The 72,089-nt window shown below is 48.1% G+C and overlaps 2 pseudogenes across 1 annotated transcript; both read right to left on the bottom strand.

The window, feature by feature from the left end:
* Nucleotides 1-30,130: 30,130 nt before the first annotated feature.
* Nucleotides 30,131-35,673, bottom strand: LOC144338531 (uncharacterized; annotated as a pseudogene).
* Nucleotides 35,674-46,335: 10,662 nt separating this feature from the next.
* Nucleotides 46,336-51,893, bottom strand: LOC100425357 (homeobox protein NANOG-like; annotated as a pseudogene). Its single transcript, XR_013413226.1, has 4 exons — nucleotides 51,645-51,893; nucleotides 48,237-48,499; nucleotides 46,891-46,977; nucleotides 46,336-46,757 (listed from the first exon to the last, which is right to left on the bottom strand). The product of XR_013413226.1 is annotated as a homeobox protein NANOG-like (transcript).
* Between the last annotated feature and the right edge of the window lie 20,196 nt (nucleotides 51,894-72,089).

The following is a 72,089-nucleotide window of genomic DNA, read 5'->3' as shown; positions in this document are numbered from 1 at the left end:
AGCAACTCAGGTTCTTGCTCGCCTGTGTGGCTTTGTGTGCGGCTTCCCGAGGGCAGAGATGGCAGCCTCCCGCCGGAGAGCAGAGATGCGGCCCGGGGCTGAGTGTGGCCCACCGGTAATCCAGCTGCCTGCCTCCTTCCCTGCCTGCGCGTGGAGGCCGCCTCTGCACGATGACGGCGGTCACTTGGTGTGGTCCTTAAAGCTGTGGGCCCCATCCCACTCATCTTTGCCTGCCTGCAGAAAGCTACAGGACTGGCTTTGCCTTTAAACGTCCTGACTGCCCTGGCCTCCCTTACCCACAATGAGATGCCCAGAGCTGAGCTGTCCCGATCGTGACTAACTCGCCACTGCCTGCAACCTGCTCTGCTGCCTGCAGGCCTCCCCTTTCATGAGGACCTGGGCTGTGCCCAGGCAGCCCCCTGTGTTGCTGAGGCCTGTCCTGCTCCCGCCCGGCCTCCAGAGCTCTCCTGGGCCCCTTGACCCACATGAACAGGCTTCCCCTGGTGACTCAGGCCCCTCCTATCCCTTCCTGGACCTCAGCGCAGGCCCTGGGGCTGGCAGGTGAGCACCCAGCACCCCCGCTAACCGCTTGGCCCTGCAGCTTCAGGCTTACAAGAGCACGTGCGACATGGCCGAGGCGCGAGGCCACCACCAGGAGCTTTGCATCCCCGTGTGTGTGGTGCCGGCCACGATTAGCAACAATGTCCCGGGCACAGAAATAAGCCTGGGCGCCGACACTGGCCTGAATGCTGTTGTCCAGGTAAGAGAACCCCGTTTCCTCCCAGTGCTTTCTTTCATTTTAGCAACTTGTTTCTTCTGTGCTAAGAATGAACCAGATTTATTATTACTCTTTCCCCCCCACCCTTTGCTGGCTTGGCTTTATGTCGGTCACACTGGCCAGAACGGGGTAAATTTTTTTAGCTTCTCTGCCTTAGGGAAAACCTGTCTTTATTGATTGAAAGTGAGATGATATATCCAGTCCTTGGCATCATGTTTCTATGCCACCTAGACTACGGGAACAGTGGGCACCTTTTCTCTGGAGCCTGCCTCTGCTGCCTGTGTTGAGTAGCGAGGCTACAGGGCCAGCTGTGAGAACCTGCAGGAAAGGGTTTGAGTGCCTGGTAGTACGAGCTCTGGGACAGAGCTGTGCCCACTGGGGGCCACTGTCTGGAACCACAACCTTCCTGGTGAGACGAGAGGTTCTTTAGAGAGCCGAAATCATGCCGTCCCAGGGCAGGCAGTTTTACCAACTTGTGCGTTGGGAGGAGTGGATTCTGCCGGTCATCGGCATGGTGCTGATACCCGCATGGTCGCCCCTCCGGTCCCTGATAAGCTGACCCACCTCTGTGGTCATGAGCTGGACATGAGGACCTGTGGGAGTTCCACATGCCTTTGCTGCAGAGAGGGTCCTCACTCAGCTGCAGATGGCACGGTGGCCACCTTGGCACATGGGGTCATGTCAGTGGCTTGGCCACCTGGTGCCTCCTGGAGAGCAGCCGCTGGCCTTTACCTTAGGTGTTCATGTCCAAACCAGCTCCAGAGTTTGCGGTGAAAACTCCCAGGCCTGTTGGAGACTCCTTAGTTCAGCTTGGCACAGAACCTCGGAAAACAGTACTGTTCCGGATTCTTCCTTCAGAACTGACTTCCAGTACAGGGAAGGGAGTGGAGGGACTGAGGTCAGCTGCAGCCTCCTGTGCCTCCCACTCGAGCTGAGGGCCATCTCTCTCCTGGGCTTCTCCCTGTTGCGTTCCCTGGTGCTGTGCTGGCCTTGCAGAGGCTGGCCCTGGCTCGTTCCCTGGACTTCCTTGGGCCCCGCGCTTGACCCCTGTTCGTTGAATGCCATTAGGGTCCTGCCATCGCTGGCTTCATTCTCCTTTAGAACCTTGTAGATATCCACATGTACTTCCACCCTCACACCCCGCACACGGCGCAGCACTACCCCGGCCAGCGGCTGTGCTTTGCTGCAGGTCCCTTGCTGTAGCACGGATGGGACCCCAACTCCCTGCCCCGTCTGGCCACCGACTTCAGCAGAGGCTCAGCTGCCGTGAGGGATACCAGTCATGGGAAAACTGGCCTCCCTGCAGATTCACAGAGCAAGGTGGTTCTCAGAGAAGTCAGTGGCTTTTTTGTACCTTATCTTTCACCACCAATTTGTTAACACCCATGGAGCAAAGTGCTAGTGATGTTTAAACTGTAGCCTGGGGCTCTCGCTCCCGTGGGGGGCTCCTTGGGGAATTTCCTAGCAAGATCGTGTGTGTGCCCCTGCAGGGGGTTGTCTCTGCCGGGCACATCTCATTGTATGGCAAGAATGGCTGAGGTCATAGGCTCTGCCTGACGTGTGGCACTCACAGCTGCTGTCCAAGCAGGGTCACGCTTGGGATCAGCCTTCATCTTGGCTGCTACTTTGACCAATTGCCTGAGGCACGGCCGGAGTGACTTGCTATTTTTAGAAGCTAATTGAGGCTTCAGATGCCATCTAGGTAGTGAGGAGACAGTTCAGGAAAGCTGTATCTAAGCTCCAACAAAGGTGGACTCTTCTGTCCCAGCTGTCACTTCGTTTCTTTGGTAGATTCTTTTCCCCAAAAAATAATTGGTTGATGTATTCAAAACTGAACATGGGCTCTAGTTAGAGGGCCACTTTGCATTGTGTAGACGAGAGCAGCCCAGGAGAGAGATGGCCCTCAGCTCGAGTGGGAGGCACAGGAGGCTGAAGCCGACCTCACAGTTCCTCCACTCCCTTCCCTGCACTGGAAGTCAGTTCTGAAGGAAGAATCCGGAACAGAACTACTGTTTTCCGAGGTTCTGTGCCAAGCTGAACTAGGGAGTCTCCAACAGGCCTGGGAGTTTTCACCGCAAACTCCGGAGCTGGTTTGGACGTGAACATCTAAGGTAAAGGCCAGCGGCTGCTCTCCAGGAGGCACCAGGCATCCAAGCCACTGACGTGACCCCACGTGCCAAGGTGGCCACCGTGCCATCTGCAGCTGAGGACCCTCTCTGCAGCAAAGGCATGTGGAACTCCCACAGGTCCTCATGTCCAGCTCATGACCACAGAGGTGGGTCAGCTTATCAGGGACCGGAGGGGCCACCATGCGGGTGTCAGGACCACACCCATGACCGGCAGAATCCACTCCCCCCAAAGCACAGGGTGAAACTGCCTGCCGAGGAGGGCATGATTTCGGCTCTCTAAAGAACCTCTCATCTCACCAGGAAGGCCGTGGTTCCAGGCAGTGGCCCCCAGTGGGCACAGCTCTGTCCCAGAGCTTTAACGTGCCAGACACTTAAACCCCTTCCTGCAGGCTCCCACAGCCGGCCCTGCAGCCTTGCTAGTCAACACAGGCAGGAGAGGCAGGCTCCAGAGAAATGGTGCTAACGCTCCCCTAGTCTAGGTGGTATAGAAACAGGACCCCAAGGACTGGATATATCATCTCACTTTCAATCAATAAAGACAGGTTCTCACTAAGTCAGAGAAGCTAAAAAATTTACCCCGTTCTGGCCAGTGTGACCGACATAAAGCCAAGCCAGCAAAGGGTGGGGGGGAAAGAGTAATAATAAATCTGGCTCATTCTTAGCACAGAAGAAACAAGTTGCTAAAATGAAAGAAAGCACTGGGAGGAAACGGGGTTCTCTTACCTGGACAACAGCATTCAGGCCAGTGTCGGCGCCCAGGCTTATTTCTGTGCCCGGGACATTGTTGCTAATCGTGGCTGGCACCACACACACGGGGATGCAAAGCTCCTGGTGGTGGCCTCGCGCCTCGGCCATGTCGCACGTGCTCTTGTAAGCCTGAAGCAGCAGGGCCAAGCGGTTAGCGGGGGTGCTGGGTGCTCACCTGCCAGCCCCAGGGCCTGCGCTGAGGTCCAGGAAGGGATAGGAGGGGCCTGAGTCACCAGGGGAAGCCTGTTCATGTGGGTCAAGGGGCCCAGGAGAGCTCTGGAGGCCGGGCGGGAGCAGGACAGGCCTCAGCAACACAGGGGGCTGCCTGGGCACAGCCCAGGTCCTCATGAAAGGGGAGGCCTGCAAGCAGCAGAGCAGGTTGCAGGCAGTGGCGAGTTAGTCACGATCGGGACAGCTCAGCTCTGGGCATCTCATTGTGGGTAAGGGAGGCCAGGGTGGTCAGGACGTTTAAAGGCAAAGCCAGTCCTGTAGCTTTCTGCAGGCAGGCAAAGATGAGTGGGATGGGGCCCACAGCTTTAAGGACCACACCAAGTGACCGCCGTCATCGTGCAGAGGCGGCCTCCACGTGCAGGCAGGGAAGGAGGCAGGCAGCTGGATTACCGGTGGGCCACACTCAGCCCCGGGCCGCATCTCTGCTCTCCGGCGGGAGGCTGCCATCTCTGCCCTCGGGAAGCCGCACACAAAGCCACACAGGCGAGCAAGAACCTGAGTTGCTGCTCAGGGGTTCCACTGGGAAATGGGCTCTGGTGTCAGAAATGGGGGTGGTTCTCAAGCCCGTGTGCACTGGGGTTTTTCAGACTCCACCTCAGGGTGTTAACCAAGGTAACAGCAGGACAGGTCCACACGCCCACTGTTCCCACCTCCAAGTGGCCCCACACAGCAAGGGGTTTTTGTCATCCACTTGGTGGCAAAACCAACTATTTATAGACTTGGACATGTCCCTCTTACTGTGAATATCCCCACATCTGCAGAAATGCTACTGTTGAGACACAGGGCGGGGACCACATCTCCCCAGGAGAGTTGGACAGTGAGCGACCCAGGCTCTGCAGCCCTGGTGCAACCCAAAGCATCCCAAGGCCAGGAGCCCGTGTGGGCTGAAGGCTTCGGACAGTGGGTGGAGATCCATGGCAGGTGAGTTCACAGCATGGTGGGTAGGAGGGTAAGGTGGGTGGGTCAGTGCTGGGTGACCACAAGGTGAGCTCTGAGCAGGGGCCCCCACGCCCCATGGCACAGCCTCCACGTCCACCCAGGCCCAGCACATGCCCAGCTCTTGGGCTGCTCTGTACAGGCTCTGCCTTGCAGGCTGTGGCCATGGCAGTTTTTGCAGGACTTCAATCCAAATGCCAGCTTGCTTCCCAGCCAGAAACACTCATCTGGGGATACTTGCTGGCCTGGTGCCCACGATGTGGACCCCTCAGGACCACCGCATGCGGGGCTCCTTATGCTTTTCAGACAGGTGATGTCACTCCTTTACTGTGGAATACCCTAGCTCAGGACTGACCAAGACTGGCTGGACCAAGACTGGCTGCAGGGAACTGCCTGCTTCTCCAAGCAGCTCTCGCTGGAAGCCAGAGGGTGTGGGTGACCTGGGGCCATGAGGGGCCTGAGGCACACAAGAGGGCAGGTGGGGGGGGTCTCAGCTCCTTAACTCCACATTGAAATCTGTGGGAATGGCCACATTGCTGCCAATCCTCTCTCCCCTCTTCCCTATCGCTTCTCTTTTTCCTTCCTTCAGTCTCCAAAAAAGGGGAGGGAAGCTTCAAGACGGGGGAGACCCTGCCCAGAAAAGCATAAAACTCTCAAGACCACACACAGCCGGGCCCCTGGGTCTGTGGTGGGGCCACTATGACAAGGAATTACAAGGCTGTGGTCACCACCACCTTCGCGACACCTGACAGCAGCGTGGCACCCACCTACTGTGTTTCTGATGTGACCTGATCAAACTTACAGGACAGAGTAATGCACCCAGCCAGCGCTAAGGAATGCAAGTTCAACTGAAACTCCCTGCAGCCATATCCTGAGAATGTGTAACACCTGCTCTGAGGTATTTCATTCATTCTGTTCTGCTGGGAAGACCCACTCGCCAGCACCGCATAGATTCTGAGGGGCTGTGGCCTCAGCTAAGCATCAATGCTGGCAAGAAGGAAATCATGAGTGAGGATGAGGATGCACGTGTCCAAAGATGACTACTTCACCACATCAGATCCACCCAGGGCTTCTGAAGCACAACACGGCCAGGTCCTGAGCCAGACGCCTACTATGGCGCTCTCCCTGTGCTTGGAGGAACTTTCCGCAGTGTCCCTTGTCTCCAGCCCCAGGTGCTGGGAGCATCCCTTCTCCCAGTTCTAACCAGAAACCTCCCTGGATGGTGCAAACATCCCCTGGGGCACATTCGCCCCATGAGAATCACCAAATTGACTCAACAACTGGAGCCTTCCACAGACCCCAAACATAAACGCTGCCCTGGGCCAGGCGTCTCGGGTCACAGAGGGTGTGGCCGGACAGGGAAGAGACGCTCACTCCCACATGTCCTCAGCCTCCGACGGCTTCAGGACAGTGGCTGGAGCGACCCGGAGCCATCCACGTCAAGTCACCTCACGCCCTCATTTCCCAAGTTTGTCACCATTCGTGTTCTATGGCCAGATGAGCCCAGTTCAGACCCAAATCCAAACCTTCTCAGGATTCACCCTGTTTGGCTGTCAGTAAGCAGGGCTCTGGAGAAAACAGCTGCCATGTTCACATCTCAGTCCCTCTCCCTTCAGGGGTCCACAGAGGGATCCCCGGCAGCTTTCTCGTCCCTGCCCCGGCTCCGTGGCAGCTGCAGCATTCGCCAGGGTGACCTCGATCAGCTCAGCCGGCGTCACTCACCCATCACGAGACTAGAACCACAGCACTCCCAAGACAGCCTCATTCCTCGGAGCTCAGGATCAGAAGGGCAATGAGGAGACACACACACACTAAGGTGGCTGTGCCTGACCAAAGGGAGACCTCAACTAACTACACGCTCCAGTTCTCTATTGTAATCAGTTAAGGCCCAGGGCGGTGGCTCATCCCTGTAACCCCCGTGCTTTGAGAGGCCAAGACAGGGGGACTGCTTGAGCCCAGAAGTTTGAGACCAGCCAGGGCAACAACACAGGGAGGACCTCGTCTCTGTAGAAATACAAAAAATTAGCCGTGCACGGTGGCATGCACGTATAGTCCCAGCTACTCAGGAGGCTGAGGTGGGAGGATCGCCTAAGCCTGGGAGGTCGAGGTTGCAGTGAATCGTGATTGCACCACTGCACTCCAGCCTGGGAAACAGAATGAGGCCCTGTCTCAAAAAAAAAAAAAAAAAAAAAAAAGAAATTGTTTAATCTAGACTTGAGAAACTCGAATGAATGAAAAACTGAATTTAAAACAATCGCATAATAAATCACACAGTCCCTCCAAGGGAAGTCAAAGCGGTAGAACTGATCTCTGGGGTGTTTGGCTCAAGTATTTTGGTTTTCAAATTTTGACCCTACACATTTGTTACATATTTACAATCTGGAAAAAAAAAAGTTATTTATAGCAGAGGACCCTGGAATTAAAGAGATTTTCTTCATGCCTGAAAGTGTACATCACATACCACAAGAATCTATGCTTTGTGTGGAAACTTGAAAATAAAGTCACAGGGAGATCAACACCAGCTTTGTCCCACATCTTCAGATGCTCAGCTAACTGCAGTGACTGCTCTCAAATTCTACACCTATTCCCTCTGGGCAAGTTCCAATTAGGTAATGATTAAAAAAGAAGCTTCAATCCCTCCCATTGTACACCCAACTTTCACAGACCCAAAAATCCAGCTAAAGCTGGTGCAAGAGCAGTGAAAGCCATGCTGGAATCCCCTCTGTGAAACAGACACTCATGTTCACATTCCCAGCATGAAGGTCAGCCCAGAGCCGGGCTGGACCCACAGCAGCAAAACCATGACACCCGTCACCGGGATTACAGAAGCAACGTCTAGGTCAGAGATTAGTTACTGCCAAAAATAAGGTGAAAGTTGCCCCCAAAGCCAGTGAACATGGGAAAACCTGGGCAGGTTTCCTTCGCAAAGAAAGTGAAGAAAGTTTAAGACGCTCAGAAAAGCAAGAAACGAGTGCTAAGCGTTACTTACCATATGAGCTGTATGTTAAAATCTTTTTTTATTTACCAGTGCTAGAAATAAGTTTCATGCCAAGGATTTACAAAAAAAAAAAAAAAAAAAACACACTTTGAAAAATATTCGTGAGAACCATGTCACACAAGAAAAATTAAAACTTGAGAATTTCTGAAAAATTTTAGAAATCGAGTTTTAAAACAATGAAATGCTTCCAGCATTAGGTACGGTTCAGATTCCCACGTGAATCACCAAGTGTGACACACAAACGTGGGGATAGGCGTGTATTTCTTTTAGCCGGGAATGGCGGCATGTGCCTGTGGTCCCAGGTACTTGGGAGGCTGAGGTGGGAGGATCACCTGAGCCCAGGAGGCCGAGGCTGCAGTGAGCCGAGATCACACCACTGCACTCAAGCCTGGGTGACAGAGTAAGACAGACCTTGTCTGACAAAACAAAACAAAAACAGAATATACTTCTATGTTTTATTATTGTCTCTTGGCAAAAAACTAAACTAGCCCCAATATTGCCTTAGATGTAATTTAACATCCCCAGTTTACAAAGGGGAAAATGAGGTCAATAGCCAAGACCAAATAGATAACAAATGCAATGGTGCGTTCAGGACAATGACTACAATTATAAAATATTCAGTTCAATTTCTACCCTCAGCATCAAGGCAGGGGTTCATCATAATGGGTATTGGAGGTTCAAAGAAAGTTTAGGCTGAGCATTAAAAAAAAAAGGGGGGGGGATTTTAATGCTGGTGCGATCACAGGAGACTGCGGCCCAGCCATCCTCAGCGCTGCAGGTACTCACGGGGTCTTGGCCATACTACGTCCCCACCGGTGGCCACACAGAAGAGGTGGTCAAACTTTTTTAGGAGATCAAAAATGTTCAGAGTCTAAAAACCTACCTTTCTAGGGGGGAAAAAAGAATGAGAAACTCTCATTCAGGGTATTTGTAAAAGGCTGTTTCTAGCGCACTGGTAGATAAAAAGGGCCAGGGTCATCCGGTTAGCGTCAGCCAGCGCCCACCTGGCTGGGCACACAGGGACTTACCTCAGTGATAGTGTTCAGGGCTGTCTGCCCTGATGCTAAAATTGGAACCCAGCACATTGCTGGACACAGTAGCGGGAACCATGACCATGGGCACACAGAACTCCTTGTTCTTCTCCCGGGTGGCGGACAGCTCTAGGAGTCCCATCTAAATTGACCCAGTATCTACACGCTGGCTACTCAGAGGTCATGGTGTGGAACAGCCAGGACATCGCTTAGTCATACAGGGCACAAGCAACTCACTTGCCACTCCTGTCTATTTCATCAAACCCCATTTTCTCCTAAATATTGACCATAGCAAAGTCATTAGCCTTCGAGATGCATTTGAAACATCAACTTGCTTTGTTCAAGAGGTTTAAGACACACTTAAGTCTTTCTTGCCATGCTCAACACACACGGCCGGCCATTTCTGAAACAAAAGCCTTGGCCTGCCCCGTGAACATTCACACTGAGCACAATGTGGCGAGGCCGCTTGGCCAACCAGCAGGGGGCAGAAGAGAGCCACAAGTGCCACGTGGGATCCCTGCAAACTGCGCATCTCTCCCTCAATCAACGGGGGTGCCTCCTGCCCATCCAGCGGCTTCCTCCAAAGCCTTCCTCCAAGGCCTCTTTAGCTGCCAGGGCACTGACTTCAGACTGCTCAGCCAATGGGGCAACAGATTCAACAGAGTTCCATGTTGTTGTTACCAGGCAACCTTAGTATCAGATTCAAGGTAAAAAAAAAAAAACAACAAGATTGTTTCCAAACCAACATGCTAGTATAGTGCCTTATCCTTCAATGCTGCTTAAACACGGAGAAGTATGAGGAAAAAAGAACACCTCTTCCAGCTTCATTTTACCCATATCATAAAGACTTAGAACTGTGGATTCCCTACAGGAACGTGGAGTGGGGGTGGATCCCCACTGCTGACCCAGCCTCCCCCCAGGTCAGTCACCCCCCTCCACCACGGGGTTCACACCTCTCCAGCCCCTGTCACCTCAACAAGGAAAGGTGGTATCTCTGAGCTGTCTTCACAGGGAGCACCCGAACGGGAGCTAGAGAGACAGACACACCCACAATTGCTTTAAAATCCTGAAATGCAATACATATTCAAGGACTTCATTATTAGTTTTTTAAAACTGTAAGAACAGAGTGAGCCTGGTTTTAACCTCTCTGCCACAGTAACACTGTGTACATCTGTCTTTTACTGTCTGTTCCTTCTCCAGCAGCTGCTGCCTGACTGGCCGACTGCAGAAGAGGAGCCTCTGGTACTCCCGGTGGGCCCTCGGGAAAAGCGTGGGCACCACGATCACGTCTCAGGATGCCGCACACATTAGGGTCGCCCACAGACCGCCATTCCCAATGCCTAGAAGGCACTGAACGGGCCCTCCTGCTCTTTGTAAATGTCAACTCTCCTAAGCTATGTTGTGTTGAAAATTTTTAACTGCAGTCCACACATACTTCTTTGTTTCGGTCTTGTTTTTATCCTAGAGGCATATTATTATGGAAAATTAAGTTTGCAAGGTTGAGGGGTTTTCTGAAAGTCGACTTCCAATCCTGGAAGGAAAAAAAAAAATGGGCCAGATGTGCTCACACCTGTAATCCCAGCAGTTTGGGAGGCCGAGGCGGGCAGATCGCTTGAGCCCAGAACTCGAGACCAGCCTGGAAAACATGGCAAAACCCTGCCTCTACTAAAAATACAAAAAAAAAAAAAAAAAAAAAATTAGCTGGGCGTGGTGACATGTGTCTATTCCCAGCTACTCAGGAAGCTGAGATGGGAGGATCACCTGAGCCCAGGAGGTGAAGGCTGCAGTCAGCCTAGATTTGCGTCACTGCACTCCAGCTTGGGTGACACAGTGAGACCCCATCTCAAAAAAACAAAAAGCAAAAACAACTATATAAATCATTGCAGAAGGGAGCTGGCTGGGCACAGTGGCTCATGCCTGTAATCCCAGCACTTTGGGAGGTCGGGGTGGGCAGAACACCTGAAGTCAGAAGTTTGAGAGCCAATATGGCAAAACCCCATCACTAATAAAAATACAAAAATTAGCCAGGCGTGGTGGCGGGTGCCTGTAGTCCCAGCTACTCAGCAGGCTGAGACAGGAGAATCACTTCAACCTTGGAAGCAGAAGTTGCAGTGGGCCGAGACTGTGCCACTGCACTCCAGCCTGGGCAACAAGAGCAAGAGTCCACTACAAAAAAAAAAAAAAAAAAAAAAAAAGGAAGCTAATGTTTTTCATTTAAGGGAAGGGAGAAGAACATTCAGTATTTATACATCTCACGCACACATCTGCAGTGGTGGCCTCAAGTATTCAAGATACACATTCCTATAAACATAGCTCAAAACTACTTACCAAGTTACATGCTAAAAACTCATGCATTGTAAGAATGCTACATTATATTTTTTAAAAGCATCTGTGTCCAATATTTTAGCATACTGGCAGTTTTCCCTTCAGGTATAGTGTGCCTAAATTATTACATGTTTAGTCATTCATTTAAGAATTTATGACTTGCTTTAGACAAGAGAAATATATTTAAACATAAGCTACTAAATTAATGACTTAAGGGAAAAATTACTAAATTAACTTGAAAGTTCAACTTTGCAAACTGAATTTGTTGGACCTCATGTAAGCTAAATGATCAGTTTTTTAAACTGTTGTGTGTTTCCCTCGAGGATAGAAGTCTCCTCTTGTCTCTCATCCACTGTGCACACCACTGCAGCCTGCGCCTGTCCTCCACGGTGCCACAGTGCGGCCTGCAATTCACCCTGTACCACACCTTCCACACCTTACCTGAAAGTCACTAAGTATAACCAAGAAGGAAATGAAAAGCAGATAAATGACCTCCACCCCTACATCTAGCATGCAAATGTTAAACATTCATCAAAGTAAAACCAAAAACCCATGTTAGCTCATGATTGTAACTGGTAGAGTTATGTGCATGGCAATTTTAAGAGTCTAGTTAAGTAAAAACCTAATTGAAAGTCTCAAGAAATATGAAGTTTATACAAGAAGACATCTGCAAACATTGACAGTGAGGAGAGGACTTCACTCTGCATCCAGCCTGTCCTGGAAGCCACGGCCAAATGCCAGGTTGTGTAGATCTGAAAAGCAGAAAAAAACAAGCGTTGAAATGTGTACAGTCTCAGCAATGTACAAATTCGACATAGGATGCTCAGAAACCTTGAATTTCCAATCAGAAAATAGAAACATGAGCAAGTTCCCCAGCAGTGCCCACCTTCTGCCTATGGCACGTGTAACAGGAACGCTGGCTACCTCGGGGGGACAGAAGCTTCCTGGTCACATTCGCTGTGGCAGCCGCACACCTGGCCCTGCCACAGACACCTGGCTAATACTGAAGAACCACCCACTCCCTGGGTTTGCTCACTCTAACCGGGAGTGCGTATTTACAGAGTACATTATCGACTGAGCCCTCATTCAATGCGTCAAGCTTGTTGGAGGCAGGGCAACCACATTCCTGGCCCAATTGTGTGAACTGAGCAGAGCAAATGTCCCCAGTTGGATGGCACTCAGTCACGACAGCAGCGGCCACTGTTCACAAGGCGCTGGCTTCATGCCGGGAACAGTTCCAAGCGTCTTCTGTCCGAGGAATGTGCACTGCATCCCTGTGGGGCCGTTTGCAACGTCCACCAGAGTTCTGAGGCAGCCGAGTCCAGGCTGTCTGTGGGCCTCGCCGCGTGGACGTCCACGTCCCCTGCAGACCAGACCTCACTGCAGGGACTACGGGTTCCAGGACTGCCTTGAGGCACATGCTCCCCTTCGCCACCTCTTCCTGGCCCCTGACACCAACCCTCACCACTGCTGCCAACACTTTGTTTTCTCATGGCTCCTGAGGGGCCTGTTCTTTCTGCCCTTCCCTGCTCCCTGCCTCTGGCTTGGAGGAAGCCCACATCAACGCCAACGCTCACGTAATCATCAACCCTTCCATGGGGCTTGATGCCTAGGAGTCTCAATATCAGAAAGTCAGATTCCTGTGCTTGTTGGAGAATTTCTTCCCATCGTGGAAGTGAAGGAGATCAAATTCTAGGTGCCTGCAATAACCTCATTTCCACAGCTAAGCAACTTCAGTAGTAGCACAAAAAAGTTTTTTAAAAAAACTTCTTTTATACAAGCTAAATACAATATAATTTTTACAACCACGTTCTCATCAGCTCCCACCTGAGCAGGCAAATAGTAATTTTCAAAGAAACAAACTTTTCCATAATTTTAACACTTAGCATTATCACTATTAAGCAAGAATTATCCCAAAAATACACGATGATCTTGTTCTCACATTCAAAACTTGATTGTCACACAGTGAAATAGCACTTAATGTAAAGGAATGTTTCTTTTCAGGTTTCTGTTCTGGGAAAAAAAAAGATTTCTGGCAAAGAGATAAATATTAATTATGTAACTATTTAAAATGCGTCTGAGAAAAACAAAGTCATCCAATTACTTCTTTAAAGTGTTACAAATGCAGCTGAGTTTTAATAGTAATTTGTCCACAATTATCAAAAGAATCTTTAAAAATCTTAATACTGAAAAAATAACCATAAATGGATATAAAACGCCAAGCAGAAGAGTTAACATTTGGGGTAGATTTTGGCCCATATTTTTAACATATAGTTATTTACCTAGCTGAAGTATATCTCTCTCCTCTTAGGCTCTTCAAGCCTTATTTTCAAACATAGACTGGCTTTTGGTACATGAAGGCAGCTTTAAAAGATGTCAGGATCGGGCCGGGCACAGTGGCTCAAGCCTGTAATCCCAGCATTTTAGGAGACCAAGGTGGGCCGATCTCTTGAGGTAAGGAGTCCGAGACCAGCCTGGTCAATACGGCAAAACCCTGCCTGTATTAAAAGTTTTTGTAATTAGCCAAGCGTGGTGGCACACACCTATAATCCCAGCTACACGGGAGGCTGAGGCAGGGAGAACTGCTTGAACACAGGAGGCAGAGGTTGCAGTGAGCCAAGATCGCACCACTGCATTCCAGCCTAGGCAACAAAGTGAGACTGTCTCAAACAAGAACTTCGTCCTCTGAAAAAGCTTGAGCATCCCCCGCCCCAACCAACCCAAGGAATCACATGGCAATGGTTATCTGATTTCAACACAGTGAAGTTCTATTTTCCTCTCTAAACACAATGGTAAACAGTTGCCATCAGCCCACAGAAACTTCCAGGACCCAGTAACACCGGACTATCAAGATTAATGGGCCACGTACGCAGGGTTCAGCTGCAGAAAGTGATGGCACCAAGAATGTGTGTGTGCTCAAACCAGATTCCTTGCTTTCAGTGTGGAGGGTCTCCGCGGGAAGATCATCCAGCGGGATGGTTTCCACTTCCACCATGAGGAGGAAACGGGGGATTTCCTGAGGGCATTGACAGGACTTGGGTCTCTGCCCTCGGGATGAGGGTGGGCTGAAGGCAGGTTCTCCCCACATCTTCCGGGCAGGAGAGATGGAGCTGACAAGTGGACGACGGCTTTTCCAAAAGGTTCCCATGTTTATAACCTGTTATCGACCTGCTTTCCCTGGAGATCAGTGAAGCAGCATCACTGATTTCCTTCCATTAGGGACAACCCAGTGGTATGGGAGGCAGGAGATGGCATCTGCCCTGGGTCAGCCTCTGCGTGGGTCTGAGTCAGTCACTTGGCCTGAGCCTCAGCGGGCTCGCCTGTCAAATAGGTGGCCCCACAGACCAGTGACTTTCAACCAGAGTTTCAAGGAAGTTGCCCAAGGACAGGGAGAGAGAAAAAGAGAAAGAAAGCTGTCCAGGAAATAGAGAGGAAGTGGGGAAAAGGAAGGGCTGTGCAGGGAAAGGGAGGAGCAGCAGCAGGAGCAGGACAGTGGAGGAGGAGGAGGAGCGGCGAGGAGGGGCAGGACGGTGGAGGAGGAGGAGGAGCGGCGAGGAGGAGGAGGAGCGGCGAGGAGGGGCAGGGCGGTGGAGGAGGAGGAGGAGCGGCGAGGAGGGGCAGGGCGGTGGAGGAGGAGGAGGAGCGGCGAGGAGGGGCAGGGCGGTGGAGGAGGAGGAGGAGCGGCGAGGAGGGGCAGGGCGGTGGAGGAGGAGGAGGAGCGGCGAGGAGGGGCAGGGCGGTGGAGGAGGAGGAGGAGCGGCGAGGAGGGGCAGGGCGGTGGAGGAGGAGGAGGAGCGGCGAGGAGGGGCAGGGCGGTGGAGGAGGAGGAGGAGCGGCGAGGAGGGGCAGGGCGGTGGAGGAGGAGGAGGAGCGGCGAGGAGGGGCAGGGCGGTGGAGGAGGAGGAGGAGCGGCGAGGAGGGGCAGGGCGGTGGAGGAGGAGGAGGAGCGGCGAGGAGGGGCAGGGCGGTGGAGGAGGAGGAGGAGCGGCGAGGAGGGGCAGGGCGGTGGAGGAGGAGGAGGAGCGGCGAGGAGGGGCAGGGCGGTGGAGGAGGAGGAGGAGCGGCGAGGAGGGGCAGGGCGGTGGAGGAGGAGGAGGAGCGGCGAGGAGGGGCAGGGCGGTGGAGGAGGAGGAGGAGCGGCGAGGAGGGGCAGGGCGGTGGAGGAGGAGGAGGAGCGGCGAGGAGGGGCAGGGCGGTGGAGGAGGAGGAGGAGCGGCGAGGAGGGGCAGGGCGGTGGAGGAGGAGGAGGAGCGGCGAGGAGGGGCAGGGCGGTGGAGGAGGAGGAGGAGCGGCGAGGAGGGGCAGGGCGGTGGAGGAGGAGGAGGAGCGGCGAGGAGGGGCAGGGCGGTGGAGGAGGAGGGGCAGGGCGGTGGAGGAGGAGGGGCAGGGCGGTGGAGGAGGAGGGGCAGGGCGGTGGAGGAGGAGGGGCAGGGCGGTGGAGGAGGAGGGGCAGGGCGGTGGAGGAGGAGGGGCAGGGCGGTGGAGGAGGAGGGGCAGGGCGGTGGAGGAGGAGGGGCAGGGCGGTGGAGGAGGAGGGGCAGGGCGGTGGAGGAGGAGGGGCAGGGCGGTGGAGGAGGAGGGGCAGGAGCGAGGAGGAGGAGGGGCAGGAGCGAGGAGGAGGGGCAGGAGCGAGGAGGAGGGGCAGGAGCGAGGAGGAGGGGCAGGAGCGAGGAGGAGGCGGCCGATACAACAGGGTTACTTTTCAAAGGTTTGAAGGTGAAGAACAGATACAATGCATTAACTTCCTATTGCTGCTGCAACAAATTACTGCAAATGCAAACCTCCTCTCAGCCCTGGAAGTCAGGAGTCCCAGGGCTGAAGTCAATGGGTCAGTAGGTTGTGTTCCTGCCTGGAGTCTCCCAATTCATAGAGGCCACCATGTAGCTTGTCTCACAGCCCCACACCCCTCCGACCACTGTCCCGGCCTCAGCCCTGCACCCCTCCGACCCCTGCACCACCCTTGGCCCCATGCCCCTCTCGCCCCTGCCCCACCCCCGCCCTCAGCCCCACAGCCCTCAGGTCTCCTCTGAGGCAGACCCTTGTACTCCCTCTCATCAAGGCACATGTGAAGACACCGGACCCCACCTGGACAACCCAGGGTCCTCCCCCATCTCAGTGTCCATAACAGTCACATCTGAAAAGCCTCTTTTGCCATGTAAGCTCCATTATACTAACAATCATTTAACAAGTCCATTATAATGATGTAAAAATTGGCATTGTTTTCCTAATGAACAGATCAGTCACCTGTAACCTATAAAATATTTGACTATTAAATACACAATACTGTAGGAGACAAAGATGATGAAGATGACTAGACCCTAGGCAGAAGGATGATCATTCTGAACAGAATCAATGTAACTCAACATTTGATTGGGAGAGGCCAAGCAGTAATACTTTCAAAACAGCAACCAGAAAGTATATACCGTGCCTGTAGTTCACAGCTGAGCCTGGCCTCATGAGCACGAGCATGCTGACACACACACCGGGCCCAAGTTTAAGATCAAATATAAGTAGCTTTCAACTGTAGTATTTAACTAGATCTTATTACAAAATAGCTTCTTGATTGCAGTTTTTAATCCAAAAAGTTCTCTGTAATTAAAGAAATTAATTTTTCCCTAAAAAGACATTTATCTATCATTCCATATAAACTAAACAGGTATATTAAAGAAAAAAGACAAATGTTTGACTTAGGGGGTTTGCCTACGACTTGGATAAGCATGATTTTCTTCTGGCCAAGCAGGGAGCAGCTGGACCAGACTGGAGGAAAGGAAAAACAAATTCCACTCTGACCTCAGTTGGGCACCAGTGTCTTCCCTGTCAGAGTGTGGGTGTGGTGCTTCCCACACACCAGCCTCTGACAAAACTCAGCCCAAGGGTGTGGGAAAAGGCCGTCTACTTCGGAAAAATCTATAAAGTGCAGACACATCAAAAGCTTCAGAAGACTGTAAAGTGCCAAGGAGACCACTGCAGCACTCTTGGAGTTTATAGAAAATGGTCAGCAGCACACGTGCCTGAGGTCCAGGGTCACCTCCCAGCTGCTGCAACGTCGTGAGCACAGCCCTGGCTTCCCCTCTGATGCAGAGAGCTGGTCACTCCGCCGGCAGCACTCAGAGCTCAGAACATTCTAGATGAAAGCAACGTGTTCCTTCTAAAATGGGAAACTGGGGCAGCACAACTGAAGCTCTACGACTATCTCAACTACTGGGTTACAAGGTAGCATTAGGAAATCATGAGAATCCAAATCTCAATTTCATACAGATTCCAGATCCACTGCAGGTTCCAGAATTTCCTGAAACATTCTTCCAATTTATCACTCAGGATTCCCTTGCCAAAGCTAATAAAATCTAAATTCCTTACGGAAAGGCCACCAATAAGCACCACCACAAATAAGATCAAATGACGCCCGCCCTTCGCACCAAACATATAATCTGTTACTCACACAAGACTGTGCTGGAGGCAGCTCTCAGCTGAAGCTGAATCCGTGAGACTTCATTATCCCCATTTTGGATGGAGTGTAAAGACTGTCAGCAAACCAGGGCCCCAGTGTGAAGCAGAGAACAGATCCTCTGACGCTTGCCTGAACATTTCATTCCCACCTCTATCTTGGATAGTGAACACCCTCAGAGCTACTGAGTCACCCGCATTTGCAGGTCATTTATCCAGCCACCAGGATAACACAATTATGGATAAAAATGCCTTCTCAGGGCTTTGTCATACTCAACAAGGACGCTCAGAAGGCTAGGTAAGCCCAAGAAAGGGGGAAGCGTCCTCCAAACAGACAAAAACCAAGGAAAACCGTGTAGAGACTCAAGAGAGCAGAAACAGAGACCGCTGTAGCCTTTCAGGCCCTGCTGGCCACAGCCCTGCATTAGGTGGCACCATTTCCACAGATGCATCCTGCTGGGCCCATTTGAAAGGTCCCACTTGCGAGACCCTCACCCCCACTTCCAGCTCCTGCAAGACCCGCTGCAGCCCCACTCCACCCCGGGGCCTACTGTGCAAGTCTTCCTGGAGAGACCCCTCAGCCTGCGCAGCGTCTGAGACTGGGAAGCACCAAGGATCCAGAAACGCACAAACCCGTTCTCCTCTGTGCTGCTTTCTGGGTTTCAAATTGTCTTCAGAACGAGTCTTGCATAAACCCCGGGCTGGGGAGCCAGCCACGGCGCAGCAGCACCCAGCTCTTGCGCTCCACCCACCCCACAGAGGACTAGGGAGGCCCCAGCACACTCTGTCCGCGGGGCAAGAAACCAGAAACAGCCACAGTTCAGGGTTCTACCACCCGCCCCGCTGCCTTAATTACTTACTGTGATCTGAATTCTCATTGGTTGGGAAGGTGATCTCGCAGCTCCACTGTCCTAATTACCTCCTGTGATCTGAAATCACATTGGTTAGGAAGGTGATCTCACAGCTCCGCTGCGGTAATTACCTGCTGTGATCTGAAATCGCATTGGTTGGGGTGGGGATCTCACTGCTCAAGCACTCCCTGCTGCCTCCTTGCAAACATAAAAAATCCAAAAACCGCTCTTAAAGAACGTTTACTATAACCTCAAAACAAGACCCATCCCGAGACCAGGGAAGATACACACGCACATCCCACATCTGGTGGGCGTCGGTGACTGACGCCACGGCTGCCGTGTGGCCTGTGAAGCAGGAGGCCTGTCACGGTGACTCAGGCTGGGGTCTGAATAGGGGTCTTCCAAGCAACTAGGCAACCAGGACGCACACCCCAAAAACCAAGTCCCCGCACTCATGTACCTGCCAGAAATGCTGGGTGGCCATCGACACCAGTTGTGCACCAAGACCGATCTGTGTCCTGTGGCCCTCACAACGTCCGTACATGCCTGGGCCCCGCACAGGCCTGCACTGCACCCTGCTCGCCTCCAGTGGGGCTCTCTCCTGCCAAGGGGGATGACCCTGAAGTCCATTGGGATTTCCAAAGCTGGCTAAAGTCGTGCTTCCTCCCGCTTGTTCAGAAGGCCTAAAGCCCTGAAGACACCAGTGAGAATTGACCTAGCCTCTTAAGGCAGCTCAAACACCTAAACACAGGAACGCTGGACCTCTCTGCCCTCGAGAGCAGCCGATAACCCACTGGGCTAAGCAGAAGGCACAGACCTCACATCCACAAGCCAGTGGCGCTCACGTTTGCATTCCAGGAGCCGCCCATGTGAGTCCCGCCAAGGCTTCCAAGTCCCACTTGATTGTTTTCATTGTATCTCTATAACATCAGTGACATTATATCTCATGGTATCTATGACATCGTCTCTACTTTTCTGACCACATATGCTCCCTGACTTACCATGGGATGAAACTGTTCCAAACTGTTCGTACTTGTATTCAATTCTGGGCATTTGGAATAGACTTAATGGGGGATTAAACCTCTCCTCCAACCCGTTGCTTAGTCTTCTTAGAGGATGAAGGATTTTGCATAACACAAGTCAGTATATAAAAGATCTTGTATAGAAACATACTTTCAAGTGGTCATTATACTGATTCAATATACAAAGGACCCAACATACAGCACAATGTCTATTAGATGATTAATTTGTTCCCCTAAAAATCCTAATATCTACACAGAAAAAATACCCTATACACATTTTATCATTCTTTACCAGTATAGTCATACAAACAAAGGAGTATCACAAAAGCAAAAGAACACATTTGGTTTGACTCGCAGTTCTAAATTTAATATAAAATTGCTAAAACCACCAAGACAAACGTGACTATGAAATATTTAACGATCTTCACCTAAATTCAAGTCACCATTCAACCACCAATACCTCTGCTCTCCTTACAGGAACTTTCCAAAAGTAAATTCTGGAATTAACAGGACAAATTTTTCTGGTGATAGAAATTAGGAAGAAATTGGTTGAAGGCTGTTCCTTGGCTGTCAAACTTTTTCTCAGTAATATTTTGTAAAATAAAAGCATCAAACAGATCTTTACATTAACTTACAATCTATCAAGTAATACTGGAACAAGCTTTAAATAACCACCACATTCTGTCAGGGCTGACTAACATTACATCAGCCTCAGTCTCATGTCTTGCAGCATCCACAGTTCGTCTTCTCAAAACCACTTAAGATTTCATAATTAACTCAATTAAACTATGTAAATAATCTCCTTGATCTTTGACATGAAGGGGTGATTTTCCCCCAAAATAGTACCTCTTTCCTTGACATGATTTAATCTGTGGTTACAGTATTTAACAGGATTTTTTTCCTTCTTAGAAAATAAAATATACACCTTTCCAATATGAAAAACACTGATAATGCTATAGCTTAACCAGGTCAAAAGCTTTTAAAAAAAAAAAAAAAAAAAGTTAAAAAAAGAACCTAACTGCATCTTTGGACCTTATGTGAGGCAGTGTCCAGGGTCACCGAGACCCCTACTTGGTCAGTGCAGCCGGGTACCAGTTAAAGACAGAAACCCAAGCGTTCACTCAAAGCCCCTTCCCAGTGGTTCATCCTAGTGGAAGCCATGGGCACAAAGGAATGTGGCATTCCACGGAGAGCATGAAGGATAGGCTACTTGAGAACATCAAAGTGGCTCACGTCCCCCGAGTATAAAGCCAGTGACTGCTCCCAGCTTCAATGCAGCACCATCCACAGCAGCCAAGGTCCGGAATCACCTGAGTGCCCGTCAACAGGGGATGAAGGGAACATGGCCCGAACATACACAGGAGCAATACTCCACCACACAGTGGAGAGTCCTGTCATCCGTGACAGCATGGATGGAGCTGGAGGACATTATGTTAAGCAAACAAGCCAAGCAAAGAAACGGCGCATGTTCTCACTCATAAGCAGGAGCTGAGAGCAGATCTCATGGAGGCCAAGAGTAGGTGGCCAACAGGGCCCAGCAGAGCCCACTCATAAGCAGGATGGGCAGAGGCTGGTAACGGGCACAAACACACAGCCTCATGGGAGCACAAGACCTACTATTGATAAATCAGCAGGGGGATGGCAGTGGGTCATCTACTGTGTATTTCAAAACAGCTAGGAGAGAATAACTTGAACATTACCAGCACAAGGAAAAACTATTTCAATTGAAAGACATCCCAATACCCAGATTTGATCAATATAGGGATGAATCAAGATATCACATGCACTCTGAAAATATGTACATATATTATGTATCAACAAAAACCAAAACCAGTGACAGAACCATTTGCCAAGCATGTGCAGAAGAATGGGAAGCCTGACATGGTGTGGCTCTGTGTCCCCACCCAAATCTCATGCTGAACTGTAACCCTGTGTTGGAAGTGGGCCCTGGTGGGAGGTGATTGACTCATGGGGGTGGTTTCTAATGGTTTAGCACAATCCTCCACGTGCTGTCCTCATGATAGTTCTCCTGAGATCTGGTTGTTTGGAGGTGCATGGCACCTTCCCCTTCACTCTCTCCCCTTCCAGCCATGTGAAGACCATGCTTGCCTCCCCCTTCACCTTCCAGCCTGATTGTAAGTTTCCCCAGATGTAGAAGCCTGTACAGCCCACAGAACTGCATGCCGATTAAACCTTTTTTTCCCGTATTACCCAGCCTCAAGTAGCTCTTTATAGCAGTGAAAGAACAGTACAGTCCTCAGGACTAGCAATGTTTTCCTTCTACCCAGCGGCCAACGAGGTCCCACACCCTAGCTGGTTTTCCGAAGCCTTTTCCAGAATGCTGAGGACTGTTTTGGGGATACTAACTTTCCCCATCTGATAAACCAGATGGGGCATCCTATTTGCCTCTTACCACCTTTCTCAGAGAGACCCCACCTCTGAAACAGCCTCCACCAGGGGCCTCTTTTAGCAGCAGCAAAGCTGAGTACTCCTTGCACTTGCACTTCCCTTCTTCTGAACAACAAACATCCTAAGCTTGTTTTTCCATCTTCCCAGCTCATTGAAAAAAATCTCTTATGCTATTTTCCTAAGACACACACACACAAGAGAAGAGGCATGAGGGTAGGGGCTCTTGTTTTCCCAGATCTGAGCCTGGCCCTCAAACACTGGCCGAATTCATACTAACAAGATATCCAGAGGCAGAAACGCAAATATCCCCACCACTTCAAATACCCTAAGGATCTAACAGGCCGAATGGCCCATGTAACTATGGTTTGTGCTGGGCCACTCCACTGGTGTCCAAATCTCTGTCCAAGTGAGCTCTTTAATTTTGGGACTTTTCAGACAGCTAGTTTTTTTAATTTTGTTCTGTTTTGTTTTTATTAAAGGGATCTATTACAGTTATAATCAAGCCGAGTGTGGTGGCTCATGCCTGTAATCCCAGCACTTTGGGAGGCCAAGGTTAGCGAATCACATGAGGTCAGGAGTTCAAGACCAGCCTGGCCAACATGTTGAAACCCCATCTTTACTAATACAAAAATGAACCAGCCATGGTGGCAGGCACTTATAATCCCAGCTACTCAGGAGGCTGAGGCAGGAGAATGGCGTGAACCAGGAAGTGAGGCTGCAGTGGGCCAAGATCAGCTACTGCATTCCAGCCTGGGCAACAAAGCAAGACTCTCACAAAAAAGTAAAAATAAAGCAACACGCCCACTTAGTTCTTCACCAATGTCAGATACATCGGTTAAAATAAAAATATGAAAGCATGTTTTTACATTTCAGTATTGAATTTAACCGTATCTTTTAAGAAGATATGAAGATAGAAGTTCCCCAAGGATCAGGGGAGAAAAAAGTACAGTTAAAAAAGTTTTAAAACCTCAGGAGAAAAACAAGTATGGGGTAAGACCTCAAGGCAAACTTTTTCTTTGCACTTTGATTTCAAAAGAACAGAGATGCCCAAAATATGAACCCTCCCATCTGCATTTTATATTCCTCTATGTCCTTTGAAAGGCTGGAGATGGGATCCCAGGTTCCAAAGTGCCTGGCCATGGTTCACATCAGGCGGCATCTTTCACAGCCATTTATTCCCCTGTGCCTAGAGATCTCTGTGGCCCAATTTACACAAAAATGTCCTAATTTACACACATTCATCACTTTGAACAAAGTCTCAAGAAATGAGACAAATATTGACACTCCACAGACGCAAGTATTCTCTTCCAAAAAGTGTCAGGTTCCCATGAGCCAGGCAACTTGGTTATAGAAAGCACTGGCTGACTTGCTGGTTTAATGTTAAATGCATTTAAAATGTTAAGTGGTCTGGCCCCCCTCCCAGTGGTTGTGTGTGTTGAGCTGGCTGCAGTAGTGATGCACACTGACCACGTTCTTTCCTTTGGGTTTGCTTCAAGCAGAGCACCCCGCACCCAGGAAGAGGCCATAGGACAGCATCGAGGTCTAGGACAGTTCTAAGGAGAGCTGCAGGCTAAGTGCCTTGTCTGCAAATAGTCTCTCATTTCAGAGGAAACCACTGAACAGAGTTCATAACACGTGAATTTTAAAAATACCTATTTCTAATTTCATCCCATTAGAACTTTTGAACAGATGTGCACCTGCTCCAAGTCAATGAAAGGACACTCGCAAAGTCCCTCACAGGTCCTCGGCCTCCACCTCCCACCTAGAAAACATCAGCTCAAGCCGATCACAGTGCAGTGTGATTTTCTATAAATAACGTGCACGCCTGCATCTGAACTGAGATGTGAATGTCCGGAATGTGCCTACCAGGCCCAGGAGGAACTGCAGCAGCTGTAGGGACACAAGCCCCTAAGGAATCTGATTTGGAGGGAACTCAAGGCAACTAAAACTAGTTCCACTGGTTTTTCTTGGCAAGGCTTGACCAGGCAAACTGTTATCACTGTTGCTAATTCATGGTAATTGGGATGGGGACTTAAAAGTAATTAGAGCAATTACAGTACTTGCTACTCAATTACAATGGCAGAGATTCCTGAGAATGGAAGAACTGTTGCCCAGGAATAGAGTTCAACAGGTCCTCCCCATGCCCCAGGAAACATGGCATTTCCATGCACCCCTGCTTTTGTCCCCCAGCCACAAACCTCCTGACCTCGGCCATCTGATGGCATCACTCTCCACAGCTGGAAACACCTGACCTCTTGTCACCCTCCCATCTGCCCTGCCTTCCTCCAGCCCGGGATATTCAGGGATGCCCACATACAGGAGCAGGAAACCAGGGCTATCCTAAACCAGTGCCTCCACAGTAGGACAATCACCAACAGCCAATACTCCCAAAACTTTCCGCCTCAAAACAGGAGCACGTCTGGATTCAAGCTGACAAAGCTGCATTCTCTTTGCCATGTACACACGGAGGCATGTCAGGTTCCACCTAAAGGTATCATCGGGTTCCACGCTGGTCAGGAGCCCAAGCCTAGTCACTCTGCATGATCTCACTTCACCATCCACAGAGAAGCCTGCAGTTTTCCTCTGGTGCACGGTGTGGATGGTGGATGCATTTCCCCTGAAGACTCGGAGACGGGAGCCTGGCCAAGGAGGCCAGTCACCCCAGCCACTGCCCCTCTGCTGTCTGCACACAGTACCACAAGTCTAACAGTGCTGGCTATCTGGTGGGATCCATCTGGGCCTGCAGAGGACCCGGCGCACAGGAACCGTGCAGCCTGGCTGTAGCCAGAGGCCTAAGGGATTCCCACAAGGGTCTCCAGCTGAGGTGCCCTCACCACAGGCAGAGCCATGCAAGAGAACTGCCTGCTGAACTGGAAACGTCCCAATCTGCTCAGCCAACTCAAAGGCAACAGCCACCTACAGCTGCTCAGGCCCAAAACGTGGCCACTGGACCTGAAGGGCTGAATCTGGAATTTAATCTGTGAAGTTCTTTTCCAGTGTGTTTAGCTATGTAATCAAATCTTTATTCTGATTAAATTTAAAGGAGTCTCAGGCTATGGGCTCCCTTGTCGGGCATCACAGCTCCAGGGAGGAAGAATGGGAAGGAGAGGCCCAGAGCCTCTCTGCATTCTCCACGCTAATTCAACACGTCATCATAAGGACAGGCACTCCAGCAGGAGAGGTGTGCACGGGAAGAACTGGGTTGGCCCTGACACAAGCATGACCCCCCCCCCCATGGCATCAGAGCTGCCTCAGCCAACAGGCAAGACAATGATGCCCACCTGGACAGGCCACCGGATGTGATGAGGCACCCCAAGCCCTAGTCCCACAGCAGCCAGAGACCACCTGCTGCTCGTCCTGGGTGAAACAGGCAGAGCTGCCCGAGCCCTCAAAAGCGGGAAGAATTGAGGCAATTCCCGCGATTCCCACGACACACGTGACACTCCTCGGAGACAGACACAGGCTTCACTGTGAAAGTGCAGAGGACGGTGCAGTCCCTAGGTGGGCTGCTTCTTCCAATGATCGAGGAAGAAACCAGATCCGTTTCCTTGGAGAATCATTTGTACCGTGATTAGACAGAAGGTGGCTGATGTTATCAAATCACCAAGCACCACATGGCTGCTTCACCAAAGAGGGCCTGGAAACTTGCAGCCACCCGCGTAGGGGCCGCAGTGTTTACAATGGAGACATGGGTGACTGAAGTCTGGCTTCCTCAGGGAAGCTAAATTTGAACTTTCACCACTAAGGAATCGGTCATTTACAGTCACTCACCCTCAATGCAGAAGAGGGCTCAAGACACTGCACCAGACTTCAACACTCAGGGTTAGGGGCAAGGTCAAATTCACAAGCTTTACAAAATGTATTTACTTGGGATGCCAGAAGAGATGTAGCTTCACACACGCCCCCCTACCCCCCAGGGTTTGCTTAGCCCCTTCACCAGTGGATCTCACCAACAGATGACACATCTAGGCCTCGTCCACGGCAGCACAGAAAAGCACTTGGAAGACAGCCACTCCCACCAAGCTTCCCGGCTTTGGTGTTTAAAATCTGCATCTCATACATGAGATTACACTCCTCCAAACAACAGACATTGCGACTGTCATTTCACCCAAAAGGGCTTTAGGAAATGACACGCGGCCCAGACGCCAGAGGCCACCGGCCGCCTTACTCTAGCCTAATTCCTTTGTGCCTGTATGGAGGCTTCACAGATACAGCCCGGTCACATTAATGACCATATAAGCAGCTCAGGACATAGACGAACTCAGTGCTGAATTTTTCCATTCATCGCCCCTTTGTTTTATCCAGAAGACAACTGAGAAAGGCTGGGGCAGATCATCTCCTCCAGTGTAATGACTCCACCCACTTCTCTTCACCCCAGGTCACCCCCTCAGTCACATGCTTTTGAGAAACCAAAGCAATTCTGTTCTCTTCACTCTGGGTTCCAAGTACTAAATTCCTCTGCTTTATCAATTAGATTATCAAGCAGCTGTTTGTAATCTGGACTGCAATCTGATACAAAATTTACAGCTAATTTAGGTTGTGGTAATAGCTCCTATTTACATTATAGACAAGGCATGAATAATCTGTTTATTCATAGGATCAATTTTCTAAATAAACTATTCAAGCAATGATTGTCTTCAGTCAGATGCAAATTTGCTCATAAAAGATTTTCCAGTAGGAATTAAATCCATGGTCTGTATTCCCTGAGCCTGTCTCTGCACCTTCCCCCGGGTGCACAGCAGGACTTCCCAGGGCATCCCATCAGCAGGCCCACTGAAGAGAACAAGCCCACAGCCCCCAGCCCCCAGCCCAGGAATCAAGTCCGAGCCCCAGCAGCCCCTCGTCCTGCTGGGGCTTCCTCACCAGCACAGCACCCAGAGGTCTTCCAGGTTTAATGCCACGTGTGCGTGGAAAGTAGATTGCTGGAAGGACCACAGTGGACATTCTACAAATGCAAATTCCCTCCTGGAACAGCCCAGCAACCCTCTGTACTTTCCTTAAAGTACCCATGCCAGGCAGGCGTAGAGTCTAATGGTGTGCCTAGGGATCAGCATTTAACACGATTCTGACGAATAAAAATGTTTGAGAGGACGGTCAGTGAGAGGCTGCCATGGCCTCCTCATTTGCAGGCTCTGAAGAGACAGATTCAGGTAACAGGCCAGACAGGACAGGACAAGGATGGGGAGGTGGAGGGCAAATTCCATGGACCACCAACCAGCCCGCCATCCCCACTGAGACCCCGTGATTTAAGGAGGCAAAGCCAGGGAGAAAAGATGCCCGCACCACGCGAGGGACAGATTTCACCTAAAGCCCGCAGCATGTGGCTGAGGCCCAAGGTTGGGCAAGCCGGGAGCACAGAATGGTGTTTCACAGGCCCAGAGGTGTCCCCCACACCCAGACCCCGCGCAGACCTCCCAAGCACTGCCTATGTCTCCTGCCTGATTTCCTGGCCCCCCTTCTACTGTGTTGGTTTCTCAGCTGCCCCCTGAAATGCACGACCTCCGTCGCCCACCACCACACCCCCCTCTCAAGATTGGTGGACTGAAAAGAGCAGGTGGGGTAAGAGTTGGGCTCTGGGGCCAACGTCGTGCCTGAGACATTAGTTCTAACCCAACCAGCTGTGATGTAAGCCTGTGAGATTTCTCAAATGTGAGACGGGAAGGTAACTGAACCCACATCCCAGGGCAGCTGTGGAGACTGAGATCACATATAGCCACACCTCGGCATCCAGCACACGTGAGATACCAGCCGTGTTGCCCCTGATGGGAATCCCTCTATGCCCCCTTTGCTACCAGAGCCAACTCCCAGCAGTAGCTGTGGAGGGTGCGTCCTCTATTCCCACTCCACTCACCTCCCATTGCTCCACGCAGTGACCTGCCACGCAGCGGCCACCAGCAAACCCAGCCCCACTGGATAACTGACCACCCCTCCCCCACTTTGGGGCGTCTTCCACTGGCAGTTCCGAAGCAGACCGAGAAACCGCCCTCAAGGGCACTCACCTGTTCCTTATTGCACGTAATGACCTGCCACGCAGGACCACCAGCAAACCCGGCTCCACCATCCAGGCTCCAGGGAATAACTGACCCCCCCCCCCCCCAACCCGGGGCTTCTTCCACTTGCAGTTCCGAAGAGGGCTGAGAAACTGCCCTCAAGGGTGCTCACCTGTTCCTTATTGCACGTAATGACCTGCCATCAGGGCCACCTGCAAACCCGGCTCCACTGTCCAGGTCTGGGGGGTAACTGCACCCCTCCCCCGCTTCCTCCTGGGGTGTCTGGGAGGCTCAGAAACTGCCCTCCAAGGACACTCATCTGTTCCTTATTGCACTAATACCTCGGTTACAGAAATCCACTTTGACTTCCAGCACTGCAGGTGTGACAATTTAGGAATACTGCTTGCTTGCAAGCTCCAAGAACTTGAGGTCACGTCCACCTCACCAGCATCCCAGAGACCCAGCACTGTCCCACTCTATTTAAAATTCCAAAATACTCCTTCAAAATGCTATTGGCATTTGGTTTGCACATAAAATGCTAAAAACCTTCAAGTGAAACCTATCTTCCAGTTTCATTCAATCATAACATGTGAGTTACACATCTGCCAAGTTGTAAAGCCTCATGCATTTATAACATTTTATGTATGGTCAAACGGTTCATTAATATAAATTATGAGAATCTCTAAGAAACAGGTTTTTTCCTGGCATTAGATGACCAAAGGAAAACTGGGTTCTGGCTGGCTTGCGGGCCTGTAGAGGCCGACATATCTGCTGACACAACCAAGCTCCTTGCCACTGACATGGCCTCATCCCAGGCCCCTCACCCAGACGCCCGCACGCACCTGGAGGAGCAAGCTGACCTGCCCACATTTCTCAACTGCACAGCTGTTGCTCACACCGCAGATGGAGCTCAAGGCACGAGCAGGCCACCACGCTAAAATACCACACAGCGTCCACGCCAGGTGACGGTGGTTTTCACTCCATCCCAAAGCCCCATGCGAGAGTTTACAGCCATGACTACTAAATGGATTTTTGGACCCTCAAGACATACTTTGTTTCCTTTATATGCAACAAAGTTAAAAGACTATCCCTCAGATATAGGCTCTGAAACTCTGGAATTATTTGGGAACAGAGCCTCTGCCAGATCAGGATAAGCACTTGGGACAACACTCCGTGCCCTCGGTCCACACAAACCCATCCAGACCAGAGGCCTCCCGCACTGCTCTAGAATTTCTGTGGATTTCTATAAACGAGGTATTAGTGCAATAAGGAACAGATGAGTGCCCTTGGAGGGCAGTTTCTGAGCCTCCCAGCCACATGGCCACGTTCAGGCTGAAGCTGCACCACCTCCAGAAACACTGTCCCTCACCGAGGTGTGTCTGGCTTCTCCCTTTTTCCAGAACTTAAAACCTGAAAGGACAGGTCTGTGTAGAAAAACACAAACTACTTGCCATTCCTCTTCCCAGTTCAGGCTGTAGGAAGCTCATTTCAGCCCTCACCGTGTTCTGACTGTGACTTGGTTCCCATAAGAAATAAAGTCCGAATTCTAGTCCCTGTCTCCTGGGCTGTGTGGCAGACACACATACCTTCAGTTACATGAGGAAAGGCGTGGCGAGCTCCCTTCAGTAAAACTGCACGGTTCCCAGAACCCTGATGCCATCCCCCTCACGCCACTGTGAACACCTGGACAGAGCACATTTCAATGCGTGCACCTTTGTGGGCTAGTTTTCTATTTCTCCACTAAATCACCCCAAATTTAGCGCCCTAAACACTGACTTCTCACATTTTTGGAAGCTGGAGTACAAGTCCCACCAGCTAACGTCGAAGTATCAGCAGGGCTGGTTCTGGGGAAGTGACCGTCTCCTTGCCTCCCGCAGCCTCTAGAGGCTTCCGCATCCCCTGGTCCATATGGCACCCACCGTCTTCAGGACCCACAGCGGCCCTGAGGGCGCTTCAACAGGAAGACGCAGAACGTCAGGAGCCCGGGCTCTAGTGCTAGGGCCTAAATTTCCCCCACCCTCCCAGCTCCTCACGCACTCCCGTGCGAGCTAATATAGATTCCACTTTAACTAGTGTCACCTGTGTAAGGGGTAAGTGCCCAGCTGTGAACTGGTTAACCTCGCCCACACAGACCCCGGGAATAAACTCACAGGCCATGGACCACTCCACAAGCAACGAGTGACCACCTGCTCGGGCACCTCCATGGCCCAGCAGAGCCCTGCGGTGCCTCCCCATGGGCTCAGGGACTGGCGGCCGGGCTGTGCAGTGCCAGAGGGCCCTGCATAAAAAAGACAGCTCCCATGTCGGGGGGCACCCAGCCGCGGTTGGGTTTCTGGTACTTTAAGGAGCCCAGGTGGACAAGCCGCGCCGCGTGCAACTCCATCACCAGAATAACGGCTGCACGTGGCAAGTGCACGGGTGGCCACCCCTCAGCCCAGCTGCCGCACTAAGCACATCACCGCCGTGATGCCCAATCAGACTCAGCTGCTGGCACAGTCCAGGCATCCACCTCCAAGAACATTCTGGATCACAATTCACAGTAGTGATTGCGATCAGGGCCACACGTGGCTGAATGTATTTACAGGAGGATGCCACAGCCAATCTGGCTGGACTGAGAGCATTTCCCACTGTACCTTCTTACAACACCACTTTATTTGCCCTTTATTAAATTTTATGGCTTTTTTCTGCCTATCTACTTTATGGGAGTGTTTCTTGTTCTTCTGACTGCAGTGATACTTCATGCTACAATTATAAATGTGTAAAATTAGTTTGGAAGGCGCCTTATCATTAAACATTTCACAAGCAAGCAGTCAGAGGCACCCAACCCGGAGGACTGTTTTCTTCTCTGAGCCAAACCTACATTGGACTCAAAGAAAACAGCACATGGAGAGGGGGTGGATCTCCAGCGCCCATTCCTAGGGGGGCCTCCTGGGGAGCAGATATGGAGGGAGAAGCCCTGGGCTACGGCACCGTCCTACTAAAGAAAAGTCTATTTGGATAAATGTAAGCACCAGACTGAAGAGATTAAGCAAACCATGAAAAGAAACCACTAACCACAGCTTCTCTAAAACAGAACTAAACTCCCTTTAGTTTGAATTGGAAAAGCAGAAGTGATGATCAGGATACAAAGAAAAAATGACAAAGTATCTGAACACAGGAGAATAAACAAGTGCCACTGTCTCTTCCTGTGTCAGTGGGAGCCTCACATCTAAGCTGGATTTAGAAGGTTGCTACTTTGGGCCGGGCGCGGTGGCTCACGCCTGTAATCCCAGCACTTTGGGAGGCCGAGGCGGGCGGATCACGAGGTCAGGAGATCGAGACAATCCTGGCTAACACGGTGAAACCCCATCTCTACTAAAAATGCAAAAAATTAGCCGGGCGAGGCGGCGGGCGCCTGTAGTCCCAGCTACTCGGGAGGCTGAGGCAGGAGAATGGCGTGAACCCGGGAGGCGGAGCTTGCAGTGAGCCGAGATTGCGCCATTGCACTCCAGCCTGGGCGACTAAGCGAGACTCTGTCTCAAAAAAAAAAAAAAAGAAGGTTGCTACTTTGGACTGAAAGTTATCCCCAACCCTAGTTTGTAAGCAAGTGGAGCAGAACGCTTCAATTATTTCAAGGTTTAGCGGTAAAGCTCTGCAACTCTCACAACCATTTTAGTTGGTGTGAATTTTAAAGTGACTCAATCTGTTGGCTGGAGTATCTAAAGGCTTAATCACGGGGTCATGTTGGAAAATTATTCCAATTGCTTTTGTTTTTCCTACTGAAGATGCATTTGAACGTTCTTGTAGTTTGCAGTTGGCTGGTTCTGACGTTTGGTCCTGAGGAGGCCCAAGTACCCGGAGAGGAAGAATCTGAAACCTCAAGACACTCAAATGTTGTCTGGGGAGATGGAGACCCCAACCCGAGGGCCACTGACAGACTCAGCACAGGCGCAGGGCCGCCCTAGGCAACGGGCCACGTATTTGCCGCTTACAAAATAACATAAGCACACACCTCCAGGTGTGCACACACGCTCTGTACATGCTCACGTCTGTCCGTGCCAGCACCAGCAAACACACCCAGGTGTGCACACATGCTCTGTACACATCTGTCCCCGCCAACACCAGCACACACCCCCAGGAGTACACACACGTTCTGTACACATCTGTCCCTGCCAATGCCAGCACACATTCTGTACATGCTCACATCTGTCCCTGCCAATGCCAGCATACACCCCCAAGGTGTGCACACACGCTCTGTACACACTCACATCCCTCCCTGCCAATATGAGCGCACACCCCCAGGGGTGCACACATGCTCTGCACATACTCATGTCTGTCTCTGCAGCCTGAGTCAAACAGTCACAGAGAGGCAGAGGAGGAGGAGGAAGGACGTGATGGGCACTGAGGTCCTGGGCTGGTTCCCCTCCCTACCTCGAGAGAGACCCCTCATGTGATCCTGCCATCACTCACCCTTCCGCCTCCATCCTCCATCCTCCCACATGGATCAGGAGGACGCCCACTGCACAGAGCTGTGATGAGCATGAACAGAAGATGGCAGGAGCTCACGCCAGGGTGCTGAGCACGGGGCCTACGGAGTGTTTCTTTCTGCTGTGGCTGACATCATCAAACAAGAGGCTGACACGGCTTCCGGAGAGAACACCCCTCACTGAGAAACTGAAACGTGTGACCTAGGAGCCTGTGAAGGTCTAAGAACAAACCAACAAACCGAATGGCTTTGTTTGTTTTTCAAACACCATAGCCTGTTTTTCCTTTTCTTTAGTGCTCTACCTTGGGTATCATTTAGTTTAATTTCAAGGTAAGTCCAATAAATACACAAAATCACAGGACTGAGCATGGAGCATTGTTTCACTTCATGTCCTTCAGCCTTTAGGACACATTAAGGAAAGACATGATTCCAGGATTCCCATTAGAAAGGCTGCCCTGGCCGGGCGCGGTGGCTCAAGCCTGTAATTCCAGAACTTTGGGAGGCCGAGAGAGGCGGATCACAAGGTCAGGAGATCGAGACCATCCTGGCTAACACGGTGAAACCCCGTCTCTACTAAAAATACAAAAAAATTGCCGGGCGAGGTGGCAGGTGCCTGTAGTCCCAGCTACCCGGGAGGCTGAGGCAAGAGAATGGCGGGAACCTGGGAGGCAGAGCTTGCAGTGAGCTGAGATCGGGCCCCTGCACTTCAGCCTGGGCGACAGAGCGAGACTCCGTCTCAAAAAATAAAATAAAATAAAATAAAAAATAGAAAGGCTGCCCTGAGGCACCTGCTGGGGTAGCCAAATTGCAGCTGTTTATGCTGCCCCCAAGCTGCTTGGATGAAGCAGAAGATTCCGGAGGTCTCTTCTCTTCTGCCCCTCACCCAGGAGAGAAGGTTGGGGAAGAAAGGTGAGAGAAGACAGGAAGAAGGAGGGGGGAAGGAGGGAGAGAGGAGGGGGAGGGAGGGAGAGAGGAGGGGGGAGAGAGGAGGAAGGGAGGGAGAGAGGAGGAGGGAGGGAGAGAGGAGGAGGGAGGGAGGATGGGGGAGGGAGGGAGAGAGGGAGGGAGAGAGGAGGGGAGAGGGGAGAGGACGGGGTAGGGAGGGAGCAGGGGCATGTTCCTTCCACCAAGGCAGCCGTACTGCAGAGAGAATGGAGGGTGTGTTGCCTCTAAGGACAGCAAGTTCAAGCTGTTTATAATTGGTAGTGTAAACAGGGACCAGCTGAGGACAGGGCTGTAATTGGAGTTGACAATGTTTTATTTTCATAGTTGATATTGGGGACCTGGACCTAAAGCGCCGTGCCTTGCCCTTTCACCAGATGGGCCAACGCCTCTCTATACTTGAGTCTATTTGACTAAATACCCCATATTGACTAGGAATTATGACGTGTAGGATACCCGTTACCACAGTAACGTCAAACTCACGTTCTAAATGCAATTTGCTCAGCGGCTGGCTTCTAACTCTGGATGGGAATGTTAAGCTCAGTCCAGTTCAATTCAATAAGCATTTATCAAGAAACTCCTAGACCAAGAGCTGTGTTAGACACTGGGTATGGGGTGATGCGGATATGAAGATGTAGAATTAGAGCTCGAGAAGCTCAAATGCTTTCATTTAATTCCCTAATGCAATTACCTAGCTTCAACCTGATGGCTGTAATGTCTAGATTCACTTTTTCTTTATTCCAGTTCTACATAACAAAGCATAAATAATCACAGAGGAATGATTCTGTGTTGGACTATTCCGTGGACAGAGAAGAGCATTCTGACCGGCGTGAGACACTGTCTCTGTTCCTGGGGAGCCACTGAGGTGGCTGCACAGAGCACATGCGTGAAGATTCAGGAGCAGGAGCATCAGGTGGTGGGAGGGACACAGAGGCAGCACCAGACAGATGCCTGCCCAGGGGCCGCTGTAGTCGGGCTGGCCAGGAAGGTCACGGGAGCGGGCGCAGGCGTCTCCCTCCAGCCGCACTTGGTTTTCATGAGGACGCGTGCAGGGTAGGGGATGACACCGAAATGCTGTGGCGCTGAGGGGAGGAGGGGAGGGACGCAGGGCTGAGGGCTGGCCACCACCCCTTTCGTCCATGCCCCTATGAACGCTGCCAAAATCAGCCCCAACAGGGAGAAGTGAGGTGGGTGAAACAGGTGGACAGATTAGCTTCCATGGAATTCAGAGATGCCAGTCATTAAAAATCCCTTCTGAGTTTTCATCTGGAAAACTTTGCAAAGGTATATAGGGACAAGAGGCAGAAGATGAAGCCAACACAGTTGGGCTCAAATCGCCGCCCTTCTCCTTCTCTCTGCATCCAGGACCCGCCCTGGGCCCCTGACTGCGAGGACCTGGAGCTGCCCAGCTTAAGGGCGCGGTCCCTGACCAGAGGAGGGAGCCGCAGGGCGCGGCCCCCAGCAGTGGATGGCAGGATCTGTGCTATCTCAGTCCCAGGGCCCCAAGCAGAGAAGGCCTGGGGCTCCCAGCTGAAGTTTTGCTGTCTCCTCTGTCACCAAAGTCGAGAAGGACTGAGTGGGACCAACGCCGGACCTGCCGGCTCCTCGGTGGCTGCCGATGTGGCCCTCAGGCTGCGGGTGAGACCGTCTAGGGGAGCCCAGACAGCGGCGAGAATCACAGCCAAGAGTGCTCCAGGGGCCCCAAAACACAAGCGCAGCCTGAGGAAGGCAGCGCCCGCTCAGATCCCCGTCCAGGCTTGTGTGCCACACTCCAGAGGCACACAGCACCAGAACCTGGTGCTTCAAGTGGCTTTGTGGGGTGTAGGAACACAAAGTGGGGCCTCGTGTGGCTCAGAAGTCACTTCCACCAGCCTGCGGGGACCCGGGCGGCCCCTCTGGAGGTGGCTGGAGTCTCTCCAGGGCGGGCTCCAAAGTCCCCCGGAGGAGGTGAGCGTCGGTCTTGCTCTGACCTGAAGAAGGCCCCTGACAAGTATCCTGAACACGCAGGCACACAGCTGGCTGACTCATCTGAAGGGACCTGCTGAACCAGGAGCCAGGAAAGGCTGGAGAGAACTCGACTAACACATGAACCCTGCCTAGGCACCCACCTAGGGCGCATACGAGAAAACTAGGGAAGCTGTGAAGACGGAGGTGTGCACAGGGCTGGGAGAACCCAGGGAGGAGCCGCACTGGGGACCGGGAGGGATGGAGGGCTGGGACCCACAAGCAAACGAGGGAGGCACTCAGTGCCATGAAGACCCGCTGCACCCACAGCTGGAGGCCTGGCTGGCAGCAGGACCTTGGCTGCAGGGGCCCAGGAGCACGTGTGTTTGGCAGGAGCTGCCCTCCTGGAGCCGCACTAGGGGTACCGTCATTTTACAGGCAGGTACCTGATACCAACGATGATAATCAACCGTGCCACCCTGAATTACAGCCGTGTCCTCAGCAGGTAACTATTTACACTGACAATTACAAAGAGTTTGAACTCGCTGTCCCAAGAGGCAACAAGCCCTTCATTATCACCGCCTCAAGACTCTGTGCGGCCCTCCTCTCCTGCCGCTTCCCCTCGGGGCAACGTGAAGTCCCATGACAGTGACTCAGAGCCAGCCCAATAGCTTCAGTGCAGGAAAAATCACAAAAACTCAAACACATCCTAAACATGGGCAGTTGGTAGGAGCCGATTCCTAAATTAAACCTGCTCGGAGGCTTTCTGGGCTAGCACAGCTCTGATCACAGGCTTAGCTTTCTGCTCCCTGTGAAGGGCGGCGAGGAGGCCGGGCTCTGCCATTCTGCAGGCTCCGCCAGGTGGAGTCTGCCCTGTGGCCTCGGTGGCCTGTGCCAGTGTGACCGTCGCCCGCAGTGAACACTGGGCACAGCGGAGCAGGCTTGGGGAAGAACAGAAAGTGACCTCTAAGCCTGCAGAAGACGCTAAGCGACACACGGCCTCACGCGCACTGCGTGTCAATCACCACGGAAGCGGGAACGAGCTCTTAATAGTTCCAGTAAATGCAAAGGCCGCCCTGGAAAACTGCCTGAACCTTTCTGACTACTCACAGGTGGGGAGCCACTGCCTGAGACACAAAGGTAAAGAATTAACCTGAAACTGCATATTATAAAACTTATTTTTAAATGACGGCGCTTAATTTAAAAGACTCCCAAAGAATACCTCATTAGAAAATGACAGAGTGAAACCGTGAGGCTGACCACAGGAGTCCCTGGAAATTGGACCAAATGTTGTGTCAAAACTGGGAAACAGAAGAACCGCACTGATGAAACATTCGATTAATCACTCGAGTCCTCCCCACATACGAAGTTATGTTAAAAAGGTAAAGTGAGCAGGAGGGCTGTGAACACAGAAAGAAAGAGCCACTTCGTCCGTGGACCACGACAAAAGAAACGCTAACGAGTGCCTATGACACGCTGGAGTCCAGGGCTCCGGGCGCAGCTGTGACGGGGACACTCAGGGTCCCACTGTCCAGATGGGAAACCAGGGTGGAAACACCAGGGAGCCTGTCCCAGGGTGCAGAGCCAGTGAACGGTAGTTCATACTGCGCCAATCCCAGCTGCCAGGCTCTGAGGCTCCTGGGGACAGAATCCTGTTGACTTCACTCTGGGGTTCCAGAGGCGGCAGCATCCCCCAAAGGCACCTGGAGGAGTAGTGTTACCCTCTATCCCTCCATCCCCTGTCCCCGGTGTTACCCTCCATCCCCATTCCTGGCGTTACCCTCCGTCCCCCTGTCCCTGGTGTTACCCTCCGTCCCCTGTCCCCAGGTTTCTCCATGTTGGTCAGGCTGGTCGTGAACTCCTGACCTCAGGTGATCTGCCCTCATCGGCCTCCCAAAGTGCTGGGATTACTGGCATGAGCCACCATGCCTGGAGATATATATATTTAGATAGAGTCTCCCTCTGTCGCCCAGGCTGGAGTACAGTGGTGCGATCTGGGCTCACTGCAACCTGCGCCTCCTGGGTTCGAGCAATTCTTCTGCCTCAGCCTCCCAAGTAGCTGGGATTACAGGCACCCACCGTCATGTCCTGCTAATCTTTTGTATTTTTAGTAGAGACAGGGTTTCACCATCTTGGCCAGACTGGTCTTGAACTCCTGACCTTATGATCCACCCACCTTGGTCTCCCAAAGTGCTGGGATTATAGGCGTGAGCCACCACGCCCGGCCGATATGTTTTTAAAAATTAAAAGATGCCATTCTTTATGTTCCTGCGCACTTCATGGCTAAATGAGAACTAATCACTAACTACTGTTAGCCAAGTGATTAAAAGATAAAAAATGTAAGCTCTATGTTGTCTTTATGGTCCAAAAACTTAATGCCTAAGAAGGTGAAAGATCAGCAAATAAACATTAAAGCAAAATTCACGATACCTAAGACACCTCAAGAAGAGGCTTGAAAAGTTGCCAATAAGAACTTGGAGATGTGCCAACCTAATTTAAGGCTTTTCAACTTATCCTTTTTGGGTCACAGGATCACCAAATATATAAACAAATGTAATAATAGAAGATTAAGTAAAAAGGAAATTATAAGTTCACATGTCAGGTTCTCCTTTTTACATCTCTTCCTTTACCCTAGAAAATTTTGCTTTCTTTGTTCTTTTCCCAAAAGGAGGTGTGTGTTATTTCCAACATTATACTGTAGTAACTGTACCATATTTTAGTTTTTAAAATTCATTTTCTTGATTTTTCAGATTCCATTTCCATTTCAGTTTGTACCTGAAGGAGAGAAGCATGGATTGAATTTGCCTGGGTTTTCTGAATATCATAATATAAATTCAAAGCTCAGAAGTGGTAGGAATACAGGCTTTGATTAGTGAATTTCAAGCACCCATTTCTCAGGGTGAAGGACAAGGTTAATTCTACTCTAAATAATCCTACCATTCAGAAAACCTGGTGTGTCTACAGGAAAAAAAAAAAAAAAAAAAAAAAAAAAAAAAAAAAAACCGGCTGTGACTACAAACCTGAAAGTAAAGGCAAACAACTGCCAGACAGAGGCAGGAAAGTGGGGGAGGACCCTTGGTAAATATCGCATGCCTCCTGGGGCCCCCATGGGCTTTGACTCAAGGGGGAGATGAAGGGTATTTGTTAAAGAAAGAAGTCACTGGGACAGACAAAAGCTTCTGGCACAGGAAGTTAGTTTGACTAAGGATACTGAAATGTAGGGAATTTGAATGGGTTCCTGGGTGTGAGGTTGAAGTGAAACTTGAATGAAAAGAAGCTGCTGGTGGTGAGTCTCTCCTTAAGGGTTCCTGGCTTCTGGATAGTTGGTATAAACTCTGTGGTCCTCGAATAAAATGTCCCTGAGAATTTTATAAGGTTAAGCACCTGGAAAATTACTTCAATGTAATGAATGGTAGCACTACCTCCAATGATGCTAACAAGCAAGCTATTAAGAAACAGAAAAGCTCACCGATCAAATTGAGATGCTAGAAGCGTATTAAATCAATTAAATACATGGCACAAAACAGTCAAAAAAGATGGGATACGTTAATCTATTTAGGATAAGGTGCATGCAGAGTAGAAAGGGTAGCAGTGTTTATATGTCCTCTGATACACTGGTGTAGTCATGAGAGCTAAGGACAAGAACCAAGGGTGAGAATTTGAGATTCATTTAGGGCCAGGGATCTGCAGAACAGATGTACCTGGAACATGGGTGTGAATGTGCTCTTATCAGAGAGACAAAGGGGTAGGTATTCCTGGCCCCGAAATAGTTCTCCTTGGCTCATTAAGCAGTTTTTTGGTTTTGTTGTTATTGTTTTTGAGATGGAGTCACACTCTGTTGCCCAGACTGGAATGCAGTGGCACGATCTTGGTCCACTGCAACCTCCTCCTTCTGGGTTCAAGCCATTCTTCTGCTTCAGCCTCCCGAGTAGCTGGGACTACAGGCACACGCCACCACACCTGGCTAGTTTTTGTGTTTTTAGTAGAGACGGGGTTTCACCACATTGGCCAGGCTGGTCTTGAACTCTTGACCTTGTGATCTGTCTGCCTCAGCCTCCCAAACTGCTAGCATTACAGGCTTGAGCCACCAGGCCTGGCCTCACTGAGCAGCTTTGAAATTTTATTGCATTTTTTGGGCAGCATACTTGTAAGGCTGGAGTGGGTGTCTTCAATGGTGGCCAGTTCAAGAGTTACCCTGTTGTATGCCTTCTGGTAACCATAGGATATTTTGCATTAGGCTAAATAAGAGTATTAGGTTCCTCTTGCTTCTTCTACCCTTTTTGTGTTCTGTGTACATGTGCTCTGCTTAGCTAAATCTAGTCTGTCTTACCATTTATCAATTTATGTATAATTAGTATGTCTTATGAGTCATACAAATGTCATTTGTTTTTTCTTCCATAGTCAAGGTGAACATTTTCAGGCAATACAGCCAACGTGCATCACACCAGATTAGCCATACAATCTATGTCCTTCCTGTAAATCGAATCTCCTAATTCTTAGCCTCTCCTACATCCCAAATCTCATTTTGTTTTGTTTTGTTTTGTTTTGTTTGTTTTTTTAAGACAGAGTCTCACTCTGTCACTGAGGCTGGAGTGCAGTGGTGCAATCTCAGCTCGCTGCAACCTCCACCTCCCGGGTTCAAGCGATTCTCCTGCCTCAGCCTCCTGAGAGGCTACGACTACAGGCGCACACCACCACACCAGGCTAATTTTTGTTTTTTTAGTACAGACGGGGTTTCACCACATTGGCCATGCTGGTCTTGAACTCCCAACCTCGTGATCTGCCCGCCTTGGCCTCCCAAAGTGCTGCGATTACAGGTGTGAGCCACTGAGCCCATCCCCAAATCTCATTTCTTCAGTCTCGTCCTTTCTCAGCCTTTCAGTAATCCTACAGTCATACTTTTGTTTTGAGACAACATTTTGCTGTGTTGCTCAAGCTGGAGTGTAGTGGCACGATCATTGCTCACTGCTACTTTGATCTTCTGGGTCCAACAGATCCTCCTGCTTCAGCCTCCCTAGTTGCTGGGATCACAGGCTAATTTTTTTTTTTTCTATTTTTTGTAGAGACAGTCTCTCACTATGTTGCCTAGGTTGGTCTTGAACTCCTGGGCTCGAGGAATCCTCCCACCTTGGCCTGCAAAAGTGCTGGGATTGCAGGTGTGAGCCCCTGTGCCAGGCCAGCAATCACACTCAGCCCTCAAGCTATGTAAGCCTCTGTAGGTTCCTTCAGTGCCATCCACACAACTGTCACACACGGATCCTGCTCAATTGCTTCCTGATCAATTCCTATCTCATTAGGACAATAAAAATGACTCCTTTTTACTCAGAGTTGCTGCCCCTCTATCGGGGGAAAAAGACCATGTTTTAAGTATCTGCCATGTCAGTTTTGTTTGTTTGTTTGTTTTTGAGTTGGAGTCTCCCTCTGTCACCCAGCTCACTGTAACCTCTGCCTCCCGGGTTCAAGCAGTTCTCTTGCCTCAGGCTCCTGAGTGGCTGGGATTACAGGCGTGTGCCCACCATACCCTGCTAATTTTTGTATTTTTAGTAGAGATGGGGTTTCACCATGTTGGTCAGGCTGGTCTCAGACTCCTGACCTCGTGATCCACCTGTCTCGGCCTCCCAAAGTGCTGGAATTACAGGCGTGTGCCACCACTCCTGGCCACATCAGTCTTTGCCAGGAGAAGAGAGATGATCATTATTCTTAACTTAGCAATGTCTTTTTATTATGCCTTTTTTAAAAAACATGTTTTTCCTTTTTTTTTTCTTACAGCTCTATAGGTCAGAATCATCTGCCTCTTTTTATTTTTTTTTTGAGACGGAGTCTTGCTTTGTCGCCCAGGATGGAGTGCAGTGGCACAATCTCGGCTCGCTGCAACCTCTGCCTCCCGGGTTCAAGCGATTGTTCTTCCTCAGCTTTCTGAGCAGCTGGAATTATACATGCCTGCCACCACTCCCAGCTAATTTTTGTATTTTTAATAGAGATGGGGTTTCTCCATGTTGGCCAGGCTGCTCCCCAACTCCTGACCTCAGGTGATCCGCCTGCCTCAGCCTCCTAAAGTGCTGGAATTCCAGGCATGAGCCACCACAGCAGACCTACTCTGCCTCTTATGTCACTCACATCTTCCAAAATAATAGTAAAAAACAGGCCGGGTGTGTTGACTCACACTTGTAATCCCAGCCCTTTGGGAGGCCAAGGTGGGTGGATCACCTGAGGTCAAGTGTTTGAGATCGGTCTGGCCAACATGGAGAAACCCCATCTCTAATAAAAATACAATCATTAGCCGGGCGTGGTAGCACATGACTGTAATCCCAGCTATTTGAGAGGCTGAGGCAGGAGGAGAATCACTTGAACCTGAGAATCAGAGGTTGCAGTAAGCCGAGATGGCGCCACTGCACTCCAGCCTGGGCAACAGAGTGAGACTCTGTTTCAAAAAATAATAATAAATAAATAAATAAATACAAACATTAGCTGGATGTGGTGGCATGTGCCTGTAATCCCAACTACTCTGGAGGCTGAGGCAGGAGAATCACTTGAACCTGGGAGGCAGAGGTTGCAGTGAGCCAAGATCCTACCACTGCACTCCAGCTTGGGCGACAGAGCAAGACTCTGTCTCTAAAAAAAAGACAAAAAGAATAGTGAAAAATAAAGTGAGTTCCAATTTGGAGGTAAATACCTTTAAGAGTACTTTAGATTTACACAGCACACAATTACATAGAAAATATTTATAAACTGCACTTCACAAAATAAATAAATAAAAAATAAACTGTACTTCACTTGAACTGTAAGCTATACTCTGAGATTACCATTTGTGTGTTAAGACTCTAAAGCTCTGTAAGTTTTTAATAGACTAGTCAGGCTGGGTACAGTGGTTCACACCTGTAATCCCAGCGCTTTGGGAGGCTGAGGTGGGTGGATCACCTGAGGTCAGGAGTTCAAGACCAGTCAGGCCAACATGGTGAAACCTTGTGTCTACTAAAATTACAAAAATTAGCCGGGCGTGGTGGTGGGTACCTATAATCCCAGCTACTCGGGAGGCTCAGGCAGGAGAATTGGCTTGAACCGGGGATGCGAAGGTTACAGTGAGATGAGATCGCACAGTATACTCCAGCCATCTGAGTGACAGAGGAAAACGTCGTCTCAAAAAAAAAAAAAAAAAAAAAAGGCCGGGTGCAGTGGCTCACGCCTGTAATCCTAGCACTTTGGGAGGCCAAAGCAGGCAGATCATCTGAGGTCGGGAGTTTGAGACCAGCCTGACCAACATGGAGAAACTCCGTGTCTACTAAAAACACAGTATTATCCAGAGAAACTCCGTGTCTACTAAAAATATGGCATTATCTGGGCATGGTGGCGCATGTCTATAATCCCAGCTTTCCAGAGTGTGAGTCAGGAAAATCGCTTGAACCTGGGAGACGGAGGTTGGAGTGAGCCAAGACTGCGCCATTACACTGGGCAACAAGTGTGAAACTCCGTCTCAAAGAAACCCCCAGAAAATATAATAGTGTTGTAATTTACAAAACCACCCATTAACACCTACACTATATGTACTAAAATATCTTTGACTGAAAATCTGTAAGAACATATGCTGAATTATTTAGCGTTTATATCTGAATAGGTGTAATTACTAGATCAACTTCATTATATATTTTTCTATTGCTTAAATTCGTTTTTAAGAGCAAATTTATTTTAGACTTGCAACCAAAACCCCTGATTCTTCAAAAAAAAGAAAATCAGGGCAGAGCGCGGCGGCTCACGCCTGTGATCGCAGCACCTTGGGAGGCTGAGGTGGGCAGATCACTAGGTCAAGAGATGGAGTCCATCCTGGCCAACATGGTGAAACCCCGTCTCCACTAAAAATACAAAAATTAGCTGGGCCTGGTGGCACGCGCCTATAATCTCAGCTACTCGGGAGGCTGAGGCAGGAGAATCCCTGGAACCTGGGAGGTGGAGGTTGCAGTGAGCCAAGATTGTGCCACTGCACTCCAGCCTGGGTGACAGAGCGATAGTCTGTCTCAGAAAAAAAAAAGAAAGAAAGAAAGAAAGAAAATCAAGATTTTCTTTGTTTTCTTTTTTCTTTCTCTAAGGAGTCTCACTCTCCACCAGGCTGGAGTGTGGTGGTGCCATTTCAGCTAACTGCCGTTTCCACCTCCAGAGTTTAAGTGATTCTCCTGCCTCTGCCTCCTAAGTAGCTGAGATTACAGGTGTGAGCTACCACATCCGGCTAATTTTTGTATTTTTAGCCGAAATGGGGTTTCGCCATGTTTGGCCAGGCTGGTCTTGAACTCCCGACCTCAAGTGATCTGCCTACCTCAGTCTCCCGAAGTGCTGGGATTGCAGGTGTCAACTGCTGCACGCGGCCTTTCTTTGGTTTCTTGGTGACTGTGGGTTTTACTACCTTCTGCCCTAGGTCTTCACCTCAACTTGAATATTGACCTATTGGATATAGGAAACAAGTCGTTATTTCCATTAATAGTTAATTTCCAAAAGCAAATTAAACAGTGAAAACCAGACACCAATCTCCTTTTTTCTCTCATCTCTCACTTCCTTTCTTCAGCACCCAGCTTGATGCTTTCATCATAAGAGATGCTTCAAGCCTATGTGCAACTCAAAATCTTCCCTCTCTCAGATCCCAGACCTCAAGCCAGGTATCTTTCCTCAGCCTCTCAGTAACCCTACAGTCATACTTAATATCCCCCAAACCGGGGAAGGCCCTGTAGATTCCATCAGTGCTGCCCACACAGCCATCACACACTTGTTAACTCTCACCGGGTCCCTGAACAATTCCTGTGCTCATTAGGTCAGTAAAACTGGCTCCATTATCTACTCAAGATTATCCTTTCGTCCGGGCACGGTGGCTCATGCCTGTAATCCCAGCATTTTGGGAGGCGGAGGCAGGTGGATTACGAGGTCAGGAGATCGAGACCATGGTGAAACCTCGTCTGTACCAAAAATACAAAAAATTAGCTGGGCGAGGTGGCGGGCACTTGTAGTCCTAGCTACTCAGGAGACTGAGGCAGGAGAATGGCGTGAACCCAGGAGGCGGAGCTTGCAGTGAGCCGAGATTGTGCCACTGCACTCCAGCCTGGCAACAGAGTGAAACTCCGTCTCAAAAAAAATAAAAAAAGATTATCCTTTCAGCAGGTGGAGGGTGGTATCTGCCACATCAGATTTCTCATCAGGATAATAGAAATATAAACTACTCCCATGTTTTGTAGCTGAACTTAATCTGAAGCAAAGAGAAGCCAGATATTTTTTTCCAAAATTTCTAGGCTCTGAATTACCATTTAATATTTCCTCAAATTTATTAGAGCTTCATTATCTGTCCTTTGTAAGAATCAATAATTTTATTAAAATGTTAGTGACACACCATCTTAAAAAACAAAAAAGCTGGAGCGCAGTGGCTCACACCTGTAATCCCAGCACTTTGGGAGGCTATGGCAGGCAGATCACTCAAAGTCAGGAATTTCAATCTGTTGCGATCTCAGCTCACTGCAACCTCCTGCAACAAATTGTTGTATTTTTAGTAGAGACGGTGTTTCGCTATGTTGGCCAGGCTGGTCTCGAACTCCTGACCTTGTGTGATCCACCCAGCTCAGACTCCCAAAGTGCTGGGATTATAGGCATGAGCCACCTTGCCCAGCCACTTACTCAATTCTATCCATTTTTTGAGGCAGGGGACTCACTGCTGCCCAGGCTGGAGTGAGCCCTCCAGGACTCAAGCGATATTCCTGCCTCCCAAGTAGCTGGGACTACCATGGGCCTCCACGTTCAGCTTTTTCTATTTACTTCTAAGATACCGTCTTCTCAGCTAATGTACTCCCTCACCCCAACCAAAAATTTAACAAAGATTTTTGTTTAAGCTGTATTTTTACTGATTGAAACACTAGGAGAATTCAGGCCAAAGTCAACTAAAGGAAAAATGGTTGTTTTATTCCTTAGTATTTAAACCAGCCAAAGTAGTACTGATGTCATAATGCAGCAAACATAAGACCTCTTTCCACAAATATTAGCATAATCAACAAAATAGGGGCTATAGTAAAACAGAGCCAAAAAGGGTTGAGGAAATCAATGAAGTATGTTACAGCTTAACCCTTCACCCTTCGCCTCAATAAGGTTTTATTTTATTTTATTTTATTTTGACATGGATCTGGCTCTGTCATCCGGGCTGGATTCCTGTGGCACCATCTGGGCTCAGCCTCCTAAGTAGCTGGGATTACAGGCGCCTGCCACCACGCCCAGCTAATCTTTGTATTTTAGTAGAGACAGGGTTTCACCATGTTGGCCAGACTGGTCTCGAACTCCTAACCGGAGGTGATCTACCTCCCTTGGCCTCCCAAAGAGCTGGGATTACAGGAATGAGCCACCGCGCCCGGCCTCAGTAGAGTTTTTTAAAAAATAAGCAAAGCCTCCCAATTCCAAACAATAGGAATATATTTTCATCACACCAATTTGTACTTTCATTTCTTATTTTTTTTTCCTTATTCTTGAGGTTAGATTCTAAACCCTAAAAGTACCCAAACTAGTATTAGATCTAGTTATCTAGAGCCAGAGACAGCTAGTATCAAGTTGTCTTTAGCAGCCAAGGCTATTAAAATGCCTTTTCTCCAGGAAGATCCAATAGGAAAAAAAAAAAAAAGAAAGAAAGAAACCTCTCTGATTAGGCTGGATAGGCATAGTGGAACCCAGCCCATGTGGTTTCCAAACAAGAAAACTTATATCAGGGAGGGGAGCGGGGGGAGAAGGTTCAGCAAGTGCCCAGACTGAAATTGAGTAATATCAATTTCACTCATCTTCTTTTTTTTTTTTTTTTTTTGAGACGGAGTCTCACGCTGTTGCCCAGGCTGGAGTGCAGTGGTGCGATCTCGGCTCACTGCAAGCTCCGCCTCCTGGGTTCACGCCATTCTCCTTCCTCAGCCTCCTGAGTAGCTAGGACTACAGGCGCCCGCCACCGCGCCCGGCTAATTTTTTGTATTTTTAGTAGAGACGGGGTTTCACTGTGGTCTCGATCTCCTGACCTTGTGATCCGCCCGCCTCGGCCTCCCAAAGTGCTGGGATTACAGGCTTGAGCCACCGCGCCCGGCCAATTTCACTCATCTTCACACAACTTCAGGTTGCATGTTCGTGGAGTAGTTTAGGAATAAATCCACGGTTTGTGGAGTACTACAATACCTAGTCGTCTACTGTATTACATTAAGGCCTTCCCCAGCAGCTTCCAAGGCAGCCTCCAAGTCACTGGCAGGAGAATTTGGCTGGAACTGCAAGCAGAACTGCAGAGATTCCTCTCCACAGTTATACATAGGAAGGGACTGTTCCAGGCCTGATTGTTCCAGGACTGGGTGCACCAGGTCTGAGCGTTCCAGGAGTGGTTGCTCCAGGACTGGATGTTCTGGGTCTGGTTGCTCCAGGATGAATTGTTCCAGGTCTGGTTGCTCCACGTCGGAAGGTTCCCAGTCGGGTTCACCAGGCATCCCTGGTGGCAGGAAGAGTAGAGGCTGGGGTAGGTAGGTGCTGAGGCCTTCTGAAAGAGAAGGAGGGATTAACAGAAAGGGTACAAGGGCAACCAGAACTGTCTGTGACTGGAGTTGTGTTTCAGAGATGGACAAGATTGAAGGATCACTGAAAGGAAAGAACAGAATAAAGTTTTCTGTTACCTAAGTCACACCATTGCTATTCTTTGGCCAGTTGTTTTTCTGCCACGTCTTAGATTTCATTCTCTGGTTCTGGAACCAGGTCTTCACCTGCAGGGAAAAATGACAGAAATTGTAAAATATTAGTAATACAGATGTATTTTGAATCAAAGTATATTGCTAACTTTTATTCCTGGCTAGGCGCTATGTCTCACACCTGTAATCCCAACACTTTGGAAGGCCAAGGCGGGCAGATTGCTTGAGCCCAGGAGTTCGGTACAGGATGGCCAACATGAGGAAACACCATCTCTACAAAAATACAAAAAATTAGCTAGGTGTAATGCTGCACGTCTGTGGTCCCAGCTTCTCAGGAGGCTGAGGTGGGAGGATCGCTTGCACCTGAGAAGTTAAGGTTGCAGTGAGCTGAGACTGCATCACTGCACTCCAGCTGGGCGACAACAGAACCAGAGTGTTTCAGAAAAAAAGAGAGAAATGAACATTTTGGATAGAAAATAAAGGCAAGGGCCAAGTGTAGTGGCTCACGCCTGTAATCCTAGCACTTTAGGAGGCCGAGGCAGGTGGATCACTTGAGGTCAGGAGTTGAAAACCAGCCTGGCCAACATGGTGAAGCCCCATTTCTACTAAAAAATACAGTAAAATTAGCCAGGTTGTGGCGGACACCTGTAATCCCAGCTACTTGGGAGGCTGAGGCAGGAGAATCCCTTGAACCCAGTAGGTGGAGGTTTCATTCATTTGTACTTAAACCAGCCAAAGTAATGCTAATGTCATTATGATGTCTCATTATGAGGCCACTGCACTCCAGTCTGGGTGACAGAATGAGACTCCATCTCAAAAATAAACAAGAGAAAAAAAGGAAATAAAGGCTGGAAGAGGATAAGCCAATTAATGAAAGAAAATGGCCAATAAATAATGAACAATGATTAGACTTATTAGTAAGCAAATTCACACAGATAAAAACAAAACAAGCTGGAGGTTGCTGGCAGAAAGAAAAAAAGGAAAAAAAAAGTTTGTATTTTAATGAGAACAAGTGTGAGTTAGGGATTCTCCTCCTAACCTGGAAAGTGGAGTTATATACTTCTTTTTTTCTTAAGGAAACGTTGGAAAGATTTTCACAATATTGGTCTGTGCAGGAAAGTGGTTAAATGACACATTCACATAATAGATTATTTAAGGAAAGAAAGAGGTGAAGAAAGTTACAAAAGCATTTCATCGTCATACTTAAATTATTTGCAAAAGGCGATGTGCTGACACATAGAACACACATCTATCTATGTGCATCCACAGAGATCTTAGCCATACAAATCAGTCTAATTTTTGTTCACCTCATTGCAACAACAAAACAAGCCTACCTGTTTGTAGCTGAGGTTCAGGATGTTGGAAAGTTCTTGCATCTGTTGGAGGCTGAGGTATTTCTGTCTCTGAAATCTATCATTGAGTACACACAGCTGGGCGGAAGAGAACACAGTTCTGGCCTTCTGTTTCTTGACCGGGACCTTGTCTTCCTTTTTTGTGGCACTATTCTCTGCAGCAGTAGGTTGTTTGCCTTTGGGACTGGTGGAAGAATCGGGGCTGTCCTGAATAAGAAGATCCATGGAGGAAGGAAGAGGAGAGACTGTTGGGAACAAATAAAAGGACACTTTTGTCTAAAACTTTTTTCAAATATTAAAATATCCTGTTAAAAAAAGTGTTTTCAAAGTACTTTGTTAATTCCCAGAAACCCAGATCTAAGTAATAAGAAGCAACTTCTTAACCAGCCCTGGCACTTTTGCAAGCTTTATACAGTATTAATCCAAGAAGTCTTATCAGTATCTCCATTTTGTATATAATAGACTGCGTTGGGAGAGATCTACAACGGTGGCCAATGCATTGCTAAGCGGCAATACCACTTTTTTTTTTTTTTTTAAGATGGAGTTTCGCTCTTGTTGCCCAGGCTGAAGTGCAATGGCACAATCTCCGCTCACCACAACCTCCACCTCCCAGGTTCAAGCGATTCTCCTGCTTCAGCCTCCGGAGGGGCTGGGATTACAGGCATGCACCATCACGCCCGGCTAATTTTGTATTTTTAGTAGAGACAGCGTTTCTCAATGTTGGTCAGGCTGGTCTCGAACTCCTGACCTCGTGATCCACCTGCCACGGCCTCCCAAAGTGCTGAGATTACAGGCGTGAGCCACCGCACCGGGCCGGCGCTACCACTTTTTACTTTAAACTGATGCTCAAAAGCCCCTACACTGGGTGTTAATAGGTCAGAATAGAGATCCACCAATTTTCACCTATTGTATCTCACCCTAAATCACTCTCTGTTTATGGTCTTCATCAACACCTACATGATTGCTTAAATGACATGATTCTGGGGATTCTATAAAACCAGCACCTCAGCCAGGTGTGATGGCTCACGCCTGTAATCCCAACACGTTGGGAGGCCAAGGTGGGCGGATCACTTGAGATCAAGAGTTCAAGACCAGTGTGCCAACATGGTGAAACCCCATGTCGACTAAAAATTACAAAAATTAGCCAGGAGTGGTGGCACATGCCTGTAATCCCAACTACTGGGGAGGCTGAGGCAGAAGAATCACTTGAACCCGGGAGGCGGTGATTGCAGTGAGCCGAGATCTTGCCACTGCACTCTAGCCTGGGCGACAGAGTGAGACTGTGTCTCAAAAAAATAAAAACCCAGCGACTAACTGCCCAGTTCTTAATGCTACGACCAGCATGATATGTGAATTTAGATAAGTTTCTGTTTCCATCCAGGCCTTCCGTTTACCAGCTCTGACCTCATCTCCAAAAATTTTTATTTATTTATTTAAATGAGGTAACCAACTGAAATTCTCTAACATAGGGCCTGGCATATACTGATTTTGTAACTAGAAATGAATACCTAGTTTTCCCAGTGTTTATCTCTCAATTCTAACCTGTAGTCACAGAACAAATGGACAGGCTCTAAAACAGCAAAATTCACAATCTCTTGCAAGGAGCTCTGAAAAGCAGAGGAAGCCTTTCAACTAATGATTAGAATTGGGGAAAATCCTAAATATTAGCTAGCTATATAAACAGTCACTTGATGTGTGCTAAAGAAAACACGCCCACTTGCTCATTCCCAAACCCAGCACTGTTATTTTTAACATCTGAAATTATAAAGGTGGCCAGGCACGGTGGCTCATGCCTGTAATTCCAGCACTTTGGGAGGCCGAGGCAGGTGGATCAGTTGGGGTAAGGAGTTTGAGACCAGCCTGGCCAACATAGCGAAACCACGTCCCTACTAAAAAATACAAAAATTAGCCGGGCGTGGTGGCATGTGCCTGTAATCCATGCTACTCGAGAGACTGAGACAGGAGAATCACTTGAATCTGGGAGGCGGAGGTTGCAGTGAGCCGAGATCACCCCACTGCACTCCAGCCTGGGCAACAGTAAGACCTTGTCTCAAAAAAAAAAAGAAGAAAATTATAAAGACAAGAACATTAATGCAAAGTTTTGAAAAACTGGGTGAATAGCAACACGGGGTGGGTCAATGCCTGTAATCCCAGTGACTTGGGAAGCTGAGGGTGGAGGATCGCTTGAGGTCAGGAGTTCAAGACCATCTACAAAGTGAGACGCTGTCTCTACAAAAAGAATTTTTAAATTAGCTGGGTATAGTGACACACGCCTCTCATCCTAGTACTTGGGAGGCTGAGGCAAGAGGATCACTTGAGCCCAGGGTAGAGGCTGCAGTGATCCATGGTCATACCATTGCACTCCAGCCTGGGTGACAGAGTGAGTCCGTGATTCTCAAAAAGAGAAAAGCAGGGTGATATTCAAATCTAAGGTTCAAATATAGCAATCGTGTTTACTTATTCCTTTTCCACAACCTACTCTTTACAACAGTAGTCAAAATATAAATGCACTTTTTAAGCTATTTTACAGTGTCAGTGTTACCAATGGCATTCTTGGTAAAGTTGGTTCATTCTTAAGTTTTTGAAAACTACTGAAAAATTGATTTTTCAAAAAAGTGGTAGCGGCTTAATGAGTATCCCAAGTATCCCTCACTCCTTGCAGCTGCCAGTCAGAAGCCTGAGTACTAGCACAGGTTTTGGAGGCAAACTGGACTTCTAGCTACGTTCTGTTTGACTGTCAGTAGATTAAACTTTCTAGAATTATCTTTACCGTAAAGTTGGGTCAACACTTCCCAGGACTTAGAAGTCAACATGGGAGGTGCTCCCAAACTCAGAGCTGCCCAGTAACATCCACAAACCCAGAGAATGGAGAAGAGCCAGCCGTTAGTGACGTAGAAAGAATTACACAAATTATATATTAATTACAGAAATCTCATCGTGATCTGCCATGCCATTTTTGGCAAAACAAAAACATCATGCTCGTCCCTGAGCTATGATGTTAGGTCTTCTGGTTAATTAGCAGTAACATCTTCTATAGCTGCGTGTCCAGTGCTATGTGAAGGTGTACGCATCACCTTCATTTAACTATAATGATACTTTTTTGTTTCCACCATGCCTAAGCCCATAGGTTCTCAAATATACTACATACTGTTCAACTGCCAAATTCTGTGTCCTTCAACTCAGTGCATACTCCTGAGACTTGGGACATGGTCAAAGGGCAGGTGCCACCAAGTTACAATTGAAAGAGGGGTTTCCAGAGGATTAGTTGATAATAACACTTGCTTATAATAATGGTCTATCATTGCTCAAGAGGGAAATGATCCCTCAACCCTCTCTCCTTCTCTTTTCCCTTAAGTAACTTGGCCTTTCAAGGATAAATTTTTTTCTTACCAGTCTCCGTGTGAGGCATCTCAGCAGAAGACATTTGCAAGGATGGATGGTTTTCTTCAGGCCCACAAATCACAGGCATAGGTGAAGATTCTTTACCGTCGGATGCTTCCAAGCAAGGCAAGCTTTGGGGACAAGCTGGATCCACACTCCTGTTAGTATTGAGGAAGAGGAGAAAAAAATTTAAGAGGTAGACTGGAAAAAAGGTTAAGGCAGCTTCAAGACTTTTCTGGAAGATGTTAGAGAAATATGACCTCCAGAAGCAGAAGTATCAAGAAGTTGGGATAAAGAGAGTCGCCTACACAGTAACAGGAGACAACCAGCTCAGTCCAGCAGAACGTTAAAATCCTGGAGTCTCTAGATTTATAATGAAGGCTCTATCACCCTTAGACCCACCCCTCCTGGCGGGCACACCCCCACCGGCCCACCCTTGTGAATTCTCAGTTAATCCCATCTGCCAGTCTCACCAAGGCCATTGTAATGCAAAAGTAACTGCGGAGTAACCCAGACGAGGTCGGGAACTAGAAAACCGGGTAACAGAACCTGAAGACAAACCCAGCAATAAATACTTCCAGGTTCATCACGTTTCCAACTTTTAAATCAGGAATGGTTCAACAGGAATGCAATAAAACTTTAAAAATAAAGAAAAAGGCCGGGCGCGGTGGCTCACCCCTGTAATCCCAGCACTTTGGGAGGCCATGGCGGGTGGATCACCTGAGGTCAGGAGTTCGAAACCAGCCTGTCCAACATGGCGAAACCCCGTCTCTACTAAAAATACAAAAATTAGCCCAGCGTGGTGGTGGGCGCCTGCAGTCCCAGCTACTCCGGAAGCTGAGGCGGGAGAATCCCTTGAACCTGGAAGGCAGAGGTTGTGATGAGCCGATATCGCACCACTGCACTCTAGCCTGGGCTACAGAGCAGGACTATGTCTCAAAAAGGGGGGGGTGGGGGTGGGGATGCATGTACCTTCAATATCTGAGGTTACTGAAATTCTCATTAGGGCGATTTCTTGATTTGAGATAACTTAGTGTCTCAAAATCTGTCTAGTTTGGCCAGAAATTTCAACTAGCTCCATTTTCCTCTTTCATTCACTTTGAGGTCATAGTAAAACACAACATAGCATCATAGTATGAAGCCAAGGTATCAGTTAATGTTGAAAATGGTACTTGTGCCGGGCGCGGTGGCTCACGGCTGTAATCCCAGCACTTTGGGAGGCCGAGGCGGCCGGATCACGAGGTCAGGAGATCGAGACCATCCTGGCTAACACGGTGAAACCCCATCTCTACTAAAAATACAAAAAATTAGCCGGGTGTGGTGGCGGGTGCCTGTAGTCCCAGCAACTCAGGAGGCTGAGGCAGGAGAATGGACTGAACCCAGGAGGCAGAGCTTGCAGTGAGCCAAGATCGCGTCACTGCACTCCAGCATGGGCGACAGAGCGAGACTCCGTCTCAAAAAAAAAAAAAAAAAGAAAATGGTACTTGTTTTCAGCCCCTGCCTTAGTTTCCTTTAGTTTGGTCTCTTGTCTATCCCTCCTCCCAGGTGGTCGACTTCTGACTTTTTCCCTCTGGCTCTTTAGCTTCTTCTCAGGTCTGGTGATATTGTCATGTCTTTCAAGACTACTCAGTGCCCATTGTGTGTGTGTGTGTGTGTGTGTTTCTGGGCGAAGGGAGTGTTTGGGTGAGGGAGAAGGGACAAAATGGAGGAAGGTGAACAAGAAGGCACAATCCATGTTGCTTCCGGGTTCTTCCTCACCAACTTTCCCACGCGGGAAGATGCAGATCAACCGAGCATGCACCAGGTGATGTCAATCCAAAGAGATCGAAACTCACCCGGCAACGCCTATGGAGATGCCCCTATCACGCCCTTATCCCGCCCACTGCCCTCCCCCTTCCAGTACCAATGCTTAAAGGTCCGCAGCCGGCAGTAGCCGGTGTGACTTCTTCAGCCCTGCATTTGTGGACCGGAGAACATCACCCGAGAGCGCAGGCGCGACTTCCCTGGCCCCCCACACCTGAGGACCAGAGAACCTCGTCGGAGAGTGTGTGCATATTTGCAATAAAAGACTGCCACTTTCTTATGTACTTTGGCCTCATGTTTAATTACTTAGCTCTCCTAAATTAAGTTACATTAAATTAAATTAAATTAAAACAGGGAGGTGTTTTCCAAATGAACAAAGTTTTTAGAGTGGGGTTCCAGCACTAACATTCATGGACAAAGTCTACAGTTTTCGATTTTCCTTCCTATTCCCAAACCCAACATTCAAAAAACCTAAGATTTCTTCCTCTTTTCCAATCTCCCACACCATAAAGTAAACTCTTAGCAAATCCCGATTATGTAATTTTTGAAGACACAACTCTTTGACTCATTCTCCTCTGCACTCTGCTCCTAGGTCTGCACCCAAAGCAGCTGGCTTTGCTCCCACACAAGCTGACTTTTGTTCACAATGGAAAGACTCCAACTGTTGAGAGTCAAAGTATTGCTGGGTGCGAAGCAAGGAAGTCAAATTGGGCGTAATCTTTTTTCTTCTCAGACCACCACTGGGGAGAAGATTAACCATAGGGGTATCAAGGAGCCGGTGAGTGGAACTAGATACGTCATGCTTCAGGCAGATAGTCTGTGTCTCATAGGAAATAGGATGATTTCTTTTAAAAAGGGAAAAACGTCTTAATCAGCACAGTTTGGTAAGTGGGGGCTGTCAAGGCCAGCAAGACTCACCGACGTTGAGTTTGCCCGCAGCTCTCCAAAGGGCAGGTACCAGAAGCTTTGTTCTTTGCAGAAGGGGGCCTTTGCATAAAAGCCTGAGCTGAATTCCCCCATCCCCCGCTCCCTGTCCCATCGTGTCTAGGGTAAGAGCCTCCAGAGTGAAAGAACAAAGGGAAGGGGGCTGGTGGCTGGAAGGCCAACTTACCACATTCTTCGCTTACGAAAGCAATTTGAATAAAGTTGAGGTTTAGGAAGCTGTCTGACTTTAGATGTTTTGGAACAGGCTGGAGTAAGGATGTGTTAAAATGAGCTAACGGCTGGTCGCGGTGGCTCACGCCTGTAATCCCAGCACTTTGCAAGGCCGATTATCTGAGATCAGGAGTTCAAGACCAGCCTGGCCAACATGGTGAAACGTTGTCTGTACTAAAAACACAAAAATTAGCTGGGCATGGTGGTGCATGCCTGTAATCCCAGCTACTAGGGAGGCTGAGACAGGAGAATCACTTGAATCTGAGAGGTGGAGGTTGCAGTGAGCTGAGATTATGCCATTGCATTCCAGCCTGGGAGGCAGAGTGAGACCCTATCTCCAAAAAAAAAAAAAAAAAAAAAAAAGATTTAGTAGAGTAGATCGAATAGACCAAAATGACAATTACAATGTTAATTATAATTATAATGTTATGTAATAAGTACAGGAAAAACTGCACTGAATGCTAAGAAAGTACAAATAATGGAGGTTGGGGTCGGGGAGGGATGGGCAGGGAAGACTGGACAATCTTCAGTGATCTGAGAAGGAAAAATGTGGAGAGAAGGGAATTCCAGAAAATTAACCTTTTGCGCAAAGGCACCAGAGAAAATGATGGATTCCAATACTGTTGTTTAGCAGGACTCAAAGGCAGGGGTGCAACAGGAGGGAGCTGTGTGAGAGAACACCGCAACTAACACTTAGTGAGCAGATTACTATCAGAGTCTTGTGAACCAGAACGACTCCATCTTAAATAGGAGCTGGGGAAAATGAGGCTGAAACCTACTGGGCTGCATTCCCAGATGATGAAGGCATTCTAAATCACAGGATGAGACAGGAGGTCAGCACAAAATACAGGTCATAAAGACCTTGCTGATAAAACAGGTTGCAGCAAGGGAGCTGACCAAATCCCACCAAAACCAAAATGGGAGACTTTTTGAATAATTCAAGTGATAGGATTTGGATAGGGCAATAGGTAGTGTTGGAGATTATTAGAAAAGGTCAAGTGCAGCTTGGGTTGACACACGTACCAAACATGAACCTACCCTTTGGCCAGGTGACACAGGTAATATACATTCTATCTATCTATCTATCTATCTATCTATCTATCTATCTATCTATCTATCTATCTATCTGCCTATCTATCTATCTATCTACCTACCTACCTACCTATCTGATTTATCTCCTTACTATCACTAGAAAGTAAGCTCTGTGAGGGCAATTTTTTTGTTTGTTTTTGAGATGGAGTTTCCCTCTTGTTGCCCATGCTGGAGTGCAATGGTGCAATCTTGGCTCACTGCAACCTCCGTCTTCCAGGTTCAAGCGATTCTCCTGCCTCAGCCTCCCGAGTAGCTGGGATTACAGACACACACCACCATGCTCGGCTAATTTTTTTGTATTTTTAATAGAGATTCAACATGTTGGCTAGGCTGGTCTAGAACTCCTGACCTCAGGTGATCCACCCACCTCGGCCTCCCAAAGTGCTGGGATTACAAGTGTAAGCCACCATGCCGGCCTATTTTTATTTTTGCCTATTTTATTTATTGTCTTGTCTGCAGCCCTAGAAGTGTATGTATGGTTCATTCACCAGCATCCTCAGTATATCTGGGAGCTTGTTAGAGATGCTGATTAATGGGCTTCACCACTGAATAGGAATCTTTGGTTGTAGGGACCAGGAATCTGTGTTTCAAAGTTCTCCCTGTGATTTTTATTTTTTATTTTTTTTATGACAGCCTACCATTGAAACCAGGTGATTTTTCTGAATGTTATTGTTTAAGGACTACTCTTCTAGAAAGAACCAGGCAAAAAGTAGAAAATCATTGTTTGTTGATGAAGGAAGGGGCATAAATGAGAACTAAGGTTTGTAAACAAATAGAGGGTAGGCGTCATTTCCTTACAAACTGCACATCAATGTGATATACAAAGTAACTCTTGAAAACAACAATGCTCGTTGCCTCAGGTCCCCTACACTGACAATTCAATGAGCCTTGAACAATGAGTAATTTACAACAAGCAGTCATCCTTCCTCTGGGAGGTAGAGTTACTCTGCAATTACCAGTGATGGAAAGAGGAACCCCACAGCTACTGAAACTACTTAGAGATTACAAATGGAATTATATAGCATATTCTTCACTTATTTTGCCTGTTACACCTACAAAAACACAAGTAGCTAGGTGCAGTGGCTCACACCTGTAACCCCAGCACTTTCGGAGGCCGAGGCGGGCAGATCACGAGGTCAGGAGTTCGAGACCAGCCTGACCAACATGGTAAAACCCCGTCTCTCTAAAAATACAAAATTTAGCCGGGGATGGTGGCATGCACCTGTAATTCCAACTACTCAGGAGGCTGAGGCAGGAGAATCGCTTGAACCCAGGAGGCAGAGGTTGCGATGAGCCAAGATCGCATCATTGCACTCCAGCCTGGGCAACAAGAGCGAAATTACGTCTCAAAAAAAAAAAAAGGATTTCTTTTAAAAATTTTTTTTATTAAAATTTTTTTTTCCTATGGTGCTGGGAAAAACAATTTCTGACTCATGGCTCAGCTTTGAATTTGTCAGATCTTACTCTAACTAAAGGCTTTTAATATTCAAGGACGGAATTACTGTGTATACCAAGTTCTAAGGTCTACTGGAGGGTTCAGAAGACTAAACCATCAAACCGAATTGTCAAAAATAGTCCTGACTGGTTTTGGCTCCTGAAAAATAGGAGGAAAAAAAAAATAGTCCTGACCTTGACCAACACTATTGTTGCCAGCGTATTTATGACTTCCTCTTTCCCACCCTACTCTCAGGGGATCTTTGACCTACTGTAAAAAGGGATTTCTTTTTCACCCCTAGAGCCTGCAGGGAGAGGAGTAATATCTAAGAATGCCTTTCAAAGTTTAGCAAACATAGAACGTTGCTCTGGAACAGTATAATATTGTTGGCCAGAAGAGAATCGTCTCCTCAATTTCTCAGTAAGTGTTAGAGAAGGAGGAAGAAGAACATGTGGGTGGAGTTGAGGAAGGTGAAGTGATGATGATGTTGGGGAGAGAAAAGTCCAGCACCTATGACAATTCTCTTATCTTGACCTTAGCTGTTGCTCCAGTTAGCTGATGTGGGATAAAATAAAGCTGTTGACCCTAATACAGCGTCCAAAGAGTGAATTATCTAGGTAGTGAGTTATCCCAATTGATTGTTCAGGGTCAGTTACAGATCAAACTCCTTGTTCTACAATTTTCCACCTTCTCACTACTGCAATTGACTAGTATTAAAAGCTTTTTACAAAAATAAATAAATAGTATACCTAGACTATTGCAGGACATCAGAGTATTTCAGTTGGAGGAAGAGGGAGTTGGAGGAAGAGGGAGCAAGTGGTCCCAGCCACCAGGAGCAAATAAGTTTAATTATGTAAAAGAGAGAGTTCAGCCAGGTGCGGTGGCTCCTGCCTGTAATCCCAGCACTTTGGGAGGCCAAGGTGGGTGGATCAGGAGGTCAGGAATTCAAGACTAGCCTGGCCAAGGTGGTGAAACCCCATTTCTACTGAAAATACAAAAATTAGTCGGGCATGGTGGCAGCCGCCTGTAATCCCAGCTACTCGGGAGGCTGAGGGAGAGAATTGCTTGAATCTGGGAGGCAGAGGTTGCAGTGAGCCCAGAGGACACCACTGCACTCCAGCCTGAGCAACAGAGCAAGACTCCATCTCAAAAAAAAAAGCACAAAACAACAACAACAACAACAAAAAACCAGAGTTCAAAGCTAGGGCACATAGTGTAATGTTCAGGAAATTCAGTTTCAAGAAAGCATTTGCTAGGCCGAGCACGGTGGCTCAGGCCTGTAATTCCAGCACTGTGGCAGTCCTAAGACAGGCAGATCACCTGAAGTCAGGGGCTCGAGACCAGCCTGGCCAACATGGTGAAACCCCATCTCTACTAAAAATACAAAAATTAGCTGAGCATGATGGCGGTCACCTGTAATCCCAGCTACTCAGGAGGCTGAGGCAGGAAAATCACTTGAATCTAGGATGCAAAGGCTGCAGTGAATAGAGAGTGTACCATTGCACTTCCAGCCTGGGCAACAGAGTAAAACTATGTCAAAAAAAAAAAAAAAAAAAAAAAAGGAAACGAAAAGAAAGCATCATTTGCTAATGGTACTAGTTGTTTTCTTAAATTTGAATTGAGAAACAACTTCTATATGGTGAACAAACCTCAAGTAAATATCTTTGTTTTGAAACAGAGCCTCACTTGTCACCCAGGCTGGAGTGCAGTGGCCTGATCTATGCTCACTGAAACCTCCACCTCCTGGGTTCAAGCAATTCTCTTGCCTCAGCCTCCTAGTAGCTGGGATTACTGGTGCACACCACCATGCCCGGCTAATTTTTGTATTTTTTAAGTAGAGATGGGGTTTCCCCATGTTGGCCAGGCTGGTCTTGAACTCCTGACCTTGTGATCTGCCTGCCTCAGCCTCCCAAAGTGCTGGGATTACAGGCGTAAGCCACCGTGCCTGGCCTATAAATGTCTTAATGAATGTTTACTTATGTACAACCTCCCGGATAAAGACAGAAGGCATTTCCAGCACTTAATAGGTTAGCTTGCATTGACGTTAAAGGCCCAGGAATCTCAAAATTCAATTGTTCCTTAGACTTTTTTCAAATTCTTTTATGTTTCAGTCATGGAGTCAAACAACCTGAATTTGGATTCTATTTCCTCCTATTTCCACCCACTAGTTATGTAACCAATAGTTTCCTCTTTTTTTGGAGTCAGAGTCTCACTCAGTTACCCAGGCTGGAGTGCAATGGCATGATTTGGCTCACTGAAACCTCCGCCTTCCGGGTTCAAGCGATTCTCCTGCCTCAGCCTCCTGAGTAGCTGGGATTACAGGCACCCGCCAACATGCCTGGCTAATTTTTGGTTTTTTGTAGAGACAGGGTTTCACCACATTGGTCAGGCTAGTCTTTAACTCCTGATCTCAGGTGATCTGCCTGCCTCGGCCTCCCAAAGTGCTGGGATTATAGGCGTGAGCCAGTGCATCCAACCAATGGTTTCATATTTCCTTTTTTTATTTTCTCTTTCCTTTTTCTTTCCTATTTATTTATTTATTTATTTATTTATTTATTTATTTATTTCTGAGACAGAGTCTCACTCCATCGCCCAGGTTGGAGTGCAGTAGAGCAATCATAGCTCACTGCAGCCTCTAATCTCTGGGCTCAAAAGATCCTCCTGCCTTAGCCTCCTAAGGAGCTTGGAGTACAGGCACGCACCACCATGCCCTGCTTAGTTTTGTTTTGTTTTGTTTTGTGTTGTAGAGACAGGATTTGGCTATGTTGCGTCATCTGGAACTCCTGGTTTCAAGTGATCCTCCTGCCTTGGCCTCCCAAACACTGGGATTATGGACGTTAGCCACCACATCCTCACACCCATCCCTCCATTTTAAAAAGTAATAATAATAATCACTCATAATTTACAGTTTGACATTAGTATGTTTCGGTTTCCGTAAGTGTAAAGTGCACATAATGCCAGTGGTTGCTTCTTAGAATCATAGCAGGTGGCCGGGCACAATGGCTCACGACTGTAATCCCAGCACTTTGGGAGGCCACGACGGGCAGATCATGAGGTCAGGAGATCAAGACCATCCTGGCTAACACGGTGAAACTCCATCTCTACTAAAAATACAAAAAATTAGCTGGGCGTGTTGGTGGGCGCCTGTAGTCCCAGCTACTTGGGAGGCTGAGGCAGCAGAATCAGTTGAACCCGGGAGGCGGAGTTTGCAGTGAGCCAAGATCAGATCGTGCCATTGTACTCCAGCCTGGACAACACGAGCAAAACTCTGTCTCAAAAAAAATAAAAAAATATGGTACTTGAGGGCCAGGCACAGTGACTCACACATGTAATCCCAGTACTTTGGGAGGTGGAAGTGGGAGGACCGAGAGGGCAGGAGTTTGAAACCAGCCTGGACAGTGTGGTGAAACCCCATCTCTACTAAAAATACAAAAATTAGCCGGGCATGGTGGTGGGCGCCTGTACTTGGGAGGCTGAAGCAGGAGAATGGCTTGAGACTGGGAGGTGAAGGTTGTGGTGAGCTGAGATCGCACCACTGCACTCCAGCCTGTGTGACAGAGCGAGAATCCATCAAGAAAGAAAGAAAGAGAGAGAGAGAAAGAAAGAGAGAGAGAGAAAGAGATAGAGAGAGAGAAGGAAGGAAGGAAGGTAAGACGGATGGAAGGAAGGAAGGAAGGAAGGAAGGAAGGAAGGAAGGAAGGAAGGAAGGAAGGATGGATTATGCCTGTAATCCCAGCTACTCGGGAGGCTAAGGCAGGAGAATCGCATGAAGCTGGGAGGTGGAGGTTACAGTGAGCTGAAATCGCACCATTGCACTCCAGCCTGAGCAACAAGAGGGAAACTCCATCTCAAAAATATATATATATTAAATGTCCCATGAATAATGTAAGGTATCAAGCCCTACTAAATTATACACTTTATTTTTATTTATTTATTTATTTTGAGATGGAGTTTCACTGTGTCACCCAGGCTGGATTGCAGTGATGCCATCTCAGCTCACTACAACCTCTGCCTCCCAGGTTCGAGCAATTCTCCTGCCTCAGCCTCCCAAGTAGCTGGGACTATAGGCGCCTGCCAACACGTTCAGCTAATTTTCTTCAATTTTTAGTAGAGATTGGGTTTCACCAAGTTGGCCAGGCTGGTTTTGAACTCCTGACCTCGAGTGATCCGCCAGCCTCGGCCTTCCAAAGTGCTAGGATTACAGGCATGAGCCACCACGCCAGGCCAATAAATTTTTATTTCATAGTTATTCATTCTTTTTTTTTTTTTTGAGACGGAATCTCGCTCTGTCGCCCAGGCTGGAGTGCAGTGGCCAGATCTCGGCTCACTGCAAGCTCCGCCTTCCAGGTTCCCGCCATTCTCCTGCCTCAGCCTCCCGAGTAGCTGGGACTACAGGCGCCCGCCACCGCGCCCGGCTAGTTTTTTGTATTTTTTAGTAGAGACGGGGTTTCACCGTGTTAGCCAGGATGGTCTCGATCTCCTGACCTCGTGATCCGCCCATCTCGGCCTCCCAAAGTGCTGGGATTACAGGCTTGAACCACCGCGCCTGGCCCTCAGAGTTATTCAATAATATTTATTGAGCACCTACTGTATATCAGAGACTAGTTGAAATACGGGTGATTATGACAATGAATGAGATCAACAAGTTTCCAGCACTAAGAGAGTTCTCGTTATGGTGGGGGTAGAGAGATGAAGGAATATATAAATATGGTAATTTTAGATGATGTTGAGTACTGTAAAGTAAATAAAAGTAAATAATGTGACCAGGAGTGACTCAGTATGTGTAGGGCTACTTCAGATAGCTAGTCACAGAAAACATTTTTGAATAGGTGACATTAGAGGTGAGATCTGAATGTTGCAAAGGAGGCAGCCACTCTCAAATCTGGAAGCGGACCATTCTAAGCTGTGGGGACAGCAAGAGCATAAGTCTGGAGATGGTAAGAAACGAAGTGTCTCTGAGAAACAAAAGAAAACAAAAGAGGGTGTGGTTGACATGTAACGAACAAGTCAGGGAATGTGGTCAGATGAGATTGGAGACTTATCATTTTCTTAGTAGATTTTTCTTTTATCATAAAGCAATGCCTCAATTTTCTGGTTCTCAAAGTATTTAAAGAGTATTAGAAGCCAGGCACGATGGCCCATGCCTATAATTTTCTTTCTGCCATTGATTTTCATCTTCCTTACATTTTGTCTCATATTAATACTGCTGTAACAACTTTCCTTTGTTTGTATTTATATACCTTTTTCTACCTTTCTCCTATATATTGCATTTCAGGTGTGTTTATTGTAAATATCCTATATTTGAGTTTTAAAATCTAATCTGAGTCTCTGTATTTTAATGTGAGTCTACTGTGTTTATATCTATTATGTTTATATAACAGTGTTTTCTCTTTTTCTTAAATGATTTTGCTTTGTTTCTCAACTTGTTTCTTACCACCCTCTCCCTACAATTTTTTAAATTCAGATATCATGATTCTATTATTTTGCAATTCTTAATATACAGCAGGTATACATAACAATCTTTTTGCTTTTTTTCTTAAAAAGTCTCCATTACATCAGTATTTTAATATCTGCTAGACCTTTATAAGAAATTTGGGAAAGTTTTAAGTTTCCATTACTCTTGTCTTTCACACTCTTTTATATTCTTTTAGCCCCACTTTGTTAACAAAATAATGTATACATATATATACACATACACACACATATGTATGCATGACTGTGTGTGTGCTTTTGTATGTATATTTGTAACTATATTTGTAATTACTATTATTAAAGTTTACCAACTTGTTTTAGAATTTGCTTTGGTTACTATAGCCTTTTTAAGCCATCCTTTCCTTCATGTTTATATTTCTTCTTATGAAAATCCATTATCTAATGATTTTTCACTGAACTGTGAAAATGCACTTAGTTCACCTTCACTATTAAATGATTATTTTAACTCAACATAAATAAGATAAATGTATTTATGATAAAGAGAGAGAAAGATAAAAAATAAGAACAGAATTTTCCAGATTGAATTATCGACCAAGTATTGCTCATTTACAATAAATGTCAAATGAACCGATTCAAACCATATACATTTATGAGCTTTTGCTAATGTGTACTTTCATGTAACCAGCAACACCCCCTCAAAATACAGGACGTTTCAATCACCTCAGAGTTTCTACTTGTCCTTTTTAGTCAATTTCCCCTCAACCACAGGAAAGCATTATTCTGATTTCTATCACTCTAAATTAGTTTACCTGTTCTAGAATTTGATATAAATGGACACATACAATGTAGGTTAGTTTATGTCTAGCTTTTTCTTTCATTCAACATGTCTGTGAGAGTCATTTATGTTGTTGCATTTTTAGTAGATTGTGTTGTTTTCTTGAGTAGTATTTCCTTATATGAAAATATCACAATTTGTCTCTCCATTCCCTCGCAGATGAGCACTTGGGATATTTCAGATGTTTCCCTGTTGTGAATGAAGCTTTTTAAAAACGCTTTACAAGTCTTTGGGTGATCATGTATTCTTATTTCTCTTAGATACATTCGTAGAAGTGGAATTGCTGTGTAGGTGTATATAGTAACTTTATGGGAAATTGCAAAATGTTACCTTGAAATGGTTCAACCATTTTACATTCTGACTAATGATATATGAGAGTCCAGATTCTCTGCCAAAAGCATTTGGTATGTCATTCTGCTTTGGTTTTGTTTTTGTTCTTTAGGTATTCTGATAGGTGAGTAGTAGAATTTTATTGTGAATTTAATTTTCATTTCCCTGATAACTAGAGATATTGAATACTTTATCCATGCTTACTAGGGTTCATGTATAAATCATGCCTTTTAAATTATTTTGTCAAGTTTTATTGAATTGTCTTTTGTTATTGAGTGTTAAGAATCTCTCTCATGCACAAATACACAATATTTAAGCAAATATTTATGACATGCCTTTTATTTTTTACCAATAACTTTTGATTATTATACTTTATACATTTTCCTGTATAGTTGTTAGTTTTTGCATCATCTATGGAACTTTCACCCACTTGTAGAATCAAAAATGTGCTTTTATATGTTCCTCTAGAAGATTAACGGTGAATAGGATTCATCCTGAATTTTGAATTATTTTTATATAGTAAAAAACTGCATTAAGTTCATTTTTCCCAAATGATTAGTAATATATTTCGTTACAATATTTTGGAAAGACTTTCCATTCCTTCACTGAATATCCAGAATATATAGATATTTTTGCTGAGAAAACCTTAAATTAAAAGCAGAAAAAAAGAGAGGCATAGCAAGATGGTGGAATAGAAAGCTCCACTGAACATTCCTCTCCCACAATAACAGAAATATAAGGACATGAGTTGAAACTAGGCCTCATAATTCCTAAGCCTTATAAAATTTAGAAAGCTTGGCCATCATGAAACTTAAACCCTAGATGGCCACGGATAGCCCCCCGATGTTCCCAGAACCTAAACAGAAAGACAATTCCGGGAAATAGCCTCATGAGGTCCTACCCTGATAACCTCATGGGGTCCCACCCTGACTCAGTGTCCCCGATGTTCCCGGAATCAGCAATTCCAGGAAAGAACCTCCTAAGGTCCCGCCCCAACCAATCAGAACAAGATACCTTGCTCAGGCCATAGACAGACCCAATTACCACGCGCCTAAAGCTTTGTTTGAATTTCGTGCCCTAAGCTGTGTTTGAACTTGTGTTTGCCTATATAAACAACCTGTAACAAGCACTCGGGGTCCCAGGGCCAACTTAGAGCTTAGGACCCTAGCGCGCTAGTAATAAATAACTCTCTGCTGTGAATCTCGTGTCGGTGATCCTTCGCGGCGACCCCTGCCCAGGAGGGAATCGACAGTTCGGTTCCAACATTTGGTGCATTGGCCGGGAAGTGGGGTCGTCCGAGGAACCCTGACCCATCCGGCGGAGACCCATCTGGCCCGGGCCACGGACTGCTGACTGAACGGACCCACCAGGTACTTTCGTTTTGTTCTGTCTGTCTTGCCGGCTAACTCTGAACTCTGGGGAGTACTCCTTCTGAATTAAGTGGGGAAGGGGGACAGATGTGTCTGGCACCTTCCCACTTACGCCCCGGGGGACGCCCTGGCGGTAGTCTAGGAGAAGGCTGACGACTCAGTCAGCCTCCTTAAATCTGTAGGCAGGTCGCCCCTGCCGTCTGAATATTTTGTAATCTTGTGGCGCCACTCTCTGGCCGCGCGGCTTCTCCTTACTTGTCTGGTCTTTGTTTTTGTTACTTTCGTTTTGTCCTTGTTATACGTGGATGAAATAGGACAAACGTTGACGACTCCTTTGTCTCTGACCCTGACTCACTTCCCTGACGTCTGGGCTCGAGCCCACCACCTCTCTGTAGAAGTCCGTAAAGGACAATAGAAAACATTCTGCTCATCCGAATGGCCAACCCTCCATGGAGAGTGGCCCCGGGACGGAACATTTAACCCCTCAATTATCTTGCAGATTAAAGCAAAAGTGATGGATCCTGGGCCACTCGGACACCCAGACCAGGTGGCCTACATAATTACTTGGGAGGATCTGGTCCGAAGTCCTCCCTCTTAGGTGAAACCCTTCCTCCATTCCCCTTCCCCATCCCAATCTACCCTCCTTGCCTTAGAAGCCCCGAAGAATCGGAATCCAGACCCGCATAAGCCAGTCCTCCCAGATGAACCCCAGAGGGATCTCCTCCTTCTTGACCCCCTGCCTCCTCCACCTCAAAACCCCCTTCTTGGTGGACACAGGGGCCCAACATTCAGTTTTGACAAAGGCAGGCGGGCCCCTGTCTTCCCGCACATCCTAGGTCCAGGGGGCAACAGGGGGAAAATTGCACAAGTGGACTAACAACCGGACAGTTAATCTTGGACGAGGAATGGTGACACATTCCTTCTTGGTAGTACCTGAATGCCCGTACCCCCTCCTAGGGCGAGATCTTCTGACCAAGCTCGGAGCCCAAATCCATTTCTCTGAGACAGGGGCCCAAGTATTAGATCGGGATGGTCCACCCATCCAAATCTTAACTGTGTCTCTGCAAGATGAATATCGGCTTTTCGACGCTCCGGTCGTCACTAGCCTCCCTGATGTTTGGTTGCAAGATTTTCCCCAAGCTTAGGTGGAAACGGGAGGACTCAGGCAGGCCAAGTATCAAGCCCCAATCATAATTGATTTAAAGCCCACGGCGGTGCCCGTGTCTATCAAGCAATATCCCATGAGCCGAGAGGCTCATATAGAAATTTGGCAGCACATTAACAAATTTCTAGAACTCGGAGTGTTGCGACCTTGTCGCTCGCCCTGGAACACTCCTCTTCTGCCAGTAAAAAAGCCTGGTACTCAGGATTACAGGCCTGTCCAAGACTTGAGAGAAATTAACAAAAGAACCATGGACATCCATCCCACGGTCCCCAATCCTTACAACTTACTCAGCACCTTAAACCCAGGCTATAACTGGTATACAGTATTAGATTTAAAGATACTTTCTTCTGTTTACCTCTGGCCCCCCAAAGCCAAGAACTCTTTGCCTTTAAGTGGAAGAATCCTGAGAAAGGAATTTCGGGCCAATTGACCTGGACCTGGCTTCCCCAAGGATTCAAGAACTCTCCCACTCTCTTCGATGAGGCTCTTCATCGAGACCTGACCGACTTCCGGACCCAAAATCCAGAAGTGACCCTACTCCAGTATGTAGATAACCTCCTCTTGGCTGCTCCGACAAAAGAAACCTGTATACAAGGTACCAGGCATCTACTCCAGGCACTGGGTGAAAAAGAATACCAGGCATCCGCCAAGAAGGCACAGCTCTGTCAGACCAAGGTAACATATCTGAGGTATATCCTGAGTAAAGGAAAAAGGTGGCCCACCCCTGGGCGCATAGAGACAGTGGCTCACCTTCCACCACCATGAAATCCCAGGGAGGTACGTGAATTCTTAGGAACTGCTAAGTTCTGTCGCTTGTAGATACCCGGTTTTGCTGAACTGGCCGCCCCCCTTTATGCACTCACCAAGGAGAGCACCCCTTTCACCTGGCAGACAGAGCATCAATTGGCTTTTGAGGCACTAAAAAAGGCCCTCTTGTCTGCTCCAGCCCTTAGGTTACCAGACACCTCAAAGCCCTTTACCCTCTTCCTAGATGAGAGGCAAGGGATTGCCAAAAGAGTCCTGACCCAAAAATTAAGGCCTTGGAAAAGACCGGTAGCGTACCTGTCTAAAAAGCTAGACCCTGTGGCGGCTGGCTAGCCCCCGTGTCTTCGCATCATGGCAGCCACCGCTATGCTGGTCAAGGACTCTGCTAAGTTAACCCTTGGGCAGCCACTAACTGTTATTACCCCACATGCCCTAGAGGCCATAGTGCGGCAGCCCCCGGACCGGTAGATAACCAACGCACGCCTAACTCACTACCAGGCCCTCCTACTGGACGCGGACTGTGTCCAGTTTGGCCCTCCGGTCACCTTAAACCCTGCCACGCTGCTGCCGGTACCAGAAGACCAACTAAGCCCACACGATTGTCGGCAAATACTGGCTAAGACCCATGGAACGCGGGAAGACCTTAAAGACCAAGAACTCCCAGACACGGATCACACCTGCTACACAGACGGCAGCAGTTACCTTGACTCAGGTACCCGGAGGGCGGGAGCGGCGGTAGTAGATGGCCACAAAACCATTTAGGCACAACCACTACCTCCTGGCACGTCTGCGCAGAAGGCTGAGTTAATAGCACTAACCAAGGCCCTAGAGCTGTCCAAGGAAAAGAAAGCTAACATTTATACTGATAGCCGGTATGCCTTTGCAACGGCTCATACTCATAGAAGTATTTATAAAAAAATAGGTCTCCTAACCTCAGAAGGAAAAGAAATCAAGAACAAAACTAAAATAATTGCCTTATTAAAAGCCCTTTTTCTTCCTCAAGAAGTGGCTATAATTCACTGCCCTGGGCATCAGAAAGGACAGGATCCAGTCGCAGTAAGAAACAGACAGGCTGACCAAGTGGCCAGGCAAGCCGCCATAGCGGAAGTACTGACCCTAGCCACAGAACCTGATGAAACCAGCCACATAACTATTAAACATACTTATACCCCAGAAGACCAGGAAGAAGCAAAAGCCATAAGGGCTATAGAAAACAAAGACACTAAAAACTGAGAAAAAGGAGGAAAAATAGTCCTTCCCCAAAAGGAGGCCCTGGCAAAGATCCAGCAGATGCATGCCTGGACACACTTGAGTAATCGAAAGCTAAAATTACTGATTGAAAAAACTGACTTTCTAATCCCAAAGGCAAGTACCCTCGTAGAACAAGTGACATCTGCCTGTAAGGTCTGTCAACAGGTAAACGCTAGGGCTACCCGAGTGCCAGGAGGGAAACGAACTCGTGGTAACCGCCCAGGAGTCTATTAGGAAATAGACTTCACTGAAGTAAAACCTCACTATGCTGGATATAAGTACTTACTGGTGTTTGTAGATACCTTTTCAGGATGGGTAGAAGCCTACCCCACCCGGCAAGAAACGGCACACATAGTAGCCAAGAAAATTCTGGAAAAAATCTTTCCTAGATTCGGACTTCCCAAGGTAATTAGGTCAGATAACGGGCCGGACTTCGTTTCTCAGGTAAGTCAAGGGCTCACCAGGATATTAAGGATTAATTGGAAATTACATTGTGCCTATAGACCCCAGAGCTCAGGACAGGTAAAAAGAATAAATAGAACAATAAAAGAGACCCTTACTAAATTGACCTTAGAGACTGGTTTAAAAGATTGGAGACGCCTCCTATCCTTAGCTCTGTTAAAGGCCCGAAATATGCCTAACCTTTTTAGGCTCACTCCATATGAAATCCTCTACGGAGGACCTCCCCCTTTGTCAACCTTACTTAACTCCTTCTCCCCCTCCGATCCTAAGACTGACCTACAGGCCCGGCTAAAAAGACTCCAAGCAGTACAGGCCCAAATCTGGGCCCCCTTGGCAGAACTGTACCAACCAGGACATCCACAGACCAGTCACCCCTTCCAGGTAGGAGACTCTGTCTACGTTAGATGGCACCGCACTCAAGGACTAGAGCCTCGATGGAAAGGACCCTTACATTGTTCTCCTGACCACGCCCACAGCCATAAAGATTGACGGAATCTCCACTTAGATCCACGCATCCCACGCCAAGGTCGCTCCAGGGACGCCCGGACCAACACCACCTGAGACATGGAGACTCCGACACTCCGAGGACCCGCTCAAGATAAGACTCTCTCATATCTAGCCCCTTGCTTATTACTAGCCCTCCTTCCCTGAGTCGCTGGCAGTAATAACCCCCACCGGCCATATAACCTGACCTGGCAGGTAACTGATTTTAGTACTCATGAGGTCTTAGGTAAAACCTCAAAAATTGCTCCTATGAGGACTTAGTTCCCTGACCTCTATTTCAACCTAGACAAAATAGCAAGAATAGATGACATGGAAAGGGAAGAATGGAAAAAACAGGCTAGAAAGGTGTCCGTAAGCCAGAACGGGTTCTATGCCTGTCCCGGATTCAGGACAGGAGAAATGAGAAAAACTTGTAGAAAAATAAATGCCCTGTTTTGCTCTAGTTTGTCCTGTATAACTACTAATGATGAAAAATAAAAATAGGCCACGAAACCCTGGTACATAACCATGTCCTTTGTCCAGCGCTGCACCAGAACCCGATATTCAAAAACTTGCAATCTGGTCCGCATCAAGTTTGAAGATACAGCAAAATCTGATAACCGTTAGAGATCCAGGTTAACATAAGGCCTATATTTCTACCAAAAGCCACTGTATGGAATCCCTATCCAAATCAAATTAATAGTCAACCCTATCACAGCCCCTGTCACAGTAGGACCAAACCAAGTTTTATCAGAAACAAGGAAGCCCCTGGTTCCTGCACTGAGAGAGCCCCAACCAAGAGCTCCTAAAAGCACTTCCCCGCCCTTAATCTCCACCTCCTCTAAATACACACCCTCAGCCCAAAACGTCACCCGCAGGCCCCTTGACCTAGAAATAGGTGACAGGCTCCTAAATCTCATAAAAGGCTCCTATTTCGCTTTAAACCAGACAAAGCCAGAATTTACCTCCTCTTGCTGGCTATGTCTGGCAACAGGCCCCCCTTACTATGAAGGCATCGCCTCCACTAATAATTTCACTAACTCCGCCAATCCTACTGGATGCGCGTAGGAACAACAAAGAAAACTAACCCTGGCTGAGGTTTCTAGGTCAGGAACCTGCATAGGCCAAGTGCCCCCTAGTCATCAGCATCTTTGTAATGTAACCTTGACAGTACCCGGCTCCAATCACTATTTGGTCCCCTCCGAGACGGACTGGTGGGCTTGCAACACTGGGCTCACCCCCTGTGTATCCACAGCCGTTTTTAGCAGCGGCACCCACTATTGCGTATTAGTACAAGTTGTTCCCCGAGTATACTATCACTCTGGAGACTCCTTTGATCTCTGGTATGAGCAAAAAACTCATACTAGACCAAAGAGAGAACCTATCTCCCTCACCCTCGCCGTCATGTTAGAAATTAAGGTAGCGGCTGAAGTTAGGACCGGGACAGCAGCCCTAGTGCATAGTAACCATCATCTGCAACAACTTAGAGTAGCCATAGATGAAGACCTTAGAGCCATAGAACAATCTATCACAAAACTTGAAGAGTCCTTGACTTCTCTGTCTGAAGTTGTATTACAAAACCGACGAGGACTAGAAATTGTCTTTCTGAAAGAGGGCGGGCTCTGTGCAGCCCTGAAAGAGCAATGTTGTTTTTATGCAGATCATTCAGGAGTAGTTAAAGATTCTATGGCAAAACTAAGAGAAAGATTAGACAAGAAAAAAAAAGAGAGAATCTCAGCAAAGTTGGTTTGAAAATTGGTACAACCGATCCCCTTGGTTTAGCACCCTAATCTCCACCATCTTAGGACCCCTCATCCTGCTCACACTCATCTTGACTTTCGGGCCGTGCATACTTAACCGTTTACTCGCCCTTATTAAAAATAAATTAAACATAGTACATGCTATGGTTCTGACCCAACAATACCAGACCCTCAGGACTGAAGAAGAGGCTCAAGATTGAGCCTCTAACACAAAAAGAGGAGGGAATGAAACTAGGCCTCATAATTCCTAAGCCTCATAAAATTTAGAAAGCTTGGCCATCATGAAACTTAAACCCCAGATGGCCACGGGTAGCCCCCCGATGTTCCCAGAACCGAAACAGAAAGACAATTCCGGGAAATAGCCTCATGAGGTCCCACCCTGATAGCCTCATGAGGTCCCACCCTGATAACCTCATGGGGTCCCACCCTGACTCAATGTCACCGATGTTCCCGGAATCAGCAATTCCAGGAAAGAACCTCCTAAGTTCCCGCCCCAACCAATCAGAACAAGATACCTTGCTCAGGCCATAGACAGACCCAATTACCACGCGCCTAAAGCTTTGTTTGAATTTCACGCCCTAAGCTGTGTTTGAACTTGTGTTTGCCTATATAAACAACCTGTAACAAGCACTCGGGGTCCCAGGGCCAATTTAGAGCTTAGGACCCTAGCGCGCTAGTAATAAATAACTCTCTGCTGTGAATCTTGTGTCGGTGATCCTTCGCGGCGACCCCTGCCCGGGAGGGAATCGACAGTTCGGTTCCAACACAGTGAGCAATAATCATCTGAAGGTACAAAATGCACTAGTAATACTAAGTACACAGAAAAAAAACCCAGAACATTATAACACTGTAACTGTAGTGTGTAAACTACTCTTATCCTAAATGAAAGACTAAATAAAGAAGCGAGCAAAAATAATAGCTACAACTTTTCAAGACATAGCAAAATAAAGTATAAATAGAAAAAAAAAATTAAAAAATACATCAACAAAGTTAAGGTAGCTTTTATTAGTTTTCTTTTTGCTTGTTTATTTGTTTAAGAAAACAATGTTAAATTGTTTTCAGGTTAAAATAATGAGTTACAAGATAGTATTTGCAAGTCTCATGGTAACCATTAA

This window comes from Macaca mulatta, chromosome X (genome assembly GCF_049350105.2).
Source record: "Macaca mulatta isolate MMU2019108-1 chromosome X, T2T-MMU8v2.0, whole genome shotgun sequence".
Classification (NCBI taxonomy): Eukaryota; Metazoa; Chordata; class Mammalia; order Primates; family Cercopithecidae; genus Macaca; species Macaca mulatta.
Note: the sequence above shows the minus strand (reverse complement) of the source record. Positions and strands in the feature narration are given on the sequence as shown.